The sequence below is a fragment of the Mustela lutreola genome, chromosome 5 (genome assembly GCF_030435805.1).
Source record: "Mustela lutreola isolate mMusLut2 chromosome 5, mMusLut2.pri, whole genome shotgun sequence".
In the NCBI taxonomy this organism is placed as follows: Eukaryota; Metazoa; Chordata; class Mammalia; order Carnivora; family Mustelidae; genus Mustela; species Mustela lutreola.
In genome coordinates, this window is record NC_081294.1 from 61,913,081 (window position 1) to 61,985,169 (window position 72,089).

Genomic DNA, 72,089 nt, shown 5'->3' on the forward strand with positions numbered 1-72,089 from the left:
CAAATCCTTCCATTTTCCAGGCCCAGGGCGGCTGATGGGAGAAGCAGACCTGAGGTGGGACCAGGAGTAGAGCGTTTTCAGGGCCTGGTCTCTGCTGGGCCGGGTGTGATGGGGTGAGGCAGGAGCCCAGAAAGCAGGCACAAGGGATGGATGTGGGAAACCCACAGCTTAGCAGCAGTGTCTGGTACCAGGAGAACAAAACCTTTTGTGGCTTTCAGCTTGGCCTGTGTTGTGACCCTGAAGCACAGAGGCAGGGTGAAGCTTTGTGGTCAGCCCCTTGGATGGGCTTGAGTCTGTTCAAAAAGTCATTGTTACTAAGTACAGTTTGCACAGCCCTGTGCCTGGCACTGGGATGCATGGTGGGCTGGATCCTGACTTAGCTACTACCCAGCTGTGTGACCTTGGGCAGGTTCCTTTACCCCTCTGAGCCTCAGACTACCCAAATTGAAAACAAGGATGGGAATATCAGTCTTACCAGGGAATGGGCCATGATGTATGGAGAAAGCTTGGCACCCAGCAGGCTCCTGATGACTCCTAGACACTGCTATTGGTTTCTGTGAACAGCAGCTAGGAGTATGGAGAGGGTGTGTGGGCACCCATCCAGGGAGTGGATCATCAGGGTCGGAGGATGCTGAACCCTACCCTGTTCAGAGCTGTTTTCAGAGAAGGAGAAATGGGGAATGCAGGGAGCCAAAGAGTTTTCTCTGGGAGCGGCCAGGTCTAATTTTGCATGTCAGAGGAGGTGGGTGGGTGGAATCCTGAAATTCAGGGGCTCTTTCCTGGAAGGGGCTGGATAGTCAACAAAATGCTTCCTCCCTCAGAGACAGCCTCCCAGCTGTCAGGAAAAAACAGCTGCATGGCTTCCCTTCAAAGAGGTGAGACCTCAGTCTGTGGGAGAGAAGGGCAACATGTGACAGCAAACAGGAACTCCCAGGCAGATTTTCTCCAGGGGGATGCACCAGGTTCAAAAGCCTGTCCTGCTTCCTGGCTGTGTGAACTTGGGCAAGTCACTTCACGTCTGCCAAGCCTTAGTGGTGTCATACTTTAGATGATGCTCATCTCACAAGGCTATTATGGGAAGAAAAGATAATGCATCTAAAATGCCTTGTGTGCTTGGTACATCGGAAGCACTCAATAAAAAGTCATGGTAAATTACTCACCCCTTGGGCTAAAATGAAACTCCTTTTCTTCCCCCAAGTAACTTCTAAATAGCGGAGACACCTGTCACCTCTTTTCCTTCCCTACCTTGACTTCCTGTATGGGCTTCTTCACTTCTACAGCATTGAACCCCAACCGCATGACATCAGCTCTGGAGATAGCATTTGAGGCTTCAGTGCCCTTGCTATTGTTGGTCACAAGTTCTAGATGTTCCCCCCTAAGCTGCACCCCAGCCCCTAGCCCTTCCCATCCACTCAGCAGACAGGTCTTTTGTTGTTGTTGTTAAGATTTTATTTATTTGGGAGAGCATGAGAGCATGGGGTGGGGCAGAGGGAGAGACAGGAGAGGCAGAAGCAGGCTCTCCGCTGAGCAGGGAGTCTGATGTGGGACTCGACCCCAGGACCCCAGGATCACCACCTGAACAGAAGGTAGACACTTAGCCAACGGAGCCACCCAGGTGTCCCCAAAAGTTCTTGATTATTCTCTCTCTCTCAGCCCCCAACTCCAACCCATCAGCAAACCCTGATGTCCCTGCCTTCAGAATATATTTTTACTCCCCCACTCCTCCACTGTGACCACCAAGTGGTCCACACCACCATTCTGGCTCCTGCTTGGCAGACAGCTCCTCTTCATGCTCCCAGCTTCTACTGTGTAGCCTGGTCTCCACATGGCAGCCTCACCTTTTTCTTTTACCCGCTTATTCCCAAATAAATCCTAGACTACCAGAAAAATTGTAACAGTACAAAGACTTTCTGTACACTCTTCACTCTTTACAACAACGTCTCTCTCACACATACACACAATTTTTTCTAAAACCTTCAAGAATAAGTTGCAGACATGATGCCCCCTTACCCCTAAGTACTCTAGTGGGTATTTCCTATAAATGAGGGCACTCTCTTACATAGCCATAGTATGATGATTAAAAACATACTATTAGCTAATTTACAGACTTTATTCACATTCTGCCTTATTGACCTGAAAGAAAAGTCTGGAGCATGCATTACACTCCACTGTGGTACCCCTTTAGTCTCTTTAAGTTGGAATAGTTCCTTGGTCTGTTCTGTCGTCTTCTGTCATGACAGTGGCATCTTGAGAAGTACAGTCCAGTTATTTGGTACCATGTCCCTCAATTTGGGCTTATCTGATATCTCCTCTCACAGCAAGAGCTTTTGAGAAGTCAAGGCAATCTTTCCACAACTGGCGCTCAGCTCTGTGATGGCTGTCCATCCCCCACAGGGAGGTACAGGCACTCCCATGGCTCTTCCTCAGCCTGCTCTCCTCCAGCTCTCTGACCTCCATCCTCAGACACATCTCCTCCTTCTAGCTGCACCCACAGCCCCACCCCCACCATGGTGTTATTTCCCCCTCATCATTGTAGATTCTTCTTCATGAGACCACCTGCCATGAGGTTAGACACCGAGGCTCCTGCCACTGAATGGAGGTCCTGGGATGGCAGGACCTGCCCCAGTATACCCAGCATCACAGTGGTGCTCTGGTCCTGACCCTCCTCTGTGAGGGCTTTAGGGAGGCTTAGAGGCTCCCTGTGTCCTTGCTTCTTGCTGATCCTTGTCCTGTGTGAGTGCGCCCTTTCTCCAATAAAGCATTGTCCTTAACCCATTCCATGTGATGCTGTAGGATTTGTCCCAAACCCTGGTGCGTGACAGGGGGAGACCCAGGTGGCATCCATTTGCATGACACAGACAGGCACGGGGTCTGATATTCCTGTGCTATTACCTAGTTGTGTGGCTTGGGCAAGTTGCTGAACATATCTGAGTCTCTATTTTTTATCTGGAAAGAAGAGTAAGAGGTGAGACTACTTGGCTGGTGAGATGTTGGATGAAGAGTTGAGACATGAATGTAGGAGTGCCTGGCACGTGTTCTCTCCTACCTCTCTTGGTGGTGAAGTAATAAGGCCGGGTTTATCTTCTGGAGAAATTGGGAGGGGACTGTAGTGGGTCGAATGGTAATCCCCAAAAGATACGTCCATGTCTTATCCCCCAGAACCTGTGAATGTGGTCTTATCTGGGAAAAGAGTTTTTGCCAATATAACTAAGTATCTTGAAAGGAAATCCTATGGGATTATCTGGTGGGCCCTAAACACAATGTCAAGTGCCATATTTATAAGAGACACACTGGGGAGGAGACAGACATACAGAGAAGGTCCCATGAAGATGAAGGCAGAGACGGGAGTGATGTGGCCACAAGCTACAGAATGCTAAGGATGGCTGGCAGCCCTGGAAGCTAGGAGAGAGGCAGGGGATGGACCCTCCCCAGAGCTTTCTGAGAGAGCCCAGCCCTGCCAACCCTCAATTTTGGATTGCAGCCTCCAGGAGTGTGAGAGAATAAACCTCTGTTGTTTTAAGCCACCAAGTTTGCCCCACTTTGTTACAACAGTTCCAGGAAACTAATATAGGAATGAAGTTTGGCAGAACAACAGGTGGAAGTTCCTGGCCCACTTGGAACCATTTCGGGATGGGACTTTCCACACCCAGGGGTTCATTCCCTCTACACCTAAGGTAGGAAAACAGGAAAGCAAGATTCTCCCAGCCTGGAGGGCTCAGAGTGGGAAGGGACCCTGCCTGAAAGCTCTTGAGCCAGAAGTCTCATATCCCATGTTCTTGCTCTTAGTCGAGTGGAGGGAACTCTTCAGCTCTCCCTCTGGAAGTGCAGACATGAGAGAGTGGCCAAGTCAGTGCGGAACTGGAGGCTACTCGGATTTGGCCAAGTGGAGTGGGGGTGTCGGCTGTTTACAGGGGTTGTTGGGGATGCTGTCTTTGAAGCCTTTGGGGGCCAACAGGATTATTACAGTTCCCCTTGGTTGGTGGTGGGGAAGAGGAAGGAGCTGTTGGCCCATGGGATCAAATGGTCCCTTGACAGCTCATTGCTTGAAAAACACAGAACAACATCCTGGGACCCTTTTCAGATAGCTCTGCCCACTGCACCAATATGTCCCCAAATCCACACCATTTCTACTGTATCACAGGCTTCCGTGGAGAACTTGGCATCCTTAGTTTCAATCTGACATTTGGAGGTTCAGCTCCTCCTTTGGCTCAGTAATTCCCATGATACCTCCAGGAAGCTCCAGCTCTCTGTGCAAATAACACAGAGCCCATGACCATGGGTCCCCAGTGTGGCTGGACACCAGGCGTAGGCTTATTCTCACCAGAGATGTTCCCAGAGTCCCTGTACCCCTCAAAGGAAGGATAAAGCCCTGTGTGTGCAAGTAGATCCTAGCAAAGGTGGAGCTTGTGGTGACACTTCCTTGCAAGGTTCCTGGACTGAGCTTTCTTGGGGGGAAAGCCGCCTCCCAGTTGCTATGAGTCAGCTGGGCCAGAGGGTGGGCTGAGGTGCTCACACAAGCCACAGGCTCTTTCCACTGCACCCCCACCTCTGTTAGGGCCAAGTCAAGGGCTGCTAATGAATTCTGTATTGCTCCCACACCCAGCAGGAAGAGAAAAATCTGCTCTGGGAACAGCAGAACTCAGAGAGTGCAGACCCCGGAAAGGCACATGGGGGAGGCAGGCGAGCCTGTTGTTTCACACCCTGTCACAATGGAGGTAGCGGTTTCCTTTTTGGGGACTGGAAATGTGACCTACTTCCTTGTAACAAGAATGCTACTTCAGCACTTGGATGGAAAGCACAGGTGAAGGTTGCATTCCTCCCCAGACAGAGAAAGAGGGGGAGAGGTCTGTGTGCCCTGACGGGCTCCCTACATCGATCCCCCTACCTTAAACACCCTCACTCAGCCTTTCCATCTGCAAAAGACTTTGTAAGACTGTGCTTTTTAAGTCAGAGGTGAGGCTCCCTCCAGGGCAGTCTTCTACCACCTCTCCATGGTGAGCTGCCCTTTTTGGGAATAAAGTCACAGCCTTTGAGCTGGGTTCTGGGCTTTTTAGGCTGTCTGAGAAAGGGGCCACATTGGCATTATAGATGGGAGCATCCCCAGCTTTTAGGGAAGAGGCTGGCAAAAGGGAGGTGCTCCATACCATTTGCTTACCATCTTGGGATAGGGACACATGGAATCAACTCCCAGTGTCTTGTGTCTTCACCTGACAACAAGGCTAATACACCTGCCTTAATTGAGTCCTTCATATCAACATACTCAGGAGATAGGTGCTATTATTAGCCTTATTGCACAAAGATGTAGATTGACTTGCCCAAGCTCTCACAACTGGCAAGTGGACAGCACATGATACCTTAGAGCCTTCTTTTGAGGATCAAATTATGTATATATGATGTAAATTATCCTATATACCCAACAGAACTAGTGTGAAGCTTGCATGAGGCACCATGTAGGGAGCCAGTTAATTAGAATCAAACTCCACAGAGGACAACTGAAAAAGCTATATGGAATATAAAAATATCTTGAAAGCACCAAAGAGCCAATAAGAGAGTGAAGACTTAGCTGACCACCATATACTAAAAAATGAGAACCCAGAGAAGTAAGTCTAGTACCCAAAGCTTCATTTGCCCTAATGGCATTTACTAATCCAGAAGAAAAAGTTGTGGTTTTGGTGGCCTGAGGACAAAGTTTAAGGACAACAGGTTATCAAAAGGAAAACTTGGATAAATGCAGCTTCCTGTTCATTTTAAGCTGGGATCCCAGATGGTTACTTTTAAAGTTATGACGAATCATAACAAAAGCAGCTTTCTCTTGGACTCTCCAGTTCCAGTCATCTTGGTGAGCCAGGTAACCTCAAGCTTTGAACTTGGATTAAAGTGGTCCCAAACTGGTAGAATTCCCAGGCTCCTGGTAGAAACAAACAATCCTCTCTGGAGAAAATGCCATTATCTTTGGTGACAAATCATTCTTACAGCTAAGTTTTCAAATGAAATATCTAGAACACAGTGAAAAAAAATGAGGGACTCAAGGAAATAATAAACTTGACTGAGAAAGGACAGAAACTACAAACAACAGAAATACACAGAAACTTCAGTTATTAGAATTTTCAGACATATAGTATAACGATATAAGTTTACTGTTTAAGGAACTTCAAAGAGACAAGAAACTATTAAAAACATTGTGCATTTTAAAAAGGTCAAAATAAACTTTGAGCACTGAAAAGAAATTAAGAACTCAGGTTCAGTTTATTAGTAGATTAGATACAGCTAAAGAGAAAATTAGTGGGCTGGAAAACAGATTGGAGGAAGGATCCAGAAGACAGCAGGAGAGACAAAAAGACTAAAAATACTAAAGAAAGAAGGAAAGAATAGTGAGAACATCTAACATATATGTAATTAGTGTGGAGTTCTAGAAGAGAATTATAAAGATAACAATGGTTGAGGTCTGTTTTCCAGGTCTGTTGAAGAACACCAATTCCATATTCATGAATTTAAGAAGTCCAAGTAGGATACAAAAAAAAAAAAAAAATCTAGATACATCATAGTGAATCTGAAGAAAACCACAAAGTGAGAGGAAAGGGAAAGTATCTTCAAAGGAGTGACAGAAGGGCAGCTGACATCTCAATGGCAATGGTGGAAGCCAGAAGACAATGAAATGATATCTTTAATGCACAGAAAGAAAATATCCCCAAAGTAGTATTCCAGACCTAGAGATATATCCTTTAGGAATGAATGTGAAATACATATAATTTTTGATGAACAGAAGATCACCAGAAGACTTTCACTAAGGTATTCTTCAGATGCAAGTTATCTCAGATAGAAGGTCAGAAATAAAAGAAGACAAGCAATGAAAGAAAAAATAGGTGAACTGGACTTCAGAAAAATGAAAAACTGTTGTGTTTTAAAAACCACCATTAAGACTAGGGCACCTGGGAGGCACAGTCAGTTAAGCATCCAAATCATGGTTTCAGCTCAGGCTGTGATCTTGGGGTTGTAAGATCTAGCCCTGCATCAGGCTCTGCACTCAATGCTGAATGTGCTTAAGAGTTTCTCTCCCTCTGTGTGTGCACTGCCTCTCTAAAGTAAATAGCTAAATCTTAAACAACAACAACCACCCAAAGACACCATTAAGAAAGCAAAAAGACAACCCACAGAATGGAAAAAATATTTCCAAATCATATATCTCATAAGGAATTTGCATCTAGAATATATTTTTAAAAACTCAGATAGCTCATTAATAAAAAGACAAATGACCTGATTTAAAAATGGGCAAGGTGGGATGCCTGGCTACTCAGTTGGTTAAGTACCTGCCTTGGGCTCAAGTCATGATCCCAGGGCCCTGGGATGGAGTCCCACATAGGGCTCCCTATTCAGCGGGGAGCCTGCTTCTCCCTCTCCCTCTGTTGCTCCCTCTGCCTGTACTCTCCTGCTCTCTCTGTCAAATAAGAAAATAAAATCTTTAAAAAAATAAAATGGACAAAGAATCTGAATAGGCTTTTGTGCAGGTAAGATATACAAATGGCCAATAAGCATGAAACATGAAAAGATGCTCGACATCATTAGTCATCAGGAAAATAAAAATCAAAATTGCTTAGGTAATACTTTATACTTACTAGAATGGCTAAAATAAAGTCAGATAATAACAAGTATTGTTTTGGATGTGGAGAAATTGGAACCCTCATATACTGGTGGTGGAAATGTAAAATGATGCAGCCACTTTGGAAAACATTCTGGCAGTTCCTCAAATGATGAAACACAGAGTTACCTATTATATGACCCAATGATTTTACTCAAAAGTATATACCTTTGTATATAAAAGTATATAAAAGATGAAAACATATGTCCACGTAAAAATTTGCATATGAATGTTTATAGTTAGCATCATTCATAATAGCAAAAAGGTAGAAGCAACCCAAATGCCCAGCAACAGATGAATGGATAAACAAAATTGTGGTTTATCCACATAATGGAATTTACTTGGCATAACAAGGAATTCAGTTCCTTGAATTTCAGTTTTCTGGCCCATTATGTAATAGCTTAGAAGTTCTTACTTCATCCTAACAAATTAAAAGCTGGACAAACTGAGAAATCAACTCTTTTAGATTTGTCAGAGAAGTGAGGTCACAAGGCAAACTACTGCTTCCCCACTCTTCTGTAGGAGCCACTGCCATGGTAGAAAAACCTGAACTGTAACTGATGAATCTGTGGATGGACATAACTGAGTTAAAAACCCCAAGGGGGGCGCCTGGGTGGCTCAGTGGGTTAAAGCCTCTACTTTTGGCTCAGGTCATGATTCCAGGGTCCTGGGATCGAGCCCTGCATTGGGCTCTCTGCTCAGTGGCGAGCCTGCTTCCTTCTCTGTCTCTCTGCCTGCCTCTCTGCCTACTTGTGATCTCTGTCTGTCAAATTAAAAAAAAAAAAATCCCTTTTAAAGAAAAAAAAAAAAAAAACCCAGAGGGACTCAGTCATGGGGAGCCCCTCTTTATACTTTTATGAGTCTTATCTCCAGGAGCTCTATCAGGTCCTCATAATGAATACTAAAGGAAAACCCCTTGTGCTCCCAGCCGCGGAGGAAAATGAGACCATTTTGAAATATGCCAGATCATTCTGTTCTAACAAAGATTGCTGTCAGAAGAAACTATTTTACCAGACCCTAATCTTCTGGGATTTTTTCAGAACCCAAGTCACTTGAGTAAGGGTAAATACCCAACTCCAACCAGCCCTAGCCATCCATGTCGGGGGAGAGAAAAAACCAAACTCCAGCCCCCTGTAGCCATCCTCTTCCCCAAGAAGACATAACAATACTTAACGTGTATGGACCTAACAAGAGAGGGTCAAATTACATCAGGCAAAACCAGGTTGAACTTCAAGGAGAAATATCTGGATCCACTATTATGGTTGGGAACTTTAACATCCTTCTGTCAGAAATGGACAGATCTGGCAGGCAGAAATTCAATGAGGACATAGTTGAAGGCAACGACACCATCCATCAACTGGATATAACTGACATCTATAGATCACTTCCTCCAACAACTGCAGATTACACATTATCCTCTTGCTCAAATTCACCAAGATGGACCATATGCTAGGCTATAAAACACACCCTAACAAATTTAAAAGCAGTTAAATTATACAACATCTGCTTTCATACCACAATGGAATTAAACTAGAAATCAATATCGGAAAGCTATCTGGAAATTTCCCAAGTGCTTGGAGATTAAGCAGCACATTTATAAATAACACACAAGTCAAAGAAGAAATCTTAAGAGAAATTTTAAAAAATATTTTAAACTAAATGAAGATGAAAATACAACTTAAAATTTGTGGGATGCAGTGAAAGCAATGCTTAGAGGAAAATTTATAGCATTGAATGCATATATCAGAAAAGAAGAAAGATGTAAAATTAATCATTAAGACTTCCAACACAGGAAACCATGGGGAAAAAAAGCAAATTAAATTTAAAGGAAGAAGAAGAAAACAGATAATAAAAAAGTAGAGCAGAAATCAATAAAACTGAAAATAGGAAAGCAAAGGAGATAATCAACCAATCTAAAAGCTGGGATTTTGAGGAAAAAAATCAATAGAAACAACAGGCCTTTAGTCAGGCTAACTAAGAAAAAAGGAAGAAGATTATGGATATGAGAAATAAAATAAAGGGCAGCACTACACATCCCATGGGCATTAAAAACATAATAAAGGAATATTATGAACAACTCCATGCCCACAAATGTGATAGCTAGCTGAAATGGATCAATTCCTTGAAAGACAAATTCTGCCAAAACTCACACAAGAAGAAAACAGACACCAGAATAGACCTATATTTATTAAAGAAGTCGAATCAATAATAAACTTGCAAAACAGAAAGCATCAGGCTCAGACAGGCTCTCTGGTAAACATTTAGGGAAGAAATTATACCAATTCTCGACAGTGTTCCAGAAGACAGAAGCAGAGAAAATATTTCTTAATTCCTTCTATGATGTCAGTATTACCCTAGTATGAAAACCAGACACAGACATTAGAAGAACATTATAGACCAATATCTCTCATGAACATAGATAACAAAATCCTCAACAAAATATTAGCAAATTATATTCAACAATGCATAAAAAGTATTATACACTATGACCAACTGGGGTTTATCTCAGGTATGAAAGGCTTGTTCAACATTCAAAAATCAATTTATGTAATCCCTCAACTCAGTAGGCTAAACAAGAAAAATCACATGATCATATTAATATATGCAGAATAAATATTTGACAAAATCTAGCACCTATGCTTGATAAAAATTCTCAGTAACAGAGAAGTAGAAGTGAACTTCTTAACTCGATAAAGAACATCTACAAAAACTATATAGTTAATATCACACTTAATGGTGAGAAACTAGAAGCTTCCCTAAGATAAAGAAAAGGTAAGGATGTTTGTCTCACCACCCACTACACCTTTTCAACATTGTGCTGGAAGTCCTAGTTAATGCAATAAGATAAGAAAAGGCAATAAAAAGTATCCAGGTTGGGGGGGGGGGAACCCCTCTCTCTTACAACAGATGATATGATTGTGTATGTAACAAATCTGAAAGAATCAACAAAAAATTGGAACTAATAAGCAATTATAGCAAGACTGCAGGACACAAGGTTAATATATAAAAGTTAATTGGCTTCCTATATGTCAGAAATGAACAAGTGGAATTTGATATTAAAAACATTTACATAACTATTCAGAAAAAGAAATACAGAGCTTACAAAATATGTGCAAGATCTATATGAAAAAATTGATATAACTCCAATGAAAGATATCAAAGAAGAACTAAATAAACGGAGAAATATTCCATGTTTATGAATAGGGAGACTCAGTATTGTAACAGCACTTCAGCCAGTCTCAAAGACTTTCTTTGAGCTTATGCACTCCTTGTTTTCTGACCAGAACCCCCTAATTTGTAACAGAACTAATCTGCTTCCCTTAGATCCTGCAGACCGCTGGCCTTGAAGAACAAAGGACCAGACTTTCTGGAAGATGTGGCCTGACTACACTTGAAAACACCAGTGACCACAGTATCCTCAGTAAGAGGACTGATTCCTGGTACACGGAGAAGAGTTTGGACTTCCTTACCAGACATGACTTGTTGTGCAGTGGTATCATTTACTGAGAGACACCTGGATGCCTTGATTACTGACAGAGTGCAGGAATCTGGAAGCCTTGCAAGAACAAATGATTAATTGCTGAGCACCATTTTCCCCTTCGTGTACTGCTCTCACCATTTCCCATGTCTTCCCTTTTAAAAAAATTCAGCTTCTTGGGGCAACTAGGTTGCCCAGTGCATTGAACATCTGACTCCTGATTTCAGCTCAGGTCATGATCTCAGGGTCCTGAGATGGAGCCCCACATGGGAGTCACCTTGAGATTCTCTCTTCCTCTGGCTTTTCCCCAGTCACGCACATCCTCTCTCTAAAATAAATAAATCTTTAAAAACAAAGAAGAAGAAGAACAACAACAACAAATTTCCCGCTTTTTCTAGACTGGGAACATGGTCTTTGGACATTAGTCTACCATATTCCTAGGCTGAGGGCTTCCTGAATAAAGCAACATTTGCTTTCCCACCAGGGCTTCTTTCTTGAGTATTGGCTTTTGAGCAGTGAGCAGTGGAACCTGAGTTCAGAACCCATCCTCTGTGCAATAAACTGTCAACATGTAATTTCTTCCCAATTTGATCTGTAGATTCAATGCAATCCCAATCAATCCTATCAAACTGACAAACTGATTCTAAAGTTTTTTTTAATTTAAGATTTATTTATCTATTTGACAGAGAGAGAGACAAGCAGAGGGAAAGGGAGAAGCAGGCTCTCCACTGAGCGGAAAGCCCGATGTGGGGCTTGATCCCAGGAGTCTGGGATCATGACCTGAGCTGAAGGCAGACACTTAACTGACTGAGCCACCCAGGTGCCAATTCTAAAGTTTTTTATGGAGAGGCAAAAGACCCCAAATGGTCAACTCCATACTGAAAGAAAAAGAGCAAAGTTGGAGAACTGGCACTACCTGACTTCAAGACTTACTATAAAACTACAGTGTTCAGGACAGTGTGGTATTGGCAAAAGAATAGACAAAAGATCAATGGAATGAAGGAGACAGCCCAGAAACAGACCCTCATAAATATAGTCTACTGAACTTTGACAAAGGAGCAAAGGCAATACAATTGAGCAAAGGCAGTCTTTTCAACAAATGGTGATGGAACACCTGGCCGTGCATATGCAAAGCAGTTAAATCTAGACACACAGTCCTTAGACCCTTCACAAATATTAACTCAAAATGGATCAGAGACCTAAATGTTATACACAAAAATAATAAACTCCTAGAAACGAATAGGAGAAAATCTAGGTGACCTTGGTGTAGTGATGAATTTTCAATCATCTAAAGTCACCTAACAGCACTAAAGTCACCATCCATAAAAGAAATCAGTGATAAGCTGTATTTCACTAAAATTAAAAACTTCTGCTCTGTGCAGGGCAATGTCAAGAGAATGGGAAGATAATCTCGCACAGACTGGGAGAGCGCATTTGTAAAAGACACATCTGACAAAGGACTGTTATCTAATATACAAAGAACTCCGAATTCTCAACAGTAAGAGAACAAACAACCACATTAAAAATGGTCCAAAGACCTTGACAGACACCTCACCAAAGAAGAGCTACAGATAGTAAGTAAGCATATGAAAAGATGTCCCATATTGTATGTCATTAGAGATTTGCAAATTAAAACAACAGTAAGATATCACTACTCATCTATTAGAATGCACAAAACTCAATACACTGACCACATCAAATGCCAAGAATGTGGAACAATGGGAACTCTCATTTACAGCTCGTGAGAGGGCAAATTTGTACAGCCACTTTGGAAGCCATGTTGACAGCTTCTTATAAAACTAAATGTACTCTTGCTATATGATCCAGCAATCTTACTCCTGGATATTTACCCAAATGAAATGAAAATGTACGTTCAAATAAAAACCTGTGCACAGATATTTATAACAACTTTATTCATAATTGCTAAGATTTGGAAGCCAAATGAGATGTCCTTCAGTAGCTAAATGAATAAACTGTGGTGCATCTAGATAACGGAATATTATTTACCACTAAAAAATTAGTCTATCAAATCACAAAAAGATGAGAAGGAAGCTTAAATGCATATTACTAAGTGAAAGAATCCAATCTGAAGAAGCCACATGCATTATGACATTCCTGGGAAAGATAGTACTATAAAAGCTTAGTAGTAAAGGGATAAATGACAAAGGGATAAATATCCAGAGCTCAGAGATTTTTAGCACAGTGAATCCTAATGTGGACTTTGGGTGATAATGATGTGTCAATGTCATTTCTTTTTTCTCTGTTACTATTTTTTTTTTATCAGAATGTTTTTTTTTTAAAGATTTTATTTATTTATTTATTTGACAGAGAGAAATCACAAGTAGATGGAGAGGCAGGCAGAGAGAGACAGAGGGAAGCAGGCTCCCCGCTGAGCAGAGAGCCCGATGCGGGACTCGATCCCAGCACCCTGAGATCATGACCTGAGCCGAAGGCAGCGGCTTAACCCACTGAGCCTTAATCTATTTTAGCATCCATTTGTATTTTTTAAATTTAAATTTTAGGTAGTTAACTTACAGTGGATTACTGGTTTCTAGAATAGAATTCAGCGGTTCATCACTTACATACAACACCCAGTGCTCATCATAATGAGTGCCCTTCTTAATACTCATCACCCTTTGAACCAATCCCCTATTCTCCTCCTCCCATCAACTCTCAGTTTGTTCTCTATTGTTAAGAGTCCCTTATGGCTTGTTTCCCTCTTTTTTTTTTTTCTCTCCCCCCTTTCCATATGTTTATCTCTTTTCTTTCTTGAATTCCACTTATGAATGAGATTGTATGGTATTTGTCTTTCCCTGATTGAACTTATCTCACTTAGCAAATATGCTCTAGTTCCATCCACGTTATTGTAATTGGCAAGATTTCATTTTTGATGGATAAGTAATATTCTACTGTATATGTATATACCACATCTTCTTTAACCATTCATCAATTGATGGAAATTTGGGCTCTCTCCATAGTTTGGCTATTGTTGATAATGCTGCTATAAACATCGGGATGCGTGTATTCCTTCAAATCTGTGTTTTTGTATCCTTTGGATAAAGACCTAGCAGTGGAAAGTAGGATCATCTGATAGTTCCATTTCTAACTTTTTGAGGAACCTCCATACTGTTCTCCAGAGTGGCTATTCCCACCCACTGGGAATGGTCTACATGCACACACCAGTGCAAGAGGGTTCCCCTTTCTCTGCATCCTCACCAACATCTGTTGTTTCTTGTGTTGTTCATTTCAGCCATCCTGACAGGTGTGAGGTAGTTATCTCATCATGTGTTTGATTTGTATTTTCCTGATGATGAGTGATGTTGAGCATCTTTCCATTTGTCTGTTAGCCATCTAGATGTCTTCTTTGGAAAAGTGTCTATTCTTGTCTTCTGCCCATTCCTTAACAGGGTTATTTGTTTTTTGGGTGTTGAGTTTGCTAGTAGATCTTGGTTATTAACCCTTTATCAGATATGTCATTTGCAAATGTCTTCTCCCATTCTGTAGGCTGTCTTTTAGTTTTGTTTCCTTCACTGTGCATAAGCTTTTTATCTTGATGAAGTCCCAATAGTTCATTTTTGCTTTTGTTTCCCTCACCTGTTGTGATGTGTCTAGTAAGAAGGTGCTATGGCTGAAGTCAGAGATTTCCACCTGAGCTCTCCTCTAGGATTTTGATGGTTTCCTGTCTTACATTTCAGTCTTTCATCCATTCTGAATTTATTTTTGTGTATGGTGTAAGAAAGTGATCCAGTTTCATGCTTCTGCATGCTGCTGTCCAGTTTTCCCAACACCATTTGTTGAAGATACTGTATTTTTCCCATTGGAAATTATTTCCTACTTTGTCAAAGTCAGACTTTCACTATTTGCAGATGAGTATAAAACCCCAAAAACTCCACCAAAAAAAACCTTGCTAGGACTGACACATGAATTCAGCAAAGTCACAGGATATAAAATCAATGTGCAGAAATCAGTTGTATTTCTATAAACCAATAACAAAGCATCAGAAAAAGAAATCAAGGAATTGATCCCATTTGCAATTGTATCAAAACAGTAAGATACCTAAGAATAAATCTAACTAAAGAAGTGAAGGATCTGTACTCTGAAAACTATAGAACAGTTATGAAAGAAATTGAAGAGGATACAAAAAAATGGAAAAGCATTGCATGCTCAGGGATTGGAAGAACAAGCATTGTTGAAAGGTCTATACTACCCAAAATAACCTACACATTTGATACAATCCTTATCAAAACACCACCAGCGTTTTTCGCTGAGCTAGAACAAACAATCCTAAGATTTGTATGGAACCACAAAAGACCCTGAATAGCCAAATCAATTCTGAAAAAGAAAAATAAAACTGGAGGCATCATGACTCCAGATTTCAAGCTGTATTACAGAGCTGTAATCATCAAGACAGTATGGTACTGGCACTAAAACAGACACATAGATCAAAGGAACAGAATGGTGAACCCAGAAATGGACCCACAACTATATGGTCAACTAATCTTTGTCATTGTCATTTTATTGACAGTAACAGATGCTCCATTCCCATGCAGGATGTCAGTAGTGGGAGAGGTTGTGTATGTGTGGGGACAAGACACATATGGGAATTCTGAGTTATAAATTCTGTTCAGCTTTGCTGCAAGCCCAAAACTGCTCTAAAAAAGAACATTTTTTAATAACAACAAAGAAGAATGAAGCACTGAGACATGCTGCAGTATGACAACTGTTGAAATCATTACCCCAAATGAAAGAAGCCAGCCACAAAAGTCCAGATAGTATATGACTCCATTAATATGACAGTCCAGAGGAGGACAATCTATAGAGACTGTGTCTTAATGGTTGCTTAGGGCTGAAGTTAGGGAGATGATTGGGAGGGGGGTAATAGGCTAAAGTGCTTCCTTTTCCTTTTGAGGTCATGAAAGTGTTTTAAAATTCATTGTGATGATGGCTGCACACTAAAATCCGCAGAACTGTTCATCTTAAGTGGCTGAATTGTACAATATATATATTATAACTGAAGCTGTTTTTATACCAGTGATCATAACCTCAGCACTGACAAAATAAAAAAGAAACGAAAGAAGGAAAGAACAGGGAAGAAAGCAGCAAATAGAAGTATGAATCTAAATGAACACTGAGGGGCACCTGAGTGGCTTAGTCATTAAGGCTGCCTTCAGCTCAGGTCATGATCCCAGGGTCCTGGGATCAAGCCCCACATAGAGCTCCCTGCTCGGTGGGGAGCCTGCTTCTCCCTCTCCACTCCCCTTGCTTGTGTTCCCTTTCTCACTGGGTCTCTCTCTGTCAAATAAATTTTTAAAATCTTAAATAAATAAATAAACAAACACGGACAGTATAAAACAATGTTAGTAACATCTCACGGAACCTTAAAAATAGACATGGAATTAACATACACAGAAACTATGACATAAAAGTCAGGAGGAGAATTAGTGGAGTTAAAGTGTGCTCTGAAGTTGTCTCTTTGTGAGGAAGATAAAGGTCGTATCTTTTTATATTATATATATATTATATTATCCAATTATAATTAAAATAGACTTAACCTTGATAAGTCAAAGATACATGTTAAACACTAAAACATATAAGACTTCCAAGTCAGAAGATAAAAAAAAAAAGGGCCTAAAGAAGTCAATACATAAAAGGAAATTTCATAGGCAGATCACAAATGATCAGTAAGTATCCTAAATATTGTGCTAAACGCAAATGGACTAGATAACGGTCTTCAAAGATTAAAACTGTCAGACTGGAGGGAAAATACAAAATCTTTCTGCTATTTATAAGGGCCACACCTAAAACATGAAAATCCAGAATGATAGAAAAGAAAAATATGACAAAGTGAAGTGCTGACCAAGAGAAGTGATGGGGCTATATTAATGTCTATCACATAGACTTCGAGGACGCACACACATTGGTAGGATCACCCTTTGTCCCACTCTGATCTTAAACCACCCACATATCCACTGAGAGCAGAATGGGTAAATTATGCTATATTCATGCAGTGCAAGCGAACACACTATAAATACCCACAACCATTTGGATGGCTCCTAAAAACATAATACTGAGCAAAGGGAGTAAGACAGGAATGAATACACGCAGTATGATTCCATTTATAAAAGTATTCAGAAACTGGCAAGAAGAACGATCTTTTGTAGGGAGGTATACCTGGGAGTCTACACTTGGAAACAAAGCAGGGTGTGACGATCCTTCCCCAGGGAGGCCCCAGTCAGCTTGTCCACATGGAGGGAGTTCTTGCCCCAGAAATGTAAGGAGGCTTTTGGCAGATTCTGTGTCTGGATGAGTCAAGGCTCTGTCCAAGATAATGAACAACCAGGGCAAGAAGGGGAACTTCTGAGGCTGGGTGAGCATAAGCAATCACCTACAATTTGAGGCTTCCTTGACCACTCCTTGCCAAGGGCAGGCAAGGTTCCCGGGGCAGTGGTGATGGGGGGACAAGGGAGGAGAAGAGGGCCCTCCTTACCTTCCTGGCCTGTACTGCCTAGCCGCAATGTATCAGTGTGGGGGAGCTTCCCTGAGGATAGGGCGGCCATATTCACGATCATGTGACCCTTCCTCCCAGCTGACTGATGCACCACAGGCTTGGGGCCATGGATTCCACGGACCATGGAAGTCAAGGTGTTCAGGGCAGTTTTCTCTCAAGTGCATCACACCTGAGCTGCAGGAGCCATTAGGATGGAGTGACCTCTGGCTCTTCTAGAATTAGGTTGACTTGGGAGTGGGGATTTGGTAGGAACTGGATTTTGCAATAGTGGCTTCAGCTCGGTTCCTCCAGATGGCCTTATCCCCACCTCTCCTGCAGCTGCTTTGGCCACATCTGCAGCTGGTCAGGGAATTAGTACTAGTGAGTGCTTCCACTCAGACCATCTGCGGGCCGCTTCCTGATTGATGCCTCAAGTAGGGAGAGTAGGGAGAGTGGAGACTGGCTGGGGACATTTTACTTAGCAATTTCTGCAGGGAGAGGGTGACGCACCACTTCCCTCCCCACCTGTTTATTTTGTCTACACTTAGTCCATACTAGAATTCTTAGCTGCAATGGAAAAAAATGAGTCTTGGCTGACTTAATCAGAGAAAGGGCTTCCTGCAAGGGTGTTGGGCAGACAGCTTGCAGGCTAGGTTGAAGGAAGGCCTGTGGGCTGAGAGAACAGAAACGTCATCCCAAGGGCATGGCCTGATCAAAATGAGGCTGCTATCAGGGCTGCCTCTGCACTCTTGACTCTGGGCCACTGGCACCCAGCACTGGAGCTCCCAGGGGCCACCACACTGTGGTCCCATGAAGTCTGAGGGACTTCAGCTTTTCCCTGTGGCCCACCCAGACTTGTGTCTCGGATGGGGTCATCTGACAGGCTGGCAGAACCACAGAGGCTGGGAAAACACATGTCTGGGTGTTTCGGCTTCTGTAGAGAGAGGCAGGGCTCTGCAGGCCTCACACAGCGGCCATTTCTCCAAACACAGGAAGGGCGCACAGATGCCAGGCAGCCAAAAACGCGATGAGCACATGCTGCACTGTCGCCCACCCAGTGGTGGATGCTGAGGTAAGAGGAGAGTGGGCCTGGCCCTGCCATCAGGTGGCACAACAGATGCACGAGCAATTGCCACCCAGGGACCAAAGGGCCACAGCTTTAGCACAAAGGCGGGGACAGTGAATCATGCCTCAGTTTCCGTATCTGTAAAATGAGAGTAGTACTCACAGTGCTTTTCTCACATAGTTGGTGGAGAAATAAAAACAATGTGTGGCAAACTCCTGTTGTATTTGCACGTGTAGGGCCTTGGCCTAGTGGTAGGTGTCCTCATGAAAGAGATGGTTCAGCAGAATGGTAGCGAATGCTGTCATTCAGGCTCTGGGGTTCCAGCGGCCCCAACTGTGCCCCTTGGGAGGCAGAAGAGTGGGGGTGGTTAAGTCCACAGGCTCCGAAGCCAGACTGGCTGAGCCTGAACTCCAGTTCTTGGGTGACACACGTGATTGCTTGGTGCCTCAGTTTCCTGCTCTGTAACATGGGCATGGTCACAACTTCACAGGGTTGCTGTGGAGTTTAAGTATAACACGTAAATGCCCCCAAGCTGTGCCTGGCATGTAGTTACCATCTCAATAAGTGTTAGTAATATTTATGAGTCTATCGTGGGCACCAATCCCTGACGAACTCCAGACAGCCCTGTTTCAGATGGGTACACCACTCATGCACGACAGCTAAAGAACCGTGAGGCACAATGCTGTTAAAGGCCCAGGGGAGCCATTCAGACTCTGTGTCAGCAGCCCTGTTACTTTGCAGGCCTGGAACCTCTAGGACAGTGGTTGGTTCTCAGCCTGGGATGAGCCTGCCCCCAAGGGACACTTGGCAATGTGTCATTGCAGTTGTCACAACATGTGGGACAGAGATGTCCTACTGGCATCTAGTAGGTTGAGGTTAGGGATGACTGCTAACATTTTACGATGCACAAAACAGTCCTGCACAGCAAAGAACTGCCCAGACCAATAAAGAATTTTCCAGTTGCTGAAGTTGAGCAATCCCATGCTAGGAATTCTGCTGAATAAATTAGTGTATTTCTTGTTGCAGTACAAAAGTGTAAAGAAGAAAGCAAAAATCCCCTCCGAATCTCACTATCCAGATACAACCACTGTCTACATTTTGGTAATCTGCCCTCCAAGTTTCTCTCTCCATGCTTACATGGAGACTTATAGATGTGTATAATTTGACAGAAATATGCTCGTGCTATACGTGCTGTTCTGCAACTCATTTCCACCCCCCCCCCCCACTCAACAACATACCATGGGCATCTTTCCACTGTCAGCAAATGGAGATTTGCAACATCCTTTTTAGCAGTCTCCATGACATTCCATAGTAGGGATGTAACGTTTTATTTAGACAATCTCTTATTGATGGATATTTAGATCATGTCCAGTATTTTGCTGTTATAAACACTGCTGTGATGAATATCATTGTATATACATCTTAGCACACTTGCCTGAGTAAATCCTTAAGATAAATTCTAGGAGTGGAATTGCTGGCCAAAGAATAACATGCCCTTTTACGACATCTGATACTCAATGTTGAATTACCACTTGAAAAGTCACATTAATTTACACAACCTCTAACAGGGCACAGGAGTGCCCATCTCTCTGCCCCTTCATCCACACTGGATAGTATTAATTTTTTTAAAGGATTTTTTAAAGCACTCACAGAGAACATCCAGGAATGCTCAAAGCTAAGTGTATAAGTTTCTCTTTGGCAGCTGAATTCTGGAATTCAATGTAACCCTCTCAGAGTCTGATTTTTCTGTCTCCTCTCTCTAATTCTCCTTCTCCTTGTGGTCAAGCCCTCAGCCAGGCCAGAGTTAGGGAGAAGAACTTGGTGAGCGGACTGGGGCTCCCATTTGGGAGTGTGACCCCTCACCCCGTGGTTATGTTAGCCTGGGCATGCTTCTCTGTCTCCCTGTCTCTATGGCTATATTTCTGCCTGAGTTTTGAGGACTTAGGAGTGTGTTTCCAGCAGAGCAGTCTCCGTCTATGGCCTTGACCTGAAGCCCCCGGCTCTTTATGTTCTAAATGGGGCCCTCTCTACTCCTAGTGGAGACTAACACAATAATAGCTCATATGGACAGAGTGTTTTTGAGTTGAGTGTGTGGGTGATCTTTTGTTTGGGGTTTACAGTTCCTCCAAACAACTCAGGAAGGAGTTGCTATTATTCTCACCTGTTTTTCTCAGTGCAGTAACTGAGGCTCCGAGAGCAAAATGATCATCATCCCAGCTCCACAGCAGGTGAGCAGCAAAACAGGGATTTAAACCCAAACGTTCTGTCTGAAAATGCACCTACAGTTTGTTTTAATCAGGTAGGGTAGGACACACAGACATGGAAATGATGATCATGAAGGGAAAAGTTTTATACTCACAGATCTCTAGAAACAGGAGGCACTGCTCACCACACAGGGATAACACCAGGGCTGGTCGGGAGGCAGAAGGAGCGAGAGGACTGGGCTCAGTTCTCTCAGTCTTGCTAGAACTAAGATTTGAACTAAAGTCACCCAACAACAGATCTCTCTTTTACATAATACACTCTACTGCCTGGTAACATGTGAAATATGTACTTCAATTGTAAGATGGATCCTGATTTCAGAAACATGAAATCCACACCATTCTAAAATACAGTATATACACACCAAAGCCTTTCACTCTGGGCTGATATGAGAGCATTGTTCTAGGTCTGTCCAAAGGGACCACCTAGAAGGGGCAGGCCCTCAACAGCTGGAAGCAACTCCAAAAGGCTAGATGGAAGAAGCAATGAACCCCAAGATAGGATGTCCCTACATTGAGGAACTAGTGTTAGGAGGTCTCTGAAGAACTCACAAAAGCACCCCAAGAGTCAAGTTTAGACGAGTAGAGGGGAGCTTAAGGCAGAACAATCAAATGAGCTTTTCCCTCTCCATTCACCTCTCTCTCTTCCCCTGCCATGCCCAACCAACTGCAGAACAGTTGGCAAGTGAGAAAGAGAGTGAGTGGGAATGAAAAAGAATGATCTATCTTGTCCTTTTTGCAGAAGGCAGGCAGCTTTCCTGCAGCAAGCACTGGCTCTTATCCAAGCACCCTATAAACATTTCCAAGGCACTGATCTGAAACCAGGCTCTGGTTAGGTGTTTGGGGTAGGGTCAGGGGTGAAAGTGAAACAAAGGTGAACCAAGCAGAGCCCTTGCCATCCAGAAGTTCACATTCTGCTGTAAGAGGCTGGCATAGGAAAAGTGATTATAACATGGTGGAATGAATATAATAATAAAAATGAGTCTTCATTGAGCACTTAGATGCTGGGGCCTTTGCCTGACTGATCTCACTCAATTCTCATAGCAACCCTGCCAGATGGCTACTGTTATGCCCATTTTACAAACGACGAAATTGGAATGCAAAGAAGTTACATGGATTTAAACTTGGTCCTTTCTGACTCCCAGCCCATGTTCTTAACCACTCCGTTATTTAATGGTGCACAGAGGAGGCAAACAGTGGGGGTGAGTGTGGAAAATGGGATCTGGGAGCATGTGCCCATAAGAAAGAAGAATATTCCAGAAAAATGAACCAGCGTTTTAGAAGCCTATTATTTGGGTGGGTGCAAGACACTGTTTGCATAGCGCCTAAGGAGCATTTATTGAGCACTTACCACATTCCAGGCAATGTACATGGACTTAATTCTCATAGCTTGCTATACATTCTTATCTGCGTTGTTATAAAAGAGGGACTAAAGCTCAAGGACGCGTGGCCCCGAGACCCACAGACAGTAAAAAGCCAGAACTAGAAGCCCGATTTGTCTCTGTCTCCAACCGGTGTCCTTTCCTCTACCCGGGCGTCACAGCCGGAAGTAAACAGCGGAGGGCCCCACCCCCTGCTCCCGACCTGCCCTTCGGCATACTGGACACTGACTCTCCCTGGCTATAGGATTGGCTCAGAGTTGGGCACGTGACCCAAACTAGTCCAGTCAGAGTGAGTTCTGGGCCTTGAGGCCTCGGTCCTGGAAGAGGCTTTATTCCTGTCTGTCTTGAAGCGCAGGAGGGCGCTGGGCCTGTGGCTTTGGCCGTGGGGGTGATGGGGACTGGTGCTGTGGCAGTGGTCTGGAGCTACAGGGGCTGGGGCTGCGGATGTAGGTGGTCGGAGAACTACTGTGCTCAACTGATGTGAGCAGTTGGGAGTGGAGGAGAATCCCCAGCCCTAGCTTGGCGTCGGGTGGCCCTCGACGCCCCTTCATACGGGAGATCACGCTGTAAATGAAACAGGAGCAGCAGGCACTACTTGTACTCTCAGTAATAGCCGCCCACAAGGCTCGCAGACACAGTGTGTTCCAGGTGGGTCATCAGGCAGCAAGCAGCATTTCACGTCACAGTAATAAACGAGACTGAGATTACCATAAAAAACCAGTTTGGACTTCTCCTCGGGATGGCGCCTTGCCTATCTGAGTAATGATGCGTTCTTTCAGTACCTCCCGCATGCCGGGCTCGTTCCAGCCTCAGGCATTGGCACACCCAATTCCTTTCGCCTGACATGCTCTTTATCTGTTCACCTGGCCACCCTATCGTCCCCGTCTCAGCGTCACTGCCACTTTTCTCAGAGGTCTCCCTGGACCCCCGAGAAAGCAGAGGACAGCCAGGCTGCGGTCCTCCCAAGGGCAGGGACACCTTCCCTGGAAGTCTTTCCCTAGTGCCTAACACAGTGCCTGACATATGCTTTCCCCCTGAATACACGTGAAGGTCAGGGATTGTGTCTGATTCATTCCTTAATGGGGGCTCCAGGCGGGGGCAGGTTTATGGGCTTGTGACCATCACAGTCAAACAGGCCTCCATGTTCAGAAGGGCCCTGTGCTTGGGATTTAGTGGTCTGTGTTCACCATCTTGAAATTCTTGATGATTATATATTTGCATTTGTGTTTTGTAAGTGGAGTGTGATGGAACAATAGAGCATGCCCTGGATGCTTGGACCCTCGACTCAGGTGCAGGCCTTCCTTCCATGGCCTTCCTGATATGGGCTCTTGGACGCTTCACTCCTCTGCCCTGTGGTGTCCAAGACACTGCCTCTGCCCCACTCCCGGATTCATGAGCGCTGCTGCCCTCTGCCCTGCAGGGGCATGAGCACAGGCACATGGAGGGTTTTGGTCAGGCATACACACTTGGTGACATCTGGCAACTGGCATGGTCCCCACGCTGGGTTAAGCACAGCCAGCCAGAGGCTGTGTCTCAAGGAGGTCAAGCCTGGTCCAGGTTCCAAGTCCACATTATCACCAAGATTTAAAGATCCCCAAGGATCACCCATCTGCCATGGGTTGGGCAGAAGATGGTGGGAAGGAGAGATGCCTGGCTGGACTTCCCCAGACCCTGCCCAGGTTACAACACAGAATATTGGGCCGGTAACTAGGAGGAGGGTGAACCCAGCATTCATCAGACCCAAATAAGAATGCCAGCACTACTCACAGGGGTGGCCCATGGGTGCCTGTGAGTTTTTGTGCTCTCCTTGCTAATGCCAGGCCTCGGGGGTGCTTCTGCAGCTGCCTCTGTGCCCAGGGGTGGGGCAGTGGGGTATCTCAGAATCCTCTCCTCCATACACCTTTAATGTGTCTGACTTGTTTATCTCTTGTGGCTAGCTCTAGGCACCCTCCTGGGATGAACCACATAATACAAATTGTGTAATTTCAGTGAAATTGTTTATAAGTTAAATGCCCTGGTATTTACATTTAGAACAGGAATCGAACAATATACAGATGAACAGTAAAGTCGTGCTAATAATTTAAAATTTGTGTTTTTCTTTCCTTAGAGTGACACTAAATAGCAAATGAAAAACACAGTAAGTCAAGGGAGAGACCATGATAGAAAGAAGAAACTCTCTATGTACCTCCTTCTAAGAGAACTTTCTTCCTGTTCTTTGAACAAGGAGCTCTGAATTTTCATTTTGCATGAGCCCTGCCGTAGCTCTTGTTTGTAGAGTGAAAGACTAAATAAATAAATATTTTTATTAAAAAGTGGAACACGCACATAATTTTATGTTTCCAGGCAGGGCTGTGTGTAATCAGGATTGCCGGCGTGTTGTGAAATACAAGAACATCAAATACTACAACTACTCTTGAATCACATGTGCCTCCTGCAGATTTATGTGCCATATGTCTCCAAGGTCATCACACTCTCCTCAATATCCTCATTTCAGTCTCCAGATTCAGTTCTGGTCCTGCTGGAGTAGCTTGTATCAGCTAATCCTCCCACAGACAACAATGATAAACTCTGGACAAAATCTTAACACAACTATTTAAAGACTCCAGAGGGTAAACAATCGCAGACAAGAACTAGAGACTTCAACTCATGAAAACAGTAAATATACTGTCACACACTCATGCAGAGACATGCACACACATGCACACACGCTTGCACCTGCATACATTACAAAGGGACCTAAGCTCTGTGGGAGGAAGACCCTCGTTCATCTTATTGGCATACATAGAAGATATCCAATACATTTTTGTTGCCAAATGCGTGTTTTCTTTGGCATATATATTTTTTTAATTCAGGTCTATTGAAGCATAATTTAGTGAGAGTAAAATCCATGTTTTTTAGTTGGGCCAGTTGATGAGTTTTGACAATTGTGTAGAGTTGTATAACCTCCATTACAATCAGGATATTGAGAATTTCCATCACTGCCGAAAGTTCCTTCTTTTTTTTTTTTTTAAGATTTATTTATTTATTTGAGAGAGAGAAAGAGCATGGGTGGGAGGGGCAGAGGCAGAGAGAGAAACTCAGGCAGAGTCTGTGCTGAGTACAGAGCCCGACTTGGGGCTCCCCGTAGGGATCGATCTCACAACCCTGAGATCAGGACCTGAGTGGAAACAAGAGTTGGACGCTTAGCCAACTGTACCACCCAGGTGCCCCACAAAGTACTCCTTGTTCCTCTGCACGCAGTCCTTCCCCAGCCCCAGCCCCAGCCCCAGTCAATAACTGACCTGATTTCTGTCACTCTATCTTTGTCTTTTTCAGAATATTGTATAAATGGAATAATACTGAATGTAACCTTTTGTTACATTTGTGTAACAAATGTGTCCCTGTTCTTTCGCTTGCATTAATGCTTTTGAGATTCATCCCTGTTGCTGCCTGTGTTAGTAAAAGCTTTGTAGTATTTGTAGAATTCCACTGTGTCCATGTAGCTTAATGAGTGGACATCGCCTTAATGAGGCGAGTTTGGGGCTATTACGGAAAAAGCTGCTGTAAGTATTTGCACATGGGTCTTTGTGGGGACATGTTTAATTTCTCTTGGGTAAATAGCTAGGAGTGACATACTTGGGTCACATATTGAAATTTGTAAGAAACTGACAAATGGATTTCCAAAGCAGCTATATCTGCAATGTAATGAGGATTCCAGTTGCTCCAAATCTTTGTCAGTACTTGGTATTGTCAGCGGTTAAAGAAATTTTTAGCCCTTCTAATAGGTATGTAGTGTTAGCTCATTGTTTTAAGGTGCATTTATCTAATTACTAAAGATGTTGAGCATTTTTTCGCCTTCTTATTTGCCATCTACACTATTTCATTTTGGTGCAATATGTATTCAAATCTTCTGTCCATTTAAAAATTGGACTTTTTTTTTTTGTTATTGAGTTGTAGGAGTACTTTACATATTTGGGATAGAAATCTTTATCACATATATGTTTTTAAAATATTTTCTCCAGTCTGATTTGTTTATTCATCCTCTTGATAATACACTTTGAAAACCAAAAATTTTTAAATTTGGTGATGTTCTATTTATCTATTTTTTCTTTTGTAGTTTGTGTTTTTTGTGTCCTAAGGAATCATTGCCTAAAACAAAGTCCCAAAGATTGTTCTTCTGTGCTTTCTTCTAGAAGTTCTGCAGTTTTAAATTTTGTACATTTAGGTCTTTGATTAATTTCAAACAATTTTTTTTTGCATATGGTGTGAGAAAGGGGTTGAGGTTCATTTTTTGTATGTCCAGTGGTTCCAATACCATTTGTTAAAAAGACTATTCTTTTTCTATTAAATTGTCTTTGCACCTTTCCTGAAAATCAATTGGCTATATACCTGTGGATTTTCTTCTGCTAAACTGTTGGACTCCAGACTTCTGAACTATCCCTTCTTTCTATTTATTGATGGGTCTATCCTAACACCAGGACCACACAGTCTCAATTGCTGGAGATTTATAATAAGTCTTAAAAAACGAGTTACATAAATTCTCCAACTTTGATCTTTTCTTCAAAATTGTTTGGCTGGGGGGTATAGCATTTGACTGCAAAATTGTTTGGCTATTCTAATTCTTTTGCCTTTCTGTATAAATCTTAGACTCAACTAGAATCAACCTCTAAAAAAAAAAAAACTTACTTAGATTTTAGTTGATATTGGGTTGAATCTAGAGATCAGAGAGGTCTGACATCTTAACTACATTGAGTCTTCTAACCTACGAGAACAGTATATATCTCTTTATTTGGGTCTTCCTAGATGTCTCTTAATACATTGTAGTTTGATAGTTTTCAGTACATAGATCTTGCCCATATTTTGTCACATTTATCCATACATAATTCATGTTTTTTGATGCTATTTTAAATTGTACTTTAAAAAAGTTTCAAATCCCAACTGCTTGTTACCAAAATACAGAAGTTAAATTGAATTTTATGTATTGACTTTGGATCTGGTGACCCTGCTAAATTCACCCTTTAATTTAAATTGCTTCTTCATAGATTCTTTGGGATTTTCACATAGAGATTGCATCTCTGCAAGTAGGGACAATTACGATATTCCTGTAGACTCATTCTTTTGAGAATAGGAAGTGGACCTGTTGAGAGTGTGGCTTGCAGCCAGACTAGTCTGGGTTGGATTCCCGTCACTTTACATCCTGGCTGTGTGTCTATAGGCAAGTTGCTTAACCTCTCTGAGGCTCCATTCCATCATTTGTAAAATGGGAGAAAATAATTCCTTCCCAAGATTATCATTAGATAAGCAATAGTTCCCAGAAGTGGGATTGTAGGTTAACAGGCAGTCACAATTTCAAGGCTTTTTTTCATTTATGTTGGCAAGATGTTTACCAAAATTGGTATGCCACTGTTTACCAACTGCAATGACCCCACCCACCTACAACTACATGTGTTTTAAGAGACTTAAAAGCCAACAGCAATCTGACCTCTGTTACAATAGTTACTCTCACCTGCTTTGTTCAAAATTGTCATCTAATTGAGCTTCTATATTTCCTGTCTATTGTTTTAGGCACATGCATCATGTTAGTTTCTATGTATTACTCTTTTGATTTTTGAAGTGTTTTTCTTTATAGACTAGAAACTTGATAACCAGCATGTCAGCAAGAACTGTCCTGCAGAGGGTCTTTCCTCCGTGCCAGCCACTGTGCTTTGCAGCTAATCTCTGTGATAGCCCCACCGGCTCTCTTCCCACCTCTCTTTTGTAGGTGAAAGACTGGAGGTGAGAAGTTAAGTAACCTGCCCAAGGGCACAGCCAAGCAGTAGGAGAGCTGGGACTTTTGCCCTGGGCAGAGTGGTTCTGGAGCTCAAACTTACCTGCTTCTCATTCAGCAAACCTAAGGTCTGGCCAAGCCAGCCAGGGTTCTAGACCAATTCCTGACCTTATGAGATGGCCACCTTGGAGCTAATCTCTTAGCCCTTCTGATCCATTAGGCCCCTGACCACAAAACTGTGGTTGACTCTTCTGCGTCAGGCTCTCTGTTAGGTTTGGAGCCTCAGTTTCCTCTTTTGTAAAATGGGCCAAATGAGGATGCTTCTGGCACTTGCCTACTGTGAGGACTGGATAATTTACTAGAAACACAGAGGCTTGATGGAGAGCTAGAGGAGTGCTGTACCCCTACCAGTTCTTTGTGGTTGGGTGGAGCCCCATGACCGGCTGAAACCAATGAGCTGCAGGCAGAAGTGACACGTGTCACTTTCAGTTTGGAATATTTAATTACTTGAATCTAATCTTCCTGTTTTGTGTCTTGGCCAAAGTGTACATAAATGGGCTTCCCTCAACCTGGGCCCAGCTCCCTAGCTAACATATCTATTGTAAGCAAAAAGAAATGCTTTTGGATTTCAGCTGATCACATTGTTGGGGGGCTATCTGTTACTACAGCGTAATCTTGCCTCTCTTGACTGATGCAAAGCTCTCCTTCCCCAGGTGGTTGTGAAGATTCACTGTGAGAGTACACGCACCGTTCTTGGTACTAGACCTGGTGGGTAGTAAGTGCTTACTGAATGGTGGCTGTAATGATTACTATAGGAAGAACACAATAAGAAATGGTTGATTTCAAATCCCAGATTTGCCGTTAGCTCTCCAGGTGACCTTGAACACAAAAAAACTGAACTCTGTAAAATGGGCGTGGTAAGCCTTCCCAGCCAGGTTTCCTGCAAGGATCACAGAGGGCAAAATGGAGAGGAAGTGTTGCTTTATGGTGTTCTGGAGTCCAGCACCTTGCCTAAAAATCCTGCTAGGACCATTATTCACTGCTGTGTGACCTTCGGCAAGTCACTTAACCTCTTTGAACCTCAGTTTCAGCATCTATAAAATAGTGGCGATAGATATACCTACTTTATTTTACTTATTTATTTTTAAAAGGTTTTGTTTATTTATTTGAGAGAGAGCGAGAGAGAGAGAGCCTAAAAAGTTGCCTGATACACAGGAAACATTCCATAAATTTGAGCTTCTATTATTATCTGTTTGCCAGTATAAGGCAGGGGTGGGGGGCTCTGATGTGCATTCCAGTCCTGTGTCTCATTAACTGTGTGACCTTGGGTTGTCACACTACTTCTCAGAGTCTCTCCTTCCTTCTTTATTAAACAAGGACACTACTAGCTGCCCTTAGAATCCTGAGAGAATTAAGTGAGACCACCTACGGCCAGTGCCCATTGCCAGGCCTGACTGACTATGATGATTAAGACATAAATAAACAGCCAAGACACAGCAAGTCCTCCATCAATATTTGTCACTCTGCTGCCCCTCACCTTGTGTTGTCTCTCCTCTTGCTTCCACATTTGCACCTTATTCAGTTTTGGGGCGCTCTCCCAGGGCAAGGCCTAGGGTGAGGGAAGGGAGGTGCTGAGGGCCTGCTCTTCCCATTTTACAGAGGGGGAAAAGCAAGGTACAGCCAGGCAAGGGGATCATGTCCTGATCCGGGTGGAGGGGCAGCCACACTGCGGCAGGGCTTCATTCTCCATGCTGCCCCGAAGGCCCCCCAGTCCCATCTGAGAGGCCACAGCCCTGTGGGCGCCCGAGCCGGCCTGCAGCTGCCGGCCTGTGCTCTGTGATGGGGTGGTGAGGACAGCAGCTGGGCTCCGGGGGCCAGGTGGCAGAGGGGCGCGTCTCTCCCCTGGGCATTGGCAGCCACTCTGGTTACTTTCTTGGATTTCCTCCCTCACCAGGTTCTGCACTGGGTGGGCATTTGGGGGCTGGGAAGTGCTCAGAGCCCTCGCTGCACCCCACTGCTCCCAGGCCCAGAGGTGCCGCCTGAGGTGGGTGACCCTAAACAGGGCCACCATGGAGAGACAAGGTCCTCAGAGAATCTGTCCCCAGAGGCCACGTAGGAATTTTGAGACTCTGTCCCTGAGGAGTGAGCTGAAGGTCGGGAGCTGCTTGCAGCCGCAAGGTAGGGAAGACCTACGAGGCTCAGCGAGCCCTTCCTAGCACATGTACCTGCGGGATCCCTACCAGGAAGGGGGAGGAGGGGGCCTCTCTGGGGGTCATGAAAGGGACCCCTTGTGTCTTTTGACCTATCCAGTAGTACATGAGGATGAGCCCTAACTCAGCCCAACTCAGAGGAGAGCCACAAACCTGGGGTCCCTAGAGCCGAGTAGGAAAATGAAGAGTGCTGAGGAGGAGGAGACCAACTAGGTGGTATTGGGACATTTAAATCCTCTTTTTTAAAAACAGGTGCACCAGGAATGCCTGGATGGTTTAGTTAAATGTCTGCTTTCGGCTCAGATCATGACCTTGGGGTCCTGGGATCAGGCTCCCTGCTCAGCAAGGAGTCTGAATCTCCCTCTGCCCCTCCCACAACTCCTGCTCTCTCTCTCTCAAATAAGCAAATAAAATCTTTTTAAAAAAATTTTAAAAAATTAAAAAAAATAAAAACAGGTGCACCAAACCAGATCTGTATTCCACAACAAAATGTAGAGAGAGCTGTATTAGTCTTCAGGCTGCTGTAGAAAAATACCACAGGTGGGGTGGCTTCAGCGACAGAATATCATTTTCTAATAGTCCTGACAGCAGAACATCCCAGATAAAGGTCCTGCAGGATGGATTTCTGGTGGGAACTCTCCACCCGGCTTGTCAATGGTCACCTTCTCCCCGTGCTCTCACATCTCACATCTGTTCTCTCTGCATGCATGGAGAGAAAGAGAGAGCATGAATTCTTCCATGTCTCTTTTTACAAGGACACCAATCCTACTGGGTCAGGTCTCTACCCTTACGGCCTCATTTAACCTTATTTACTTCCATAAAGGCCCATCTCCAAATATAGTCACACTGTGGGTAAGGGCTTCAGTATATGAATTTGGGGGACCCAAACAGTCAGTCCATAACAAGCATCTACTCTATACCAGCAACATAACCCACAAAATCCTTGCTACTATGCAGCTGACATTCCTACGGGGCTGGGGGAGAGTGTGCACGTGTGTGCGCACATGTAGACTGTTATGGGGGATAGGTTAGACACATGAGTCCGTGGGCTCACAGTGACCGGGTCACTGGTTTGTGGTTCTTAAGCAGAGTGGTTAACAGAGCAAAACTTTGGAGCCAGAGGCTTGTGGGCTTATATCCCAAGTCTGCTGCTTATGATCTGGGTGTCCTCAGGCAAGCAACTTTACCTCTTCCTACCTCAGATTCCTTACCTGGGACATGGGAAGAATACCTACCACAGAAGGCTGTTAAAATGACCTAGGATGCTGGCAGGGTTTGGAAAGTGGGATATGAAAAATACAGGCTGGTCATTATCATCATTACTGCTCGTGAACAAGGAGTCACTTCTAATTAAGATGGAGGCTTTGAGTTGGAGATAATCTATCCTAGGAGGTCAGATGTTAGAAGGTCTTAGCCATGGGGGTGGTGTAGATCAGGGAAAATAGGCACTGTGTGGGTCTGATACATGATGCTCTTCTCTGGTGCACGTATTTCACTTAATTATTTAATTTATAGAAAGGGAGAGAGAGAGGCAGGTGCAGATGGAGAGGGAGAGAGAATCTCAAGCAGACTCCCTGCTGAGGGGCTCAAACTCATGACCCTGTGATCAAGGCCTGAGCCGAAATCAAGAGTCAGAGGCTTAGCCGACTGAGGCCCCCAGGTGCCCCTCATTCATTCACTTATTAATTATTTATTTCCCCTGAATTTTTCCACTATTGTCCCAAAGCCCCCCAAATCAGCTGGCACCTTGTTTGCTGTGCAAGCTTCGCCTTGTCATGCTGACGGGCACAGATCGTTTGGGGATGGGACTTGAGGCAGGCAGGGGCTGAGAGGTTCTACTTGTGCAGATGGCTGCCCACCAGACGTAGGCAGATGGGGTCCATTGAGAGCACTGTTCCCAGTGTGCTAAAGGCTCAGACAGTCTTCTGCCAGATAAGGCGCCTGAAGCCACATGGGCGGCAGGGCCAGTGCATGGGGGGAGGGGATCGGGCATGGCCTCAACCCCCAACTCTTTATATTATGTGTTCAGTGAATTGCACGTGGTAGAACACAGGGACCTCTCTGGTGGCTGCTGTGTTCAGCCCTCACCTGTGGTTGGCGGTGGAATTGATGGTGGAGAGGGAGAAGATACCTTAGTTGATCTGTAAGAGGAGCAGCAAGGTTTGGACATCTATGAAACACAGCAAGGAGGCCAACGTGGCTCAAGTAGAGTGAATGCAGGAGATGGTGGGAGGATCTGGGATCAGAGAAGTGTGGGATCCAGATTGCAGAAAGCCTTGGGGCTATTGCAAGGGTGTGACTTTTATACTGAGATGGGGAACTCCTGGCAATGAATGGGGAAGGGAGGAGAGACATGATCCAACTTAAATTCAAATAGATCCTGTGGTTAGCTATAAAATGTTCCCCTCATGATGTTTACACCCTAACCCCAGACCTGCAAATATGTTGCCTTACATGGCAAAAGAGACTGGAGGTGTGATTAAGGTTAAGGTCCTTGAGATGGTGAGAAGAGCCTGGATTATCCAGATGGGCCCACTGATGTAATCTCAGCTGTCTTTATAAGAGAGAGGCAGAAGCAGAGACTGCTCCAGAGAAGATGTAATGACCAAAGCAAGATGTTAGAGAGATGTGAGCCGAGAAGGCAGGCAGCCTTCAGAGGCTGGAAAAGGCAAGGAACAGAGAGCATTCCTGAAGTCTGCAGGACGAATCAGTCTGCTGACTTTTTGACTTCAGCTCAATGAAACTAATTTCAGACTTTTGGCTTCCAGAACTCTAAGAAAAAAAAAAATTGATGTTGTTTTAAACCATCAAGTTTGTTATTATTTGTTGTAGCATCAAAAGGACACTAATACAGAGCCGTGACTCCTCAGCAGAGAATAAGCTAATAGGTGTCAAGAGGAAGTAGAAAGATCTTTCAGGAGTTTCTTGCAATCATCCCCCAGAGTGATGGTGGGGGCGAGGGCCAGGGAAGTGGACATGAAGAGGTGGTGAGAAGCAGCTGGATTCTGGATGCATTTCAGAGGAAGAGCTGGAATGAATGAGATACAACGCGGGGGCGGGGCAGGGAAGAATCAAGAATTGTCTCCTGATTTTTGGCTGGAGGAACTGGGAGCACAGGAGCCGTTTCCTGAGATGGGGAAGGTTGTGGTGGGAGCAGGTTTGATAGGGGGGGGGGCATGAAATTGGGAGCTCAGCCTGATATGTATGAAGTGTGAGTTGTTTATGAAACAACCCGCTGGGATTGTCCAGGAGACCATTGGATACATGAGTCCATTTCAGGGGGGAGGCCCAGGCTAGAGATAACAATACAATGTGGGGGTCTCCAACCCACGTCCTTCCTTTTTACCAGGGAGAGCTTTGGGTAGTTGTCCTAAAAAGCTATACTTGGCCCTTTGCACACATTCTATGTCCCCCACACCTTTGAGGCCCCACTATCATCATGGGCACAGGAGGCTCAGAAAAGAGAAGGGAGCTGCCCAAGGTCAACAGGGATGAAGAGGCAGAGATACGATTTGAACCTAGGTCTTCAGGGACACCGGGGGACCTTCAAGGGTTAAGCTGGAGACTATCTAATTATATTCATTCCCCACTGTGGAGAGAGTGGTGGAGGCCATTATTTCCAGGCGATCCTAGCAGCATGATGCCCCTCCCGAATGAAGCCAGGCTTGGGGTTTTGGCTGGGAGCCACCGGGTGGGAGATGGAAGTCACATGGTCAGGAAACCTTGAACTTTCTCAAGGCCTGATACTCTGAACCTTTCGCCTGAGGCATCCCAAGGACTGATCGTTCTGGGGTTACCAAGGCAGTACACCCATGTGTATGGAGAGCTAGGCCCTGGTCAACTCCCTGTCTGCCTCCCTCTAGCACTTACTGGACAGTTCTTTACCCACAGTAGGTAAAGGGCTTGGGGCTTTGGCCTGATCACAAATCCAGGAAGGGGAACCAGTGCCCCCACCCCGGTCTCCTTTATCCTCTGGGACCTCTGCTCTCCAAGACTTGCCGGGGGCAGAACTGCGGCGCAGGTGGGCTCTACGAAGCCCTTACATCTGAGCAAGATAAGCCAAGAAAGCATGTTTGGGGCTACGAGGGTGGGGGTGGGGGACATGATGAGAACTTCTCTCTCTGGATCCTGTGTCCTGAGCAGATGCCTAAGCTCTGGCTGTCTACTAAGTGTACCTGCCTTCTCCCGGGAGCCGGGCTGCCACCCAGCCTCTGGCAGCAAGAAAGAGCCCTTTGTTTCTCCCACACTGAAGGAAAGGCTTTTATTATCTGTTTGTTCAAGCTCTGCTTGATTGTGGGTCATTAATAAATGCATTTGTTTGGCTTTCACAAGTGTATTTGAATTCCCCAGTCTTCCCCAGCATACCAGGAGCAAACATGGCCAATACTTTTGGAAGCAACACCCCAGCAGGACATAGGTGGAACTAGACTGGAAACTGCTAGAACGGAAGTGTGCACAGCAAGAACCTGGCACGTAGTGAGGACCTACTGTGTGCTGGGGGAGGTGGGCCGAGCACTGCTATGGGGTCAGGTCAGACCAGGGCTCTAATTCTGTACCCGCTGCTGACTGGCTGTGTGATCTAGGGCAAGGCTTTCATCTTTCTGGCCTCAGTTTCTTCACGTGCGCTGAGAACGCGAGTTCCTAATCGCATGGATCGTGTGGTGTACGTGTTGTAGAATGTCTGCGTTGTTGTCTCATCTGTTCCTCACTCGGTAGCGTAGGTATTAGCCAGGCCCACTTTGCAGATGAGAACGCAGAGGCTCAGAGGTCAAGTCAACTGACCAAAGTCGTACAGCCAGGAGAGTAGTGTTGCTGGGTCCCAAAGTCACTGCAACCTGCTGACCTCAGCCTTGGACGTTAGCCAGGCAGGTTAGCTGTTCAGCTTTCATAACCTGCTCAGGGACTGGAGCTAGGGGAGTGACGTGACCTCATCTGGGCCTTCTTGTGGACCGGCTGGTGGCTGCTGGTGGGCTGGGCTGGGGAGTGCCGGCCTTCCCCAGGGTGTCAGACCTCTCCCAAAGTGCGGGTTTGGGCCGGTGGCAGCTGAGCCAGGTGTCCCAACACCGTCTGGCTGCTCTCAGCCTGCAGGCTGTGCTTTGGACGGCTCTGATTCCTCCTGACACCCAGTGCCGTGCTAGGGCTCCCTGCCTGCCTCCCGGGCAACCCATCTTGGTCGATGTGGATTTCCATGTATGGACGCAACTCGGCTCATCCCAGACCCTGGGTTGACTTTGCAAGCCCATGTCTTTTTTTCTTCTTTCTTCTCTCTCTTTCCTCTAGCTTCCTGGAAGATGGCCTGTTTGATTTTTATAGATGCTGTCACTGTAATTAACCTTCTCTGAATTCCGTACAGGGTTTGACTCGGGCTTCATCTGGGAAGGACTAGGAAAGCAGTTTCTTGTTTCTGCCGTTCGCTTGCTGAGGGATCGGCCCGACGGATGCCTTTCACTCCCCTAAACCTCAGGTGTCTCTTCTGTGAAATGAGCATGATAGTGTTTGAAGGATTTGATGAGAAGGTACTTAACTTAATCCTTGACGAAAGGAGGCCCAGTGCAGTGTACGGCATATCTGTGCGTGAGCACAAACCTCATGAGGGCAGGGCCCGCGACTGCCTTGCTCTCTGCTGTCCCCCGCCCCCCCCATGCCTAGAACAGGTCCTCACGGGACTCCGGAAACCAGCACAGAATGAATAGTTACTGCTACCACCTGTCTCTGGGGGCTCCCACTTAGAGCTTCATCACCCTGGGAGAGGTTCCTAAGAGGAAAGACAGATGGAACCGTTCACACGCATGGAGATGCCTGCAAGGCGGGAGACTTCTAATTAAACGAGCTGCCAAGTGTTTAAGGAACACCATTGTTCCAAACGCCAGGCATTCTTGCCTGGGTATCGGGTGCCCAGAGGGGGAGAGGGGTGGAGAGACTGGTCGCCTCCCATGCGCTGGGTACCATGCAGTTTTTTTTTATATGCCTTCACTTACTGAATCCTCTTAAACACTCCTCACATTTGGGGTATCATCCCCATTGTGCCAGTGAGGAAACTGAAGGTAAGGACTTGTCCAAGGTCACACAGCAAAGATGAGAGAGAGCCAGGAAGCTGGAAGAAGCCCTTAGACAGTGTGTCTTTCTATTTCTGCCCACCCAGCTTTTGCTCCCTTTGTCTGGCAATAGAGCCCCCATTTTTCTCTGGGGAAATACCCTTCTTCGGCTACTGTGACCAAGGTTGGCTGCACAGAGTCTCCATCCGCTGGTGGCTGTTTCGGGAATGACAGACAGGGAGGGCCAGGAAGGTCCTGGGAAAGAGGAGCTCTGTCTGCTGGGGCAGCTCGAGCTGGCGGATTGGGGGCTGGAGCGCTGGTGGCCACCTTGCCCCCACAGACAGCAAGGGCTTCCTGAGACAGGCATCAACACAGAGAGCAGATCCCCGGAGACAGAGAGGCCAGGTCTGCGTGATGTGGCTGAGCCTCAGGACAGCCCTGCCTTTGGGTTTTTCTGTCTTGATAGCCAATCAAAGCCCGTTTTGGCAGAAGGCAGCTCGAGTCCCGTGTCTGTCATTGACAAACGGAACCATGTTGGCTGTGTCCCTGAGCACTCCCCTTTGCCCTCTTCTCTTTCTCTTTCTCTTTGTCTCTCTCTGGCTCTGGCTCTCTCATTGGGGCAGAGCCGGACTGTCATGAACAGCTGGGCAGAGGTCTTTTCCTTGCCTGCCTGTTTAGCCTGCCAAGATAACACCCTATGAGTTGACTCAGAGTTTTGGAAGAAAAAGTTATGTCTTCCCTCTTGGGCAGAGCTTTTTGTCCCAAAGAAGTGACCTGAGGGAATTTGAATAAGAGAATCAGGAGGGGAGTGTTGTGTAATATCAGCAAAGGCTCTTTTGGGGGGCAGGAGGCACAGACAGATCTGGGGTTCTGTGCCACTACCAGCATTTCTCATAGCTAAGAGAACTTGGGCGACCTCTCAACCTCTCAACGTCCTTGAGCCTCTGTTTCTGTGCATATGAAGTGGGTGTATGATGGTGTTCGTAGGGTTGTTGTGGGAGAGAGCAAGTATTGGTCATTCATTGAACAAACTAGAGGTAGTGCCTGGCACAGGGCAGAGCCTGACACATAGTCAATCTCTTTCTCTACCCTTCTTCCAGAATAGACTGAGGAACTAACTTGGGTGTAGGGACTTGAGCCAAGGGAACAAAGAGCCAGCAAGTGCTTCTCTGAGCCAGTGCCCAGTCCTAAGCTATTCCCTGAGGGCAAGGTCATGAATGGTTGAGTGTGGGCTCTGCAACTAGAGTCAAATGTTTACTGACCTACTCTCTGGGCCCGAATACATGGGCATTCTACCTGAGCCTCAGTCTCCACATCCATAAAATGGAGTTTCACTTCCCTCTTGGTTGTTGTATGGCTGAAATAAAATAGAGTCTCCTTTGATAAATATAAGATAAAAGCCAGCTACTTTTTATTTTTAAAACCTGACTACCATCTTCTGGGGTAGACACTATCATGTCCTTTTTATGGATGAGGAAATAGGGCCAGAGAATGTTCAGAGCCCACAGGAACCGTCTGATTGTCTGGACCCTCCCCTGAAGGATATGTGCAGAGCCCGGCTTCCCATCCCGGGGCCCCCACTAGCATGGGGAGTGGTGGGCTGCACCTGGCGCCGTCTGCAGTGAGCCAGGACCTCATGAACCTGCTGCCTTCCCTGGACCTCTGGCTGCCAGGGCCTGCCAGCTCTCCGACCAGGGGCTGCTCTGAGCTTGCTCCCGGTGACTGGCCTGAGGATCCCCAGCTGGGAGATTTGATGTGTCCGAGGAGAAACCTGCCCGCCCCCACCAGCCCTTCCTTCCCCGAGTCCCCAGCCAAGGGCAGGGAGAGTGAGTAACAGCTCAGAACACTCTGGCCTGTTCCAGAGTGCACACCCGCGGGGGAGAGCTCTCTCCCCAGAGCCCGGGAAATGCCAGGGCAGCATTCTTGGCCAGTAACCCCCCACCCACCCTCCAGGCCTCTCTCATTCTTCAGCCACTCCTTCCCCATCACTCGAAGAGCACATAAGCAGTCCTAAGGGTGGTCCTGCATAGCACTGAGGGCCAGGCCACGGGGAGTGCAAGGCCCCAGCCCCCACGTGGGACCTGCCAGGTCAGTGTGCTCAGACTGCCATCACAAAATTCTGTAGACCGGGGGGTTTAAACGGCAGGGATTCATGTTCTCGTGTTCTAGAGTCTGGAAGTCCAAGATCAAGGTGTTAGTAGGTTTAGATTTTCCATTTTCCTCAGGCCTCTCCTCAGTTTGCCGATGGCCACCTTCTCACCATGTCCTCAGCGATGTCTTGCTTCTGCATGACTGGTCTGCTGTCTCTCACTGTCTGTTCCTCTACTTAAAAGGACACCAACCATAAGAGATTCTTAATCTCAGGAAACAAACGGAGGGTTGCTGGAGGGGAGGGGGGTGGGAGGGATGGGGTGGCTGGGTGATGGACATCAGGGAGGGTATGTGCTATGGGGAGGGCTGTGAATTGTGCAAGACTGATGAATCACAGACCTGTACCCCTGAAACTAGTAATACATTATATGTTTTAAAAAAAAAAAGGACACTGGTTAGATTAGATTAGGCCCACCCTAATGGGTCCATTTTTACTTAATTACCTTTTCAAAGGTTCAGTCTCCAAATATGGTCCCATCTGAGGAACTGGGAGTTGAGGCTTCAATATATGAATTTTCAGAGCACACGATTCAGCCCTTAGCATCTATTGAATCAGAAACTCTGGAGCAGAGGTGTCCATGTTTTAAGGAGCCCTCAGGGTGATTCTGATGCATGATCAAGTGTGGAAACCACCAGACTGGGGTGTACGCTACACTTCATCAGTACACAAACTGTCTTAGCCACTGAGTGATGGGTGCCAGGGTCACACATAAAGCAGATCCCCTGCTTTGTCTTCATGGAGAGCACACACGGTCTGGACAGAGAGATGGGCGTGATAATTGATTCCAAATATTCCACTGAGGTTATGAGTGAGCTTGATGCTACCAGGGAGATGTGTGGGGTGGCCCAGAGAAGCAAAGCCTTTTGGAAAGAAGCAAGGTGGCAGCCTGGATCTCAGTCCGAGTGCTGGTTAGGCAGGCAGGCAGGAGCAGGTGGCTCCAGATGGGGGCCCCACACCCAGGGAGAGTGTACACTGGAAGTCTCAAGTGCGACTGTGGTACCCCAGTGAGTGTGCAAGGCAATTCCTTAGGGTGCAGGAAGAAAAGAACATCTCTATTTACTCTTTATCTTGTTGTTTATTTATTTAAATTGTATTTGAGTATATTTTAGGTATATACCATAGGTTAGCACAGTAGTACACAGAAATAATTTTTAAATTAAAAAGTATACAGATATTGGGAGTGTGCTGAAAAACCTTAAGGGAAAAGGTATATGTCAATGAAGTTTGGAGGCCACCGATTTTATATATATATATATATATATATATATATATATATATATATATATATATCTACACACACATTCTGGTCTGGCCAGAGTCTAGACAGCAGTGGGCCAGTGCATTGACATGAGGCCAGAGGGGTACCCTGAGGAGAAGTGGAAAGCCACTGAAAGTGTTCAAGCAAGGGAGGGGCTCAGGGGGCGCCAGGGTGGCATCTGCCTTTGGCTCGGGTCATGATCCTAGGGTCCTGGGATCGAGTCCCATGTCGGGGCCCCTGCTTGGCAGAGAGTCTGTTTCTCCCTCTCCCTCTGCCAGCAGCTCTCCCTGCTTGTTCTCTCTCTCTCCTGTGTCAAATAAATAAATAAAATCTTAAAAAAAAAAAAAAGGACTCAGATTTGTGCTTTAAAAATAACCATCTTGACACTATACATTAAATTGAATTTAAATAAAAAAAAATTTAAAAATAACCATCTGGCTTCTCTCAGGAGAACGAAGTGAAGGAAGCAAGAGCAGCTCCAACTTAGCTGAAAGCTCTGTGCTCTTGGGGGCGGCTGCCTGATTGGGGGGTGGGGAAAGGGACATTCTGGAGGCCCACAGCCTCGTTTCGAACCCATCTCCTCTTAGTTGTTATGTGATTCTAGTTGCGGCGTTTAACCTCTCTGTGCCTTGTTTCTTCGTGTATAAAATGCACATGGTGACAGCCCACCACAGGGCTCGTGCTGGGGATGATAGGAGATCATGCACAGAAAGGGCTGAAATCAGGGCTCCCCTTAGAGAAGAGCCACCAGCACGTAATGCATTCTTATGGTCTGGTTATTGTCACTGCCATTTGCCTGGTGCCTCTCTCTGATGGGACACTCATCCGCTCCACCCTGCATCTCTGGCAGCCTGGACCCAACCTGCTGTGTGCCTTTGGGCCAGTCCCTTCTGTTTTTAGAGCCTGTTTTTCCTGGTGCAGAATGAGGTCTGTGGCTCGGATCGGTGGTTTTCACATGGGGTTTTCTGGAACCTTGGGGCTCTCTGGAGATGCCCCTAGAGAGGGTGACCAGGTATGTTTACTCATTTGTCTTATACACTGGGGTCGTGCATAAGATTTCATTTGAACCAAGGAACCCATTAGTTCGGGGGGAAAAAAACAAAAAACAAAAAACAAAAAGCTTCTCAAAAGCTTAAACACAAATAGATGAGATGTTTCTCTTAGGACCGCCGGGGCCCAGAGCTGACGAATCTCATTGCAACGTCATAATGGACGAGCGGTTTAAGTTGTCCGTTATAAATGTCTCCCTGGCACAGAGTTCAAGTTTCCCGTGTATAGTCTCTACCCCCATTAGGCCCAGTAATGCCCGCACACTGGGATATATGATGCCTCTCAGCCTGGGCTGCCATCTGTCTCCAGGATTTATGTGTGGCTCCTGCTTTCCCTCACACAAACGCTACCCCTTAATTCCTTCCATCTTTCCTAATAAGTCATCCTGCTCACCCTTGCTAATCTCCCTCACTCCTCCCAGGACTGCCTCCAGCTGGCCTCTGTCTATGCAGTGGGCAGATGCCCATTGGGAGAGTCCGTGGTGGAGGGAAGGATAAGCTCAGCTGGGGTTTGAGCTCACTTTAGACCTGTGCTTCTTGAAGCTTTGGAGAACATCAGGATCTCCTGGAAAATGTATTAAAAATGCAGTTTCCTGTGCCTCAGGTCTTCCGATTCAGGGACAGCCCAGGGGCCCAGGAACCTCGGCATTTAAAGAACCCCACAGAGGCTTTCAAGGGCGCAAGTCTGCTGGTCTCAGGGTTCTAGAGAGGCTGGCCGGGACTTACATCAGGCTGTCCAGATGGAGACCACTCCTGCTTCCGCTCAAACCATGTGTTTGTTGGTTCACTGATTCATTCCTTCATCCGTCCATCTAGCCAGCCAGTAGATCCTTCCTGAGCACTGGGCATTACTTATGGTGGGCACTGTGCTGAGAATAAAAAGATGAGCGAGACCCTGGCTCTTCCCTCAGAAGTGCGTGGGACAGTTTGGGAGCTTCTGAGTGCATGTCTGATAGAACGAGATATCAGGGGCTGGGGGTTAAAGAGGAGACGACTTGGGCTTTGGAATGAGACAGACAGGCTGCCGCTCAGTAACTCGGCGACCTTAGGTAAATGACTTCAGCTCTCTGAGCCGTACTTTCCGCCACTATAAAGTGGTAATAACAGTGTGTGGCTCAGGGTTATTGTGCAGACACAGGGTCATGGATGTGTTGTGAAATTCTTAGCCAATGCCCAGCATACAATTGTTCCTAGTAAACATAATATTTCATTTTAGGTGGAATTTGCTTTTTATATTTAGTTTCCTCTTTAATCGCCCAAATTGTTTTACTGCAAGAAAAACATTTCTTTTTCTCCACTTTGCTTTTTGTCATTCTTTTCAGATCAAAGTCCCTTTCCCCCAGTACACCCTGGGTCTGAGGCATGGTTGGTTAGTCCCTTTCTAAACAAGTCCATGGTTATATCTATTGTTGATGGTGTCCAAGAGCTCAAGCTCTGCAACCAGGTGGGTTTCAATCCTGATTCTGGCTGTGTGACCAAAGAAAGACACTTTGCCTCTCTGAGCCTAAAGACAGTATCTCCATCATGGTATTATGGTGTTAAATAAAATTAGGTAGACATGTACTAAGCTGACATGAAATATTAACTATCATTAGTCATTTTCTGAATAGATATGTATTGATATATATCAATGTGTCTCGCATTGGACCACACACTAGGAATATAACCATTAATCCCAAACAGGTCCAATAATAAGTAAGTACATAGATACATTGGGTAGCATTAAGTACTATGGAGAAAAATAAAGCAGGGAAGGAATCAAGTATGATAGGGATGTTCCGTGTGTGTGTGTGTGTGTGTGTGTGTGTGTGTGTAGTGCTAGTCTAACTCATATATGATATTTGAGCAGAGATCTGAAATTGAAAAGAAAGCAAGATTATCTGGAAGAGCATCCCTGGCAGAGGGGAAAGCAAGTTCAAAGGCCCTGAGGTACAAGTATGTCTGGAGTGTTAGAGATAAACCGAGGAGACCAGAGCGGCTGGAGCACAGTGAGAGGAGAGAATAGGCTTGTGATGTGGGAAGGAGGGGATCATGGGGGATACAGGGAAGCCTTGCCATAATGCCATAAGTGGGATTGAAGATACTCAGAAGTGTACAACACTAGGTTCTGTTTCTGAAGGTCAATGAAATGTTAAAAGCAGCTGAGCTGAGGAAGGGGGCTGTGGAGTGACCACAGAGCAGGGGATGGTGGCATTATTGCACTTTAAATTTTGTTCTGGGCAGATGGGGTGGGAGCAGGAAGACCCCTTGGAAGGTAATCTTCAGGTGACCCATGCCAGTCACCTGACAAGGCTGAGGCAGTGAAGGAGTGAAATGTGGTTCTATTTTGCCACAGGTCTTCTTCCATCATGAGTTCTTCTTTCCGGCCATTCAGCCTCCCTTGTACTGGCTGTCCTTCCCTTTGGTAATCCCAGGAGGCTGACAATGTCCTGGGTCCCTGCTGCTGCCCTGGGCCAGAGCTGTCCCCAACAAGGAGCTCAGCCTTCCCTGTGACCTGTGGGTTCTATTCACTGAGGGGCTCATGATGGTGTCCCCTCAGAACATGTGGAATGAAGACACCCCAGGAGTTAAGAGAGGCGCCGCTCTCCTGTCTCCGCTCAAGTCACGTATTTAGCGTCATCTCTGACTTCTCTCTCTTGACCTCTTTTCCAACCCTGTAGATAAATGGCCTTGCTCTGGTGTTTGGCTCAGGTCACCATAAATCAGCTGGCTGCCTACACATGTATGCTAGCTCTCCCCAAGCCGAGATGAACCTTCCTGTGATAAACCACCAGTATTTATCCCAGCCGTCCCACGTGTGTCCTGGAAATAGGAATGATTTTGGACTGGGGCATGTTTTCAGGATCATGGTCTGTGCTTCTTACCCCAGTGTTTGACAGGCCTAAGGCAAGCCAGGGTTAAGCTGACACACAAAACCAATGTGGACTACATCACGAGGCCTCCAGGGACCACTGAGAGTTGTTATCCCAGCCCCAAAGGCAAGCCCTTCTTCCTCCAAGTAAGGATGCTTACTGGTTGCCAGGCAATGCACAGGTTTGCAGATGGACATGAAGTCCCACCCCCCACCCCCAGCCCCGCTCTAGAAGAGCTTGCAGGCCAGTGAGGGGGCTGACACCTTGAACTCAAGACAGAAGTTGCTGAAGTTCTGCCAAGGAGAAGTTACATTTCCCTGAATACCCACTATGCGCTGGGAGCTGTTTTCAGTACCCGTTAGCATTCCCACCCTTGAACCTCAGGGCAGCCCCACATGGTAGGCACCTGCTGCTATCTACCACATGCACCGACCCCACACAGCCCTAGGATGGTCTTACAGCCAGAGGGAGGGAGGATCCTGGGGCCTTGGGTGACCTGAAATCAGACCTGGGGTCTGATGTCCAGTGGCTTTCTGGAAAGAAAACACTTGATTGAGTCCTGTTGGTGCAAACAGGCACTTAACAAGGTGGAAAGTTATTTCAGGCTGAAGGACTAGTATGGCTTGAGAAAGGTATATATAATCCCGTTGGGTACCCTCAATTACCCTAGTTCCTGTTATTGTACCCACTTCCAGAGATTAGGGAGGTTGAGTGAGATGCTCAGGGACACACAGGAGACTCTGGTTTTCTACATCTGGTCACTATCCATCAGGTCTGCTGTCCCCAGATAATAAATGTCATTGCTATACTTCATGTAGGGTCTCCTTGAGGGTCCGTTCCAGTCTCAGATGTCAGAAAGTTTGCCCCAGAATGTGCAGGGCTCTCAAGGCTCTGCTAAGAAGTTTGGACTTGAGATTGAGTGGGTAAGTTGTAAGCAAAGCATGAAGGAAAAGACTGAAGAAGACTCCTTCTGTAAGCTATGGCCCCGGTACCGCGACCACTGGCAGGAAGCTTGATTCTCCCAGACCACAGCCCAAGGTCTGTGACCTGGGCCTCTGAGAGGGGCAGGATGTGAAGCCAGGGCCCCCAGACACCCTCCTCCCAACACCATCCCCCCTGCAGCCAGAAATCTCCAGCATCCTCCCCTTCTTCCTCAAGGCCTCCCTCAGGAGGGATATTTGCGTGAGAAAGGAACAATGCTGCTTTAAGAGAATGGTAGGCCCCGCCTGGGAGGTCTGGGAACCAGCTCAGCCCTGTCCCCCTTCCTGGGGTGGGGGTTCAGGTCTGTTTTGAGAAGAGAGAGCTTAGGGACTGCTATTAGAGCTGGGCTGCAAAGTGAGGGGGTGCTTTTCCTCACCTATAACGTGGGCAGGGCGGGAGGAGAGAGTGAAGCTGACTACTATAGAAAGGGCCTAGTAGCATGGTGTCTGGCGCACAGAGAGGACGGCTTGTCATCAGTGTGGACCACCAGGACATGGCCACATCCGGGTGATTCCATCTACTCCCAGGAGACCCAGAATGGCCGACACAGGGCAGAGGAAGGCAGCCCTGACCATGCTCTGCCCCCACAGGGCTGTTTTGCTTCTGCCAGTGGCTGTGGTCCTGTTGGGGGTGGGGGTGGCTGAACTCAGCTCTCAGCCAGAGATGTCTTGGCATTTGATGTGACACTGCTGTTGTTTTTGGCTCGATATCCAAGACTCTTGAGCGGCTAATTACTCATTGTCTTGGCAGACTGGCCCAGGAGCCTGAGAAAGGAGGGACGAACATGCTGGTTGCTGTTTTTCTCCCGATTAAGGAGGCAGCAACTCTGGGACTGAGGAGTTAAGTCTTCTGCTCTCAGGCTTACTGAGAAATGATCTACACACAATAAAATGCATGCGTTTAAGAGAACAGTTCAATTAGTTGGCATAAAACCCCCCTAAACCCACAAAACCACCAACCCAATCAAGATACAGAACATTTCCATCTCTGGATACAGGCTTCCTGTTCCCTATCTGTCAGTATCCTCTGCTTCTGCCCCAAGCTTCGCCACGTTTCTCCTTCCATTTCCGTATGTTAGTGTCACCTTGTCTAACATTTCTGGTGAACGGAAGCCTCCAGTACACCTTCCTTTGCATCAGGGCTGCATCCACACCACAAGACGGTTCTGAAGTTCGCCTGCCTTGCCCAGGTGTTGGGGGTCTGTTCCCGTTGATGGCTGAGTTGTAGTCCATGAGGTGGATCTGGCACACCGTATTTATCTATTCATTGATTGTTAAACATTTTAGGTTGTTTGTCATTTGGGGGTTTTTACGAATACAGCGACTCTGAATGCTCTTGCCCAAGTCTTTCCGTGAGTGTATGTTTTTGCTTCTCTTGAGCAAATACCGGGAAGTGGAGATGCTGGGTCATATGGTGTCTGGTTAGTTTTATAAGAAACTTCTAGCACAAAAGGCACAGCTTAGAGCATAAAGCCAATGGTGTTGTAATAGTGTTGTATGGTGACAGATGGCAGCTTTATTTGGGGTAAGCAGATGTGTGGACTCACTATGTTGTACACCTGAAACTATGGAACTTATTGTGTCGACTACACTTCGATAATTAAAAAATAAAATAAAACAAAATAAAGAAACTTCTGGGGGTGCCTGTGTAGCTCAGTGGGTTAAGCCTCTGCCTTCGGCTTGGGTCATGATCTCAGAGTCCTGGGATCATGACCCACATCCGGCTCTCTGCTCAGCAGGGAGCCTGCTTCCCTGCCTCTCTCTGCCTGCCTCTCTGCCTACTTGTGATTTCTGTCAAATAAATAAGTAAATAATCTAAAAAAAAGGGAAACTTCTGGACCTTTTCTTAAACTGTTGCAACATTTTACGTTTCTATCAGCTATGTCTAAGTGTTCCAGTTGCTCCATTTCCTTGTCAACACTTGATCCTGGCAATCTTTTTAATTCCAGTCATTCAGTTCGCAGGGAGTGGTATCTTATTGTAGTTTCAAATTCGCATTTCTCTGGTGATTAATAACGTGAAGCCTCTTTCATGGGCTTATACCTTTCATGGGATATTGAAAATGAGTCGAGCTCTTGACTTTCTCATGAGAAGACCATGGAAATTCGGGGGGAATTAGAGGACTATATGCTATATTCTCTACCTTTCTGAGCCTAACTTTTTAAACCTGAATTGTTCATGACATGAGTAACATATGTAAATAAGTTCATATGATAAGAATATTAAAGCATTTTGTATGAGACTTGAGACCCCCTTAACTATGCCAAGGGCTCCCTTCCTAACCCCCTTGCTTCTCCTCAGAGGCTCTTCTTTCTATTTGTAGAAATGGTCCCAATAGAAAACATCCACCATTTTTTTAATGTGAGTGTTCTTACATAGATGATGTAATACTATACCAATATTCTTTGGCTTGCTTTTTTCAGCCATCAAACTGTCTCTGAGAGCCTGCCATGTCACCGCGTATAGATCTGTACTATTCTTTTCTAGTTGCTTAGAATTCCATTGGAAGGATGAATCCTAGTCTACGAGTCAGTTTCCTTCCTGCTGGATATTTATGTTTGCTTCCGGTGCTCGATATGGCAAACAGTGCTGCAGCGATCATCTGGTCCATGTGTCCTTCGCTGCCACACGTGTGTTTCTCAAGGCAGATTCCAGGGAGCAGAGCCATCAAGTGTTTGGATCAGTCATTTTTTCTATTGCCACAATAATGGTGCATAACAAACAACCCAAGACTTAATGACTTAGAACAACAATCGCTTGTTCTTTCTCACCAACCACAGTGGTTGGGCAATTCTGTAGATCTAGTGTGAGCTCAGCGGATGATAGCCGTGCTTGCTTCTGAGGTCAGCTGGCAGGTGAGCTGGGGGCTAGCTGGCCTTGAACGGCTTTCACCGACACAATTCATCTCTGCTCTAGATGGCCTCGGTCCCTTGAACCCATTAGCCTGGTTTGTTCTCAAGGTAGAGGAAGGGGTCCAAGCAAGTGAGGGGAAGTGTGCAGGGCCCTTTGAAGTCTGGGCTCAGAACCAGAACACATCACTTCTCTGTTCTATTGGCCAAAACAGGTCATGAAGCCACCCACACTCAAGGGTTGGGGAAATAGGATCCAAGAATGACAAGACACATTGCAAGGGTTATAGATGTAGGGAGAGAAAGAATTGAGGCCATTTTTCTTGCAATCAATTCACCATGATTTTTGAGTAGGCACATTTGCCATTTAATTGGATGCTGCCAAATTGTCCTCCCAAATGGCTGGTCCAGTCTATGCCCCATGGGCAGCAGACAGGAGGGCATGCTAACCCACAGCCTCACCCACACAGAGTCTGTGTACTTGGCCAGAACTTGGGGTGGATCTGTTATTCTCCAGCACAGCTCACAGGGTTCACAAGGATACAGGAGAAATGAAATCCATCCTCCCAGAGCATTAATTTTACTCATCCTTCTGAAAGGAAAAGGGACCCATTTAAAAAAAAAATAAAACAACACAGTACAATGCATTAAAATGAAAAACTTTCATGAAGCTTAAAGAAAATAAGGGGTAAAATCTCAAAGCACTATCTTGCTTTCAAGGCCAGACTTGACTTCAGACTTGACATTATGCCCTCAGAATTTCTCCATTTCTTCAGTTGTGTGGTTGTCTAAGACTTTATCATTGTCTTCTACAGACCAGGCATGGCTCCTGGTGCTGGGGACATAAGGGCAGATGTGAGTAGCCAGGTCTCTGAACTTGTGAAGATAAACCTTTAGGGAGAAGAGGAAAGAAAACTAGAAACATTGATATTATAATTTAAGAAAATGATAAATACTGTGAAATAAATAAATAAATAAGACAGGGTGGTAGGGAGCCACCAGGGTTGGGGATTGCCACTTTAGACTGGGAGGTCAGAGAAAGTGTCTTCAAGGAGGTGACATTTGAGCAAAGTCCTAAAGGACAGGAAGAAGACAATGAGGTTGGCGATCTGAGGGATATAGGTGCCTGGCAGAGGAAACAGCAATGCAAAGGCCCTGGGGTAGGAACCGAGTTGACTGTTGCTCAGGAACAGGGAGAAGGACAATGAGGCTAAAGCCTAGGGAGCCCAGGAGAGAAAAGCAGGAAAGGAAGGCATAGAGATTGGCTGGGCCAGACAACTACTGAACACTTAACGTGTGCCAAGCACTGTGCCAGCTACTTTCACCGTCTTCTGCCATTATGACAGAGAAGTCGGTGTACCCTCTACTGATATACCATAAGTTGGTTAAAATGGATCTGTGGAACAGGCAGTAAGAGTGAGAGGAAGGTAGGGTGGTCACCACACTGAGAAGATGATAGCAAGCTTTGACTAGTGTTGATCAGAGAGGGCAAGTGGCCATCAGTTCATGGTTTGGTCCAAGGAACCAGAAGGAAAAAGGAGGAACTAAAAATGCAGCAAGGGGGCTCCAGGGGCACTATCAAAGGTCACTAGGAAGGGGCTGGCTGCATAGACCAAGCGACCTGGGCATGAGTTCAACCCCCACCAGCCAGCCACACATGCCCACACTTGACTCCGTGAGGAACAGAAAGGAGAGTGGTTGGCTAGCCCAGCAGCCCCTCTCGCAGTAGCACGTCCCAGGGAATTCTGAGTTATGTAGTTGCTGTGCAGAAAAGATTTGCCTTCACAACTCTGCTCCCACCTTTTAACATTTCTGGGATGTTGGGCAAGTTACCCCATCACTCACCCTCCATTTTCTCACCTATAATAAGGGATAATGATATTACTTAACACCTCAGAATTGTTGAAGAAGATTCTAGAGGACATTGTGTATGTGGGGCATATACTCACATTTACCCACGAACACTTGCTAACCAAGTACATTACCACTAGGGCTTCATTACACCCCCAGGTCCATTACCACTCAGGAGGCCCTGCAATCTGACAGACTTGGGTTCCAATTCTAGCTCCATCATTGTGTGCTCCACTGCTGTGTGACCTTGGATAGGTGACTCTAGCCCTCTGATCCTTGGTTTCCTCAACTGTAAAATGGAGGGGACAGGAATCCCCCACTTCCCCTGACCTGCCGCATGAGATCATGCTAGTGCTAGGCTGGGTGCATTCTTTTTTTTTTTTAAATTTTTAATTTTTTATAAACATATAATATATTTTTATCCCCAGGGGTACAGGTCTGTGAATCACCAGGTTTACACACTTCACAGCACTCACCAAAGCACATACCCTCCCCAATGTCCATAACCCCACCCCTCTTCTCCCAACCCCCCTCCCCCCAGCAACCCTCAGTTTGTTTTGTGAGATTAAGAGTCACTTATGGTTTGTCTCCCTCCCAATCTCATTTTGTTTCATTGATTCTTCTCCTACCCACTTAAGCCCCCATGTTGCATCACCACTTCCTCATATCAGGGAGATCATATGATAGTTGTCTTTCTCCGCTTGACTTATTTCGCTAAGCATGATACGCTCTAGTTCCATCCACGTTGTTGCAAATGGCAGGATTTCATTTCTTTTGATGGCTGCATAGTATTCCATTGTGTATATAAACCACATCTTCTTTATCCATTCATCTGTTGATGGACATCTAGGTTCTTTCCATAGTTTGGCTATTGTGGACATTGCTGCTATAAACATTCAGGTGCACATGCCCCTTTGGATCACTACGTTTGTATCTTTAGGGTAAATACCCATTAGTGCAATTGCTGGGTCATAGGGCAGTTCTATTTTCAACATTTTGAGGAACCTCCATGCTGTTTTCCAGAGTGGTTGCACCAGCTTGCATTCCCACCAACAATGTAGGAGGGTTCCCCTTTCTCCACATCCTTGCCAGCATCTGTCATTTCCTGACTTGTTGATTTTAGCCATTCTGACTAGTGTGAGGTGGTACCTCATTGTGGTTTTGATTTGTATTTCCCTGATGCCAAGGGATAATGGAGCACTTTTTCACGTGTCTGTTGGCCATCTGGATGTCTTCTTTGCAGAAAGGTCTGTTCATGTCCTCTGGGGCTGGGCACATTCAAAGCATGTAATGAAAAGTAGCAGGCGACGATGGCGGTCGTGGGTGTGCTCGCCCGGACAACTCTCTGAGCTAGAGCTGTCACCTCCACTTCCCTGATGAGGACCAGTGAGGTAAAAACAATAGCAAGTCAGTCCGGAAACCGAGAGTCTAGCCGAGGTCCATCCCATTCTGAGTCTGTCCTTTTCAGGCCACTTGCTGTGTCTCGGAACAATGTCTCCAGGGACTCTCCCTCTCGAGGGGGCAGTGGTCTCATCACAGCCAGCAGATAGCTTTGAGGGGCCAGAGCTGGAGAGACCGCGGCACTGGGCCTGCTGTGACTTCCCTAGAGGCCTCTGTCAGACCTCACCTTGCATGTCTGCTAGTGAGGATGTCCTTTCCATCCAGCCACATTCTCTCTTGCGGTCATTCATTGATCAGTTCAGCAGCTATTACCGAGTTCCTCTGTAGGCCCTAGGCACCATTCTGAGCACTGAGGGGACATGACTCGAAGTGGACAGAGACCCCCCCTCCCCCCGGCCTCTGGCAGCAGAAACAGGAGGCAGAGACAGACCACAAACAGTAGAGAAAATAAGTAAGTTATGAGGTGTGGTGGGTGATAAGGGCTATGTGTGAAACAAAACAAAATAAAATCAGCAAGAGAAAAAACGGGATCAAAGGATCTGGCTTGCAAGGGATTGAGGGGGACAGTTGCCCAATGAAACAAGGAGATGGGATGGGGCAGGGGCGGGTGAGCCTGGCATTCATGAAGGGGGAAGGGAGGAGCCATGCCCTCATCTGGGAAGAGAAAGATCCAGGCTCAGAGCCCAGCTACAGCAGAGGATGGAGCTGTTGGCTGAAGGAGCAGCAGGGAGACCAGTGGGGCCAGAGCAGAGCTGGGAAAGGAAGGGTGGGTGATGGCGTGTGAGAGTGGCCTCGCAGGTGGTCACAGGGTCCTGGGCTTTTGCTCTGTCCTGGGGCCATTGTGGGGGGCCATTGTAGGGTTCCAAGCAGAGGAGAAATGGGCTCTGACTTCTGTTTCCGAAGGGCCCCACAGGCTGCTGGGAGGAGAACAGATTGTAGGGGCAGGCCCTGGGGAGACCTGTGCAGAGGCTCTGGCAGGCATACAGACAGAGGGTGAGGCATGGCCAGACTCCGGATCTTTCCTGATTAAAGCCAATGTGCACCATTTGATTTCCGGGAGGCAAGACACCACCCAGCCGGAAACTTCTGTCCCTCATCACCCCCACTGTGGTGTTCGGCACTGACTGTTGGGACTCAGGTTCCAAGGGCTGCAAATGGTTAAAGAGTGGGATTGCTGCCCAGTGGTAACTAACGGAGGACATCATGTCACCCCAGCTCTGGTCTCCAGTTGGTCCTCCCTGTGCCAAGGCAGGGAGTTTGGTGGAAAGGCAGCCGGACTAGAATCAGAGGTCCTGGGTCCGTTTGCTGCTCCAGCTTCTTAGGACTTGTGACTCCTTTGCGGGCTCAATATCCTCATCTACCAAACTAAGGAAACCTCCTCTTCCCAGTTCCCATCAGATGGTGGCAGGGTATGGGTGGGGGCAGCTATCTCTGGGCAGAGAGCCCAGAGGATCCGGGACAGAGACAGGGTGACAACAAACATCTCCCCCTCTCCCGTGCCATCACACAGGCGGCAGGGCTGCAGAAGCCACAAATGGGCACCCCGGGAGGTTACAAGCCCAACAAACAAGCAAGGAGAACACTAACAAGCTTTTTACCCCTCCCAGAACGGCACCCAAGGGTTCCTGGGAGGTTGGTTTTGGGGGCTGCTGCTGGCAGGTGGATCCGGCCTCCATAAGGCAGGGCCTGGGACAGGCGTTGTCACCCCTGAAAGATGAGATGGATCTCTTTCCTAATCTGTCCCCTGAGCAAAAACATGGTATGTTGCATGGGCGGTAGAGCCCAGAAGAGCCAGGCCAGAGGATGGCGTCATGGGGACCCGCGTGCACACGTGCCACACCAACACATATCTTAGGCAAACACTCGGCTTGTCCGTTCAGGTTCAAATGCTGACTGAACAGGCGCGATGTGCCAGGGGCCTTCACCTGCATCGCTTCATTTGATACATTCCACGGAAGTCGGCGAGCAGCTTGGCAGCAAAAAAAACTTTGTTTGTTTGTTTTTTAATTCCAACCAGCTACCGGGCAGCTTCCTACATGTTCCCTCATCCAGGAATCCTCTGAGGTGAGGGTTGTTATCCCCGCTGTACAGATGAGGACACTGAGGCTCAGAGAGGTGGGGTGACTCTTCTGGAGTCACACAGCAGGGAGAGACAGAGCTGAGCTTGGAACCCCGTTTGTGATCTTGTCCTTCTCCCTCTGTCTCTGCCGTGTGGGTGGGTAATAATCATAAATGATCATCATAAAAATGATAATGATAGTCTGCACTCACTGAGCATTGATTGTATGCTAAGTACCGCACTGAGCAGATGAGAAGCTTTGTCTCTTTTGCGGCTCTGGCCCTGGGTGGGGGGTGGTGAGAGGAGCAGGAAAGTGTGGTAGGAAGCGGGTTGCAGAGCTGGGCTAAAGACACAGCCCCCCGGGGCGCCTGGGTGGCTCAGTGGGTTAAGGCCTCTGCCTTCAGCTCAGGTCATGATCCTAGGGTCCTGGGATCGAGCCCCGCATCGGGCTCTCTGCTCGGCGGGGAGCCTGCTTCCTCCTCTCTCTCTGCCTGCCTCTCTGCCTACTTGTGATCTCTGTCTGTCAAATAAATAAATAAAATCTTAAAAAAAAAAAAAAAGACACAGCCCCCCTCCCAGGACTGCCCGCTCTGCAGGGTGTTGGAGCACCCCTCAAGTTTGATCTGGTACCTTGTGGGAAATGAAACTCCAGGGGATGGACCTGAGTCCAGCAGGTCCTGCCATGCCAATGGCAGCCCGTGACTGCTCTGCAGGGCTTGACGCCACAGCGGCCAGTGGTCTGGGTGGGGTCTGGGGTGTCCAGATACCTAACTTGCAGAGAAATGTGGTGGTTATATCTTGGAAGCCTGAGAAGGAGCAGATCAGGTCTGTACCCTAGGCTCGCGACACCCTAGCAGATGGCCCCTCTTCCTGCTTCCCCCCTGAAAAATGAGGGCAGTCACCAAAGTCCCCCTCCAAGGCCAGCAGGAGGGCTGAATGGGGAGATCACTCAATTCAGTGGTCTACTTTCCTGGCGCTGTGAGCCACGGCGAGTTCAGTGTGGCCCTGATCTTTCTGGGACCTCTCCTTACCCGCAGCCTGCCCCGGAGCGCTGGAAAATAGGGTGGCCACCCAGGTTGCCGGTGAATAGAACCCGGCCCTCGCAGAGTAGGCCGATCGATGCATGGCTTTCTAGGGCTGCGTGAACAGCCCGGCTGTTCCAATGGGTATAGTGTCTCATGGCTCTGGAGCTACAGGTCTGAGATCCACATGTGGTTGGGGTTGGAGCCTTCTGAGGGCCACAGGGCATGAGGTGTTCATGTTGTTCCCCTAACTTGTGGTGGTGGTCCTCCCTGGCATCTTCCTGGTCTTTTCCATGGCAGAGGGGAGGGTGTGGGTGCGTGTCTTCCCTCTGTCTGTGCCTCTCTCAACTACCCTAGCCTCAAGGGGGTCAACCCTAATGACCTCATTTTAACTTGATTATCTCTCTCACGACCTTATCTCCAAATAAGGTCATGTCTTGAAGTACTGAGGGTTAGGACGTCAACATAGGAATTTTGAGGGGACACACTTCAGCCCATAACCACCGGGAAGGGGAGGAACACTGCTGGCCTCTTCCATCTGCCGTCTCCGGGGAACCCTGGACAGGGCTGGGTGCCTTTGCGGCACCATCACTCAAGGGGCCCCTCCCCCCATTGAATTGGAAGGACAGGCCCTCAGGGAGGTCAGATGAGCTGGCCCATCACAAGAGTACAGTGAGACGAGGACACGCCCCCTCTCTGTGTACACTGCCACTTGTCTTTGCCTCTTTGGAAGTTTATAGAAACGGGTGACCAGGCCTGAGTTTTCTGAAACACCTTTCTAAGAAAATGGCGGCCAAATTCTCCTTTGGAGCACCTTGAGGGCACAGCCTGGCACAGGGCCTGGCTGGTGAGCATGAGGAGCTCTGGCTTTGAAGTCCTGCTCCAGGTTCTTCATCACTGTGTGGCTTGGGGCAAATTGCTTAACCTCTCTGAACCTCAGTTTCATGACTGATAAAATGGTGGTAAGACTTGAATGTGTAAGTCAGCTCAGCACAGAGCTGGGCATATGATGGCAGCTCAAAGAATGTTGGCGCTTCTACTACTCAATGATTTGATTGGGTGGAAGGATGAAGGAAGAAGTTGCTGCTCTCAAATTCGTTGGTTTCCTGGCCATGCTCTCCTTTGAGAACTCATGAAACCCACCTCCAGCATCAGAGGCAAAACCAGTCCCATCACTTACTGGCCCGTGCTGTGACCTAGAGCAAATTACGACCACTCTGACTCTCAGCCTCCCACCACAAAATGGGAAGGAGAGTCCACCCCTGAGAGTTCGTGCGCATATAAAATGACGTGGGCACATGCAATGAGCTGGGCCCAGCCCTGGGCACATGGGCGCACTCAGGAAACACCAGCTCTCTCTCAGTGGCTGAACAAGCGTGCGGGTGACAGCGGCTTCCATCCGCTGGTGGGAGGTCTGTCCACACGGCATTGGGGAGGCAACAGCGTTTCCATGGTAGGCCCAGGCGGCGTTTCTATTTTCAGATGACACTTAGTGACATCTTAACAATGCTGGAATGAGATAGGACCCAGAGAAACAGCTATTTCCTACCAAGGATCTGAGACTTGATGGGCAGGGAGGGAGGTATCTCTGACCCTGGTATATCCCTGAGCTGGGTTTTAGCTGAGCAGTAGGGACTGGGGCCTCTAGAGGGGCCCTTATGGTCCATGCGGCTGAGCCTACTGCTCTCCACTCTTCCTACGTCCCTCTGGATTCGCCCTGCACCCTTGTCCCCTGGACTGGGCCCCAGAAGGCTGGCCTGCATGGACTCTGTTGGCAGCTCCCTCTTAATAAGGTTTCTAGCTGGGGCTAGTTGACAGGAGCCTGGCAGGTGTGAGGGCACTGCCTCCCTACAGTGCCTTCCCCCAGGTAGCCTCCATACACGGGTAACCTTGTCCCCCTACCCCTTCCAATTAAAGCTGTTGCTGGCTTTCTCAGTGACTGACACTGTGCCATGCTGATTTCCCTATGTCCTGCTTGTATCTTTGTAATCATCCTCGAATTACCCTGCTCAAGTGCACCTTAGGTTTCCTTGTGGATCCCCTCCGACACCCTGCCTTCAGTCACCTTCTCCTCTCTCCCTCCCTTCCTCCTTGCCTCAGCTAAACCCTCCTCCTTCCTCTCCTTCAGGCCAGGTGAATGCCTACTGACCCTTCCATACCCAGCCCAAAGGTGATTTCCTGAGAAATGGGGGACTTTTCTCCCCCTGCACCTCACAGCATCAGGACTCCCCTATCTGAATCCTGGATTGCTGCATTATCAAAATCTATGGCTCCCATCCCCCACAACAGGACAGGATGGGCGCTCCTTCCAGGCCAACCTACCACCGAGTCACCTTTATGCCCCCGGAGCCCAACAAGGGGTCTGGCCCAGGGTGGATGCGTGGTAAACGTTTATTAACTTGAATGAGTGTATAGCTAGCAAGTCCTGGGAGTTCAAAGGAGAGGATGGTCACAAGAAGCCAAAGTAGTGAAGGAAGACTTCCTGGAGATGGTGGCTTAAAGCAGGGGATGAAAGGGACAAGTGAGAGAATTCCTGGCAGGGAGAATAGCATGTGCAAAGGTCCAGGAGGAAGGACTGCGAGGATGTACCAGGATCTGTTGGACTGAAAAAGAAGCCAGGGAAGTAAAGTTGGAAGGAGAGGGTAAGCTCTTTCTGAGCCTGTTTCCTCATTAGGAAATTGGGATATTAGTCCTGCCCTCATACCTATAGATCATACACATGAGGCCTTGGTGTGGCGTAGACCTGACCCATGAAGGCTGAGAGCTGACATCACCCCAGTACCTGCAGGGCCCCAGGTCCTGGGTCCATCTCCACGTGTACCCAACCAAGTCAGATGCTCAGTTTTTGGGAACTCAGATTGTCTGGCTTCCTGGATCTGACAGGGCTGCAATTAACCAGGCCCCTGCCTTACTTGACTGAATCCAGCCCCAGCCACACTCCCAGAGACTCTCAGCCTCTAAGTTCCATCCTATTGTGGTAGATGCTATCCCAATAGGGCTTTCCCAAAAATACTCAGAAGGAGGGGGCTTCTCCCCGGTGTGTTAAGCTTGATTCAATAGCTGATGTGAAGCTTCATAATTCTACATTAGAAACGTCGTAGGACCCAGGGCTGACATCCTCCAGGCTCCATAGGTACAATGCCTAGCACACACCAGGCCTTAAGGGGCCCATGAAACCGTGCTCATTTCGTACAAAGCCATTAAAAACAATTACCAGAATCTCCTCTGGATGCATTCATCTTTATGCCAATGCAGTCATAAAATGGAATTTTTAGTAAATGTTTATAGGGCAATGGACCATGAAGACAAAAGTGCCTAGGGCCCACTCAAGTCACAGCATGGCCCTGACCTTTGGGAGAGCAGGGCAAGCTGCAGGGGAGGAAATAGAAACTGAGGCTCATAACTGGGTGGCCCAAGGTCCCAGAGCAATTGGGTGTTGGAGCTGGGATTTGTACAGAGGACAGCCTTGCCCCAAAAATCCTGTGTGTGGGTTGGTGGTTTTCTTTGGGTCATCTATCAAACCTTCCTGTTCCAGTCGCCATGGAAGCTTCAGATTTCCTGGCTCCAGTGGTCAGAAATTTGATAGACATCCCCATGCCCTCCCCTGCCCACAGGAAGGTTGCCCATTGCACACCATGGGCTTTCTCACGTGCAGAGCCGGGAGGGACCTTCCTGGGTGTCTGGTCTTCTGGCCCCCTTTCCAGATGGGGCCCTGAGGCTCAGCATGGGGCGTGCTGCTTCCGGTCCCAGGGGTTAGGCGGTGGGACGGAGACTAGCCCTCCCCCAGCTGCCAATTCATCATCCTGTGCTCCCCCATTCCCACTCCGTCTCGCTTATGTTGAGCCAGAATTAGACAAGAATCTGACATTGTCCAGATGGAAAAGTCCCCTGGGTTTTGGCTAGAAAGCTCCTTGCTCAGGGGAACTGTTGGAGGTGGGTGTACTAGAGCTTGAGCCCTTCTGGAAGCCCCACTCCCCATGCCTGGGGCCAGAGATATGCTTTGTCTCCCGCCCCCACACAGCCCTGTCCCACCTGTCGGTCAGAGCAGCTGGCTGGAGACAGCTGAGAGGCCAGCCCCTCTCGCCACCTCTCTTGGGGTGGGGGTGAGCCAGCTGTGTCCCTTCAAGGGTCAGCTCTCATCACATACCGTGATGGGGAGACTTCTCAGAGGCACCCTGACTTGAAGACATCCCACTCTTGAGTGTCTAAAATCCTACCATTTGTGCTTGATTCCGAGCAGAAAGGCTGTTTACTGGGCATTTCCTTTAAAGGCAAAGAAGTGAATGACTGTGTCAGATCATCTTTCACTGCGGCCAAGTGCCTAGGCAGCACGGGGATGCTGAGGTTCTAAGAGTTTGGACATGGAGGGGGATGGGGACCGTAATTACCGCCTTAGCCCCGTATGGCCCTTTAGCGCCCACTCCTTGACCTGTCCTTTCCAGGGAGGGCACAGAGCACAGTAGTTAGGGTCAGGGGCTGACTTGGGTCAAGGTCCTAGCTTTGCCACAGAGCCTCCTGATCTTTAAAATGCAAAGGAAGATTTTTGAGGGGAAATAAGAGATCCCTCACCAGAGAGTTTGCCCTGGCTCATAGGAAAGATAGAGGGCAGGTATCGAACAGGGAAGGCAGAGGATTTATAATAGAGTGACCCAGCCTGACAGGACACAGAAGGAGGAAGCACCTTCTGGTCAGAGCAGAGCGGGCTGGGGGAGGGGTGGGAGTGGGGTATTTCTGAGACGTGTCTGAACATTTGTGAGTGAGGGATGCTTCCTAAGCATTTATGGGACAGAGATGAGGAGGAATTTATTTGTATATGTGCAGACACAATCAACATTGGGCTCCCCTTGGGCGCCTGGGTGGCTCAGTGGGTTAAGCCACTGCCTTCGGCTCGGGTCATGATCTCAGGGTCCTGGGATCGAGTCCCACATCCGGCTCTCTGCTCAGCGGGGGCCTGCTTCCCTTCCTCTCTCTCTGCCTGCCTCTCTGCCTACTTGTGATCTCTCTCTGTCAAATGAATAAATAAAATTCTTAAAATACAAAACAACAACAACAACAACAAAAAAAAACCCAAAACATTGGGCTCCCCTGACAGTGATCTTCAGCCAGCCCACTGCTGGGCATTCCGCCCTTCAACCCTGCACCCCAGCTCACCCTTGTCTCTGGCTCTCCTCCTTCTGTCTTTCTCTCTATTCCTTCCCTGTCATCGCTCTACCTCTCTTTTCAGAGAAAAATGCATTCCAGGCTCTGTTTCTGGGTGCAGTCTATGTACCTACTCAGTGGCATGCCTTTTGGATATGGTACCCTCAGCTGTCTCAAGGGGATAAGTGGTGCTGTGCGAAGTCATCTCATGGAGCAACATCCCGGCAAGGAGGCAGCCATCACCACCTTGCCGTCTCTAGAAAGGGGAAGCCCTCTCTCTCTTCCCACCCCACCTCTTGCCCAGAGTGCCTGGCTCCTGGGACAGAAGCCTGGGAAGTCCTGGGACCCATCAGGGAGCGATCTCTGCTTGGGTCTTCTAGCCAAGAGGTAGTTTGTTATAGTGGAAGACAATCATTGCTGAGCCAGGATTCACGCTCAAGTTAGAGATGATAACCCCCCTTTTGTAGATCTCAATTAAGTAAAATGAGTTGCCTCTAGTCACAAAGCTCACGAAGAACAGAGCTAGGATCTGTGGTCACACCTGTAATGTCAAAGTTTGGGGGCGCCTGGGTGGCTCAGTGGGTTAAGCCTCTGCCTTCGGCTCTGGTCATGATCTCAGGGTCTTGGGATGGAGCCCCGGCATCAGGCTCTCTGCTCAACAGGGAGCCTGCATCCCCCTCTCTCTTTGCCTGCCTATCTGCCTATTTGTGATCTCTGTCTGTCAAAGAAATTAAAAAATCTTAAAAAAAAAAAAAGTTTGGGCTCCACAATAGGCCAGTATTCAAATCACAGCTTTGCTCCCTATAGGCTGGGTGGCCTTGGGCAAGTTGCTTGACCCCTCAGAGCCTTAGTTTCTTTATCTGTTAAATGATTATAGTAACATTTCTGCCTTTTAAGTTTGTCCAGAGGATTAAAGGAGGTCGTGTCCAAAGGCGTGTCCCAGTGGGGCCATGGGGGACTGCTGTCCTTGACTTAGCTCTCAGCAGTTGATGATGACGAGAGCTGACATCCAACAGGGACCATCTACCTCATCCCCAACACAACCCTATGAGGTGGTATTGTCCTCTGCACTGTATAAATGAGACAACCGAGGCAAGGAGAGGGAGAGTCGTCTGCCCAAAGGTTATATAACTCATATGAGGCAGAAGCCTGGTTTTCTACGCCGTTTAGCCTTTCACCCCGTGCATAGGAAGCTGCCTTCCTGCCCGCAGTGGGATTCATTCTAAGAAACTGCAAATGAGGTTAATCCCTTAAAAGGCATAGCATCAAGTGGAGAGGATCTCAGCCCTTTCCAAAAAACAGAGTCACAGGCAGCCCAGTCCCTACAGATGCTTGCTCTCAGCCAGGCCCTGCGCTAGAGGGCCTGCCCTTCGGGAGCTCCCAGCAGGGTGGCGGAAGCCAGAGGCACACAGTAACAGCATGGGGCACAAATGCTGGAGCAGAGAGGCATAGGATGGGATATGGGGCTGTGGCAGGAGGCCAGGGCAGGAGCCCCTAATTCTGCCTGGATTAGAGCCAGGCATAGAGTATTGGCGTAGAGGCCTGTTAGAAGTCATGGAGAGCTACGGTGAGAAAGATGACATGTTGGCTGAGCTGGGGGACAAAGAGGGGAGGACACTCCAGACAGGAGAGGTAGCATAAGCAAGGCTCAGCAACCAGGCTGAGGCAGGATCTGCGGCTGAGTGCAGGCTGCCGGGATGTGGGTAGGGGTTACGGATACGTGGGGATGGTGGGGGTCAGAAGGCAGGCTGGAAAGACTGGTTTCTATCCAGAAAGTCTGGGGCTGAGAGCCCTGGGATCTGTTTCCAATCAGCACCGATATGTTTCCCATGTAAGTTGTCCATGATTTACACTTGGGGAATCACAGGTTATATCTCCAAAGCCCCTGGGGCACGGAAAGAAAGATGACGCAGCTCCTTGAGGAGTTGGAAAGACCTCAGTGCCAGTCCAGGTCTGGCATTTGCTGGCTGTGTGCCCTTGGGCTAGTTTCTCTGCCTCTCTGTGCCACACGCGCCTTACTGGTAATAACACATATTTAATTTTCAATGTGGTGACAAGGCTCTGACAAAGCTCGTCCGTTGTGGTGCCTGGCACATAGAAAACACAAGAAATATCCCTCATTTCCTTCTCTCTTCAGAAGGTGCTTTTATCCCCTTGTGTTAGCAAAATTACAAGGACCATCTAAATTCCTCAGACTGGTTCAGTTTTCAGAGATGCAAGCCAGCTTGAATTGGCTTAAGGAAAAACCAAAGAGGCTAATTCCAAAGAGCCCAGCTCTGAAGGAAGCGATGTGCTGGACAAGGAACATTCTGTCTCTTCCTGTCTTTGCCCATCAGCTTTGTTTTCTCTTTCTGCTATTATGCCATCTCCAGGAGGCCAAGGCTGAGGCTCTCAGAAGCCCCTCTCAGCAACCCAGTCGAGAGAGAGAGAGAGAAGCTTTCTTCTGGTGACCATAGCTCAGCCCCAGGGAAGGACTCTGACTGGTGGTGCTAGGGTCCTGTGCCCACTCCTTGGGCTAATCACACTGGCCGGTGATGGAGTACTCTAAGTGATCAGGCCACAGCGCAGTGGGGTGCGGGTCGGGTACTGTCTGTGACCCCAGGAATCAAGATCCCTCACTGGACAGACAGAAAAAGCAGTTAATATAGGGTAATTCTCTGAGAGAGGAGCTCAAATCACATAGCTGAAAACCTTGTAAGGCCCTCCCTGTTCTTGTAAAAGCAGCCCAGGGACCTCCTCCTCCTTGGGCACCCTTTGCCTCACAGGGAAACTTGCACGCTGGGTCTGCTTCACCTGTGAGTTCCTCCAGACAGGACTGAGCTCTGTGCCTCTGGGATCCTGATGCTTAGCCTGGGGCTGGGCACACAGAGGGGTCTGGAACCCACATCTCATGCCAGCATCCAGCATCCTCTCCACAGCCTCCATCTGCCCAGCCGAGCCCTGCCTTCCCCGGGAGACATTCATTTCCCTGTCCTCTGGGTGGGAGGCAGACCCCAGCCCTGCATTCCTGCTGAGTCCCCAAGAGCTGGCTGGAGCCCCAGGGGCTGGTATCCCAGGTCACATGCCTATTCGGCTTTGCCGCCTTCCACTTGTCCTTTTCCCCTCACTTGTTACGTGGCAGGCCAGGAGTCCCGGGGCCGCTGACTTTCCCCGAGACGAGTCCCCACAAGCGCCTCGGCTTGTTTCACCCCAGTGGTTCACATTGCTGTACAAAGAGGGGTTTTTTTCTTTCTTTTCTCTCTTTCCTTTTTTGGGGTACTGTTTAAAAGAGAGTAATGTAAGTCTCAGATCCCCTCACATCATGTTAATGTTAAAGTAGGACTAAAAATAAATCTCGGGTTGCCATAGGAACCCTGACTGTTGCTAGGTTTAGTCTGTGGGGGATTGGGAGCCCTGCTTTTTCTGGCCCTGCTGGAAGGTGGCCTTTGTGGCTGGCAGAGCACCTGGGAAGGGCCCCCAAGGGCATCGCTCCCACCCCTAAGCCCTATAAAGGTGGCCTGGAGGTGAGCTGCCTCTGTGTCCTGGAGGCTTTGGGACCCACCCTGGAAGGGGGACTGGAGCTCTTCAAAGCCTCTGTAGAGAAGTTTCCAAGAAGGGGAGTTGGGGGTGGGGAATAAAGACGGGAAGAGAGAGGTCCGGGGAAGGAAGAAGGGAGGGAGGGGGGAGGGGAGGAGGGAAGAAGGGAAAGAAGGAAGGGGGGAGGGAGGAAGGGAGGGAAGAAGAGAGGAAAGGAGGGTAGAACAGAGATGGGGGAGGATGGGAGGATAGGGCAGAGGGAGGGAAGGAAGCATGCAGGGAGGGGAGGAAGTGAGGGGCCAGGCTGGGGACTGGGGTGTGCTGGCTGCTGCGGCAGGCCCAGGTCAAGTGTTTTTGGACAGAGGACACCTCCCTCTCCCTCACCTCCCTGCTGTACAGATGTTGGGACAGAGATTCCGAGGAGAAGGAACAGACCCTTGTCACACAGCCAGTAGGAGGTGCTCCTGGGATCCAGAACCCAGGCTTTCTGGTCCAGTCCTGAGCCTGAGCCACACGACTCTCGTCCCCCTTCCCAGTCCCCTCCGCTCTGTCTGTGGCTGGGACCTGCACACATCCAGTGGGCCTTGGGCCCCCACCCACCCACCCACCGCAGCCCTGCTCACTCTGGGCCCCCCAGTGGATTTCCTTCCTCTGATTTGGGCATGCCAACAGCACTGTATGCCAACGCCCTGCTGTGTCCCGTGCATTGATTAGGGGAAGTCCCTATGTTCTTCTCTGTCAGCCTTATTTGCTGCAGTGCATGTGGTTGAGAAGGCAGACATGAGGGTCAGAGGATGTGAGTTCAAATCCAGCCTCAGCACTTACTGCTGTGTGACCTCCAGCAGTCTCCTCACCTCTCCGTGCTTTAGTTTCCTCCTCAGCACAAGGGAGACACGGATACCTCCCCTGAGGGGTTGCTGGGAGGAACACGTGGGACAGAGTCTATGAGCCAAGGGCCCTGGGCCTGGCATACCGCACAGGTGACAGCAGCTACAGCGATCTCAGAGAACTGCCATGCACCCGCTAGGACAGCCCGAGGCACTGGTGCCTGCCCACTGGGGCTGTGGTCCCAGTGGGTTATCCAGGAACATACTAGGACACCTGAGTGTCATGTACACATACCTGAGTGGGAGGGTCCATGGTGGCCTCACAAATGATGCCACTCCCCGCCGGAGCACAGGCTGACACCCCACCTCCAACACATGTACTCACACACACGCACACGCATTTCTGGAACGGGCCAAATACTGCTGCCCAAGGGAGTTCCTTATAGAGAAATGGCAGCCTGCAAGGAGAGAGGGCTGGGTATCATGCAAACGTCCCCATTACCAGACCTCTTTCCGACCCTTCCACAAACATTTCCTGACGGGACCCCCAGTGCGGGACACAGCGCCTGGGCCTGAGGAAGTGAGCTGACCACTCTGCTTTGTTGTCCGTAACATGCAGAATAAACAAACAGTGCAAGAAGGAGCTCTGAGAGGCCCCCCCAAGCTGGGGGGGGGGGGCGTCTCACTTCCAGGGATGTCACAGGGAGAGGGAAGGAGAAGTTCCGAGCCACGGGGGAAGTGGCACCATTTAGTCTTCGTCTCAGAGGCCAGAGCTCACAGGTTCACAGTCCCAGGGACCTGGATGGTTCTGAAGTCAGGACAGGGCAGGACCTCCTCCCCAGATAGAGAGGTATATTAAAAAAAAAAGACTCATCTGAAAGTGACACCCGATGACCTGGCCAGGAAGGCATGGGAGAGATGAGGCAGGTTGGGGAAGGAGCCAAGGAGGGCTTGGGTGGAGGTGCAGCTTTGGACCAGGCCTCGTGGGGTCTTTGCCTTTTCTATGACCATGACTGACTGCAGCTGAGAGCAGAGGGTAGAGACCCCGGGGCCTGGTCTGTGTGGGAAAGGAAGGACTTTAAACTATAAGAGAAGAACAGAGGAAGACTGGATCCCAGGAGGGGTGGCCTCCCTCCCACAGTTGAGCCCCACCCCTGCCCTCATCTTGGCCCTGACAGAGAGTTACAGAGAGAGTTTTTAAGGGGTTAGTTTGAACAAGACTGGGCTGGCTGCTGTGCAAGTAATCTCTCATTTTATCTACATAAAAGCACAATGAATGGTACTGTTATCCCCACTCCACAGAGGGAGATCCTGAGGCACAGAGAGGTTAAGTGACCTGGCCAAGATCACACAGCTGGCTAAGAATCTGTAAGCCTGTGCTCTTTCTATCACACAGATCCAATACCTATATTGCCCAAAGAAGAACCTGGTAAGGAGGTCAAGGGAAAGGAAAGTGGCATTCATTGAGAACCTGCCACGTACTACGTGCTTTCCTTATTTAACAAAGTATTATACCCACTTTGCAGATGGGGAAAAGGGAGGCTTGGGAGGCAATGGCCCTTGGGCAAAGAGGCAGAGCTGTGTCTTTTCCAGCCACATAGCCCCAGCACCTAGTTCATATAAGGGGCACGACCGGGGACTGATGCCTCTTCGGCTTTGGGGCTGTACATCTCCAGAGCTCGGAGCTATCTCCCTGGCCCTGAAGAAATCCATTAACTGACAAGATGCTGTCTAATTTTCATTCACTCTCATGTCCTAATCCAAGGTCCCAACCTTCAGACTCACTGAATGAAATGAAAATAATTAGTGCAATCTACTGCAATTGTTTCCAAGCTTAAGATTCTGCTTCAAAGCCGCGGAGGGAAATATAATTGCATTTTAAACCACACTGTGAAAAAAGGGGTTGAGGCCAGACAACCAAAGTGTGGGGAGAGAAGCTCCCTCTCCCAGAGCCGCCAGAGCCTGAGAAGAAGACGACCTGGGGCATGAGGGCTTCCTTAGCCAGGTTTCCAACCAGTGGGGCTAAGGAGGGTGGGAAGGGAGTGACTGCTTCAGAGGGGCCCACCCTGCAGCCCTTCAAAGCCCAGGGGAGCTGGGCAGAGCTAGAGACTTATCACATGAAATCACTACAACAAGATTGATTGAAATGTCATTTCTCATAGTGGATTATTCATCCTACTCCCCCCCATGAGACGCCTTCTGAAAAGGCTTCATGGTCAAATCACTTTAGGAAGAAATGCATGGGAGTCATGGGGCTCGAGCTGATGGAGACCTTGAGAAACACAGGCCCAGATAGTCCTTCTGCTCTAGGGAGCACCAAGCTGGCTGCCCTCTAGAGCCATTCGCGTCTGATTATGGGACCTGGAGCAGAACTCCTGGTTTGGTGCTTCTGGATTAAACCAGTGACAAGGAGATCCACTAAAGAGGAAAGAGACCTTTTCTTTCTTTCTTTTTTAAGGGTGAGATGATCCTAGTAAGGCTATGTCTAACTCTGCCTCCTCATTAGGCAGAAACAAGCCCAAGTTGCTTGGGGTTCATTCATTCCGCAAACAGTTGCTGAGCATCTGCTGTGTGCCAGGCACTATTCTAGGCACTGGCGACATCAGGGCATAAAACAGACAAAAACTTCTGTCCTGGAAGCACTTGTGTTTTGGGGAAGAACACTGTCCCCTCTTCCTTCCACAGCCCTGAAGTGCTATGTGACCCACATCATCCTGGTAGACATCACTAATGGGGCCAGGAAGGGACACCTGATCCTGGGCATCAATCCTGAAACTGAATGGGACCAGTCATTTTCAGGACACTGACCTTGGCGCAAAGCTGCCCAGGTTCAAAGACCGACTTTTCCCACTCACAAGCTGAGTGATCCAAGGCAAATTTCTTTAAAAAAAAAAAAAAATTATTTATTTGACAGACAGAGATCACAAGTAGGCAGAGAGGCAGGCAGAGAGAGAGAGAAGGAAGCGGGTTCCCTGCTAAGCAGAGAACCTGACAGGGGGCTCCATCCCAGGACCCTGGGATCACGACCTGAGCCGAAGGCAGAGACTTTAACCCACTGAGCCACCCAGGGGCCCCCAAGGCAAATTTCTTAATCGCTCTAAGCTTCTCTTCCCTTCTATGATGAAGATAATAATATAACCTGCCTTATAGGGTTATTTAAACGTTAAATGTTAAATGAGAAATCTCCACTAAGGTCTTAGACCAGTGCCTAGCACACAACTGGGATACCCGTGTTTGCTGTTGGTATTTCCTGCTTCCAAGTATGGGGAGACTAGATTGATCAGCTGGGCCTGGGGGCCCTGGAAGTTTTGAGAACAAAAGGTTTGAGAACAAAAGAACAGGTCCCCCATTGGGGACCCTGAAGAGCAAACAGAGGGAGCTGATCTCTAAAGTGAATCAGCAAACTGTTGCAGACGGACTGAGAGAGGCGAGCTGAGGTGGGAGAATAGACAGAGCAGCCACCTCGATGTCTGACAGCTCTCCTCTGCGGCTTGGTGGCCCCTGTCCCATGTCGCTTCCCAGCGTCCTCCTAATTCCTGTAATCCTGACTGGTTTTCTGTCCCCGAGAAGCAATCAATCCCTGACCAAGCTTGAAGATCCTGCTCCAGAATGTGACGAATCAGGGAAAAGGGCTGTTTATAGCCCACCCCAACTAGGGAATGCATGGGGTTCCCACTTCTGGCTTCCTCTCTCCTCCTGGAACCCTGGCAGTCACCATGCCTCCCTGCTCTTCAAGATGGAAAAAGGAGACATCTGGAAGGTAGAAAAAGGCCAAAGGGTGTAATCCAGGGGGATCCAAAGCCTTCCTTCCCTCTCTGCCAGGCCTGCGGGAATTAGTGCTAATTAGCAAGTCCCCAGGGCGGCTTCCTGCGATTCTTTAGGCTGACGAGGTCACTGGGGGGAGCAGAAGACATCTGCTGTTTCTTCCCCTCCTGGAGCCTGAGTCCATATCTAGCTAAAGAGAAGCCTGGAAACGGTTCAGAAAAGTCTCACTCTGTTCCCACTTCCTGGAAGGAGAGCAGACAAGACTGTGCCCTCCACCGGCCCTCTGACTGGTGTTTCTGGCCCTGAAAGGCCTGAGCATTGTATGTGCTTGGAAAAGGCAGGGAGGGCTAGCTGGGCAGCACAGGGCATGTTGGTGTGTGAGTGGGGAGGCCAGGGCAGCGAGACATGAAAAGACAACTGATTCCAAATAAGGTTCACAGGTACCAGAGGTCAGAACTTCAACATCTCTTTTGAGGAATGCAATTCAACCCACAACACTCATTCTAGGAAAAAACATAGGAAATAAAGATAAGTAATTAATCTATCTATCATTAATAATGTCATTAAAAATGTGCATCGTACAGAGATAATCACTCTAACATTTTGGGTTGTCTCCTTCTAGATGTTCTTCCCTCTATGAAAAATATGTTATTGTTTTTGCAAACATTCAGTTATCCTCTACATACCATTGGTATATCATTTCATCTGACGGCATATGGTGCCTGTTCTAATCACTGCCTCTCATGCCCTTACATCTGGGAACCCAATAGCTGCGTTTCTCCCTGGATGCAGAAAGTAACGGGGATATATAGTCACAGCCCCAGAGCTTGCTAGGTCATTACAAGAGCATGGTCAAGTCGATGTGCCTCTCATGTTCACATGAACCTCATGGCCACTCTGTGAGGTCAATCTCATTGGCCCACCTTGGAGAGGAAAAAGTAACTTCAGTGGGGTTGAGTACCTTGCCTCAGGTCACACAGTCAATGATCGGTACACTTGGGTTTTGCTCCCAAGGCCCCTCTGACAGCAGACTAATCCTCAAAGCTCCTGCCTTTAATGGAGCTTTTAGGTATTATTACTATTAAAATTCACCTCACACGTCTTGCTGGATGTGCACTAGGGAGAATGCGCCAGGTGAAGAAGCAGGTGGAGAATATGACGGATGCAAGGGGGCACAAGCACCAAGCGACTCAGCCCGGGAGGGACAGTACGTGCTGTTCACGGCAGTGTGCGGCATGGGGCAGGGCATGGCAGGGAGCGGTCTCACTGGGCTGCGTCCTGTGAGAGCCTGGGCACTGTCCAGGGAGCACTGGGGAGCCCCTAAAAATGTGTTAGCAGGGAGACAGCCCGTGCTTTCAAAAGTTCATTCTGGCTGCAGGGTAGAGGACAGATTGGAAAGGCCGGCTGGGGCAGAGACCAGGGAGAAAGGGGGCTGGTTGACCGGTTGTGAGAGGAGAAGTGGGGGGCAGGGCATGGAGACAAGCGTCAGGCCTAGAGGGTCAACAGCTGCTCCCTCAGTTTTTGGAGGAAGCTGAGGTGTGAACTGTGCCTCGGGGGGGGCTTCAGGGCACCCCAGCCAACAGCCGTCCAGGCGTATCCAGGGGTATCTCCTGCCATCTTTTCTTTCTCGTGGCAGGAGACCTCCCAGGTGGCATCATGCTAAGCCTCAGACCTCTCTGGTGAGAAGCCTGGCTCCCGGCCATGGGGACACACAGAGCTAAGTGATGTGATGGATGTACTGAAAACACAGGGTTAAACACTCAGGAACTGACATGAAGCTGCCCTTCAGGGACTGGGAGATGGGAACCAGATTCTGCCTTGTGCTCTGGAAGCTGGGAATGGAGGAAACGAGCCTTCCTTGGGATGCTAGAAGCAGGCCCACCCCTCTCTCTTCTGCACGCCGCTGCCCAGGGTCTGCCCCTCTTCTCGCACCCCTGGATCTGCTCCCCCCCGTGTCATTCTTCCAATATCCCACCCCACCACGAACAGCTGTCCTTGGTCCTCTCTCAGGCCAAGAAAGGCACACAAAAGCCAGTGGGATAGCCCACCCTCAGAAGGAAGGACTCGGGCCATCCATATAGACCCTGGAAGTGTGGCAGAGAATTCTGGGTGTCTGGGTGGGGTCAGAAGGAGAGCTATGAGCTCAGGGTCTGTGGCATGGGCGGCTGAAAGGACAGTGCCACTCCCAGGTATGGAAATCTGGGATGAAAGAAGGAGTCAGGGTGGGCAGGCGAGATGATGAATGATGAACGCTGTATAGACAGGTTGTCCTGAGGGGGTTGTGAGAGAGCAGAGGAGACTCTAGGGCAGAATCCAGGAGACTGCACCAAGCCAGCCTTAGCTATGGGCCCCAACAAGGAATCCCTGGCTGCTGACAACCACTGCCCCAGAGAGACAAAGGATTCATTCCAAACTCCTGGGCTGGGTGGGGTGCTTCCCTCTCAGGCTGCCAATTGTAGCCACAGGGCTTGAAGTATGGGTGGACGGTCAGCAGGCCTCGTCTGGTCCGGCCCATTGCCTGGCTGCCCTGTGGACGGTCTCTGGGGGGCTGGGCCTTCCAGGAAGAGGAAAAAACAAGATGTCTTAGTCAGCTTCGAGGTCAGGGCAGTTTTCTAAGGTGAAAGAGGAGACAAGGCAAACATGAAACCTGGACAGCCCAGAGCATAGAGAACTAGGGACAGTGATGGATTGATTGTGGGAAAATACCATGACAAAAACATTGCCACTTAACCATTTAAAATGTACAATTCGGTGGCAGTAAGTACTGTGAAATGTCATGCAACTGTCCCCACTACCTAGTTCCAGAACTTTGCATAATGCCAAATGGAAACCCTGTAAGCTGCTATTGATTGAGGATCTACTGTGGGCTTCATACTCACTAGCTCAGCTGGTCCTCCTCGTGGCTTTGCGAGGAATCCATTGTACCGATGAGGAAAATGAGGCTCGGTAACTTGCCCAAAGTCACCCGGGCTGGGAGTGCCTGAAGCAAGATCTGAGTGTAGGTTTGTCTAACTCCGGAGCCCACCCTGTCTGAGGGGGCAGATGGAGGACGTTGCCGCAAGAGGGGACGAGTGGGGCAGCTAGCTCTGCTCCTGACTCTGTTCACTGATTGAGATGTGAGCCCCAGAAGGTGGTTACGAGGAGCTGTGCTAGGCTAGGGAACTTTCTAGATAAACAAGGGCATCAAGCCTGGGGCCAGGGCTCAGCTTGGGAGCCCAGGGTGCGTGGCATGGTGCCAGGGCTTCTGACCTACTGAGGGTAACCCAAGTCAGAGGCTGGCACTCTGGGCTGGGATCCTGTCCCCAGGGCAGGGCTCTGGTCCCAGCTGAGCAGAAGGCCAGGGTCACAATGAAGCTGGACTAAGGGTATGCGGTGGGGAGCAGGCTGAAGGCTTGGAGGAGAGGGTAGGGAGCAGGTTGGGGTCAGAGGGGCCCTCTGTGCCAGGCAAAGGGCTAACTGACAGCTGCCGGGGGGCCAGGAGGAGGTGGGGCCTGACTCCAGATCCCAAACTATCCCCGACAGGAGTCTGATTTCAGAGCATCAAGTTCCCAGGGCTCTCAAATCTGCCTCTAGTCAACACTGAAATTCAACTCAAGACTCTGTTGGAGCAAGGCTTCCAACAGGCTTGTCCAGCAGAAAAACAGAAAATCATTCTTTTTCTCCCTCTTTCTCTCTGTCCTCTACATGTGTGAAACACTCACAGATGTACAAACGCAATTTTAGTAGATATCCGGTTTGTCACCTGTCTTTTCCTCTCCTCAAAAATGTCATGGAAATCTTTCCAAGTCATTTTATACACCATCTCTTTAAAATGCCACACGGCATGTCGTTGTGTGGCTGCCTCTTATTTTTATCTAACCTAGAGGTTGTCATTTGGCCGTGTCCAGGGACTGTGCCAAGTGTCGCAACTCAGAGAATGCTACCGGCAACTACTGAGTAGAGGTCGGGAATGGGGCTGGACATCTTACCAGCGATGCCCACCCCCACCTCCGAGGGTTGTTTTTCCTCATCTTTAGTGAGGTATAATTTACAAATATCATAAGGTACTTCTATTTTTAATTTTTTTGGGAAACTTCATGTTGTTTTCCATAATGCCTATACCAATTTACATTCCAATCAACGGACCACAGGGGTTTCCTTTTCTCCACAGTCTTACCAATGCTGTTTTCTTTTGTCCTTTTGATAATAATCACTCTAACAGGATGAAAGGAAAAAAAACTACATAATTGTCTCAATAGATGAAAAAGTTCAACATCCATTCATGATAAAAAACTCTCAACAAAATAGGTATAGAAGGAACTTATCCCAACACAATAAAGACCATATATTAAAAGCCCACAGCTAACATTATAGTCAATGGGGGGAAATGGAAAGCTTTCCCTCTAAGATCCAGTACAAGGCAAAGATGCCCACTCTCCCCACTTCTATTCAACATAGCACTGGAAGTCCTAGCCAGGGCAATTAGACAAGAAAAAGAAATAAAATGCATCCAAATAGGAAAAGAAAAAGTAAAATTATCTCATTTTGCTGATGATGGGATCATGTATATAGAAAACATTAAAGAGGCAACAAGTAAAATCTGCTAGAACTAATAAACAAATTTGGTAATGTTGCAGGATAAAAAAATCAACACACAAAAACCAGTTATGTTTCTATATACAAACATCAAACTGTGAAAAGAAAAGCAAGAAAACAACTTCTTCTCAACAGCAGCAAAAAGAATAAAATACTTAAGAATAAAGTTAACCAAAAAGATGAAAGACTCGTACGATGAAAATCATAAAATATTGATAAAGGAAATTAAAGAGGACACAACTACTAATGTAAATTAGTGCAGTCACTATGGACAACAGCATGGAGTTTCTTCAAAAAATTAAAAATAGAACTACCTTATGAACAATTCTACTTCTGGGTATATATCCAAAGGAAATGAAATCGGCATCTCAAAGAGATACTTGCCTTCCCAATGTTCACCACGGCATCATTCACAATAGCCAAGATATGGAACAGCCGAGGTGTTTCCTAGAAAATGTGGTATAGGACTTCTTATCCACTCTATCTATTGCCT